The sequence below is a fragment of the Helianthus annuus genome, chromosome 15 (assembly GCF_002127325.2).
Source record: "Helianthus annuus cultivar XRQ/B chromosome 15, HanXRQr2.0-SUNRISE, whole genome shotgun sequence".
Taxonomy (NCBI): domain Eukaryota; kingdom Viridiplantae; phylum Streptophyta; class Magnoliopsida; order Asterales; family Asteraceae; genus Helianthus; species Helianthus annuus.
This window is the reverse complement of record NC_035447.2, coordinates 2,949,848-3,021,936: the sequence shown is the minus strand read 5'-3', so window position 1 is coordinate 3,021,936 and position 72,089 is coordinate 2,949,848. Positions and strand designations below refer to the sequence as shown.

The 72,089-nt window shown below is 35.3% G+C and overlaps 5 protein-coding genes across 6 annotated transcripts; 1 reads left to right on the top strand and 4 right to left on the bottom strand.

Annotated features, from left to right (window-relative positions):
- Positions 1 to 2,643: 2,643 nt before the first annotated feature.
- LOC110910049 (probable glycerol-3-phosphate acyltransferase 3) lies at positions 2,644 to 4,555 on the bottom strand. The gene is made up of 2 exons (XM_022154761.2): positions 3,820 to 4,555; positions 2,644 to 3,681 (listed from the first exon to the last, which is right to left on the bottom strand). The coding sequence occupies exons 1-2, from the start codon at positions 4,528 to 4,530 to the stop codon at positions 2,806 to 2,808; spliced, it is 1,587 nt and encodes a 528-aa protein (XP_022010453.1). The 5' UTR covers positions 4,531 to 4,555; the 3' UTR covers positions 2,644 to 2,805.
- A 14,646-nt stretch (positions 4,556 to 19,201) lies between these two features.
- On the bottom strand, positions 19,202 to 19,896 carry LOC110913123 (transcription factor UPBEAT1). Its single transcript, XM_022157975.2, has one exon. It carries the CDS (start codon positions 19,768 to 19,770, stop codon positions 19,324 to 19,326), a length of 447 nt encoding a protein of 148 aa, XP_022013667.1. The 5' UTR covers positions 19,771 to 19,896; the 3' UTR covers positions 19,202 to 19,323.
- Positions 19,897 to 26,746: 6,850 nt separating this feature from the next.
- Positions 26,747 to 37,275, bottom strand: LOC110910048 (probable serine/threonine-protein kinase PBL21). Its single transcript, XM_022154758.2, has 8 exons — positions 36,890 to 37,275; positions 34,232 to 34,564; positions 33,239 to 33,610; positions 32,372 to 32,584; positions 31,193 to 31,564; positions 30,053 to 30,296; positions 28,267 to 28,414; positions 26,747 to 27,483 (listed from the first exon to the last, which is right to left on the bottom strand). Exons 1-8 carry the CDS (start codon positions 36,930 to 36,932, stop codon positions 27,112 to 27,114), a joined length of 2,097 nt encoding a protein of 698 aa, XP_022010450.1. The 5' UTR covers positions 36,933 to 37,275; the 3' UTR covers positions 26,747 to 27,111.
- A 2,884-nt stretch (positions 37,276 to 40,159) lies between these two features.
- Positions 40,160 to 50,194, top strand: LOC110910047 (ATP-dependent Clp protease proteolytic subunit 5, chloroplastic). 2 transcript variants are annotated; one of them, XR_002575803.2, is made up of 11 exons: positions 40,160 to 40,454; positions 42,153 to 42,272; positions 42,345 to 42,459; positions 42,549 to 42,641; positions 43,864 to 43,909; positions 44,031 to 44,103; positions 44,638 to 44,672; positions 44,763 to 44,851; positions 45,465 to 45,658; positions 49,426 to 49,479; positions 49,842 to 50,194. XR_002575803.2 is itself a non-coding variant. In XM_022154757.2 (9 exons), the coding sequence occupies exons 1-9, from the start codon at positions 40,348 to 40,350 to the stop codon at positions 45,657 to 45,659; spliced, it is 873 nt and encodes a 290-aa protein (XP_022010449.1). In that variant the 5' UTR covers positions 40,165 to 40,347; the 3' UTR covers positions 45,660 to 45,818. The 2 variants fall into 2 exon arrangements, 1 of the variants encoding a protein (XP_022010449.1); XM_022154757.2 differs by lacking the exons at positions 49,426 to 49,479; positions 49,842 to 50,194 and having other exon boundaries at positions 40,165 to 40,454; positions 45,465 to 45,818.
- An 882-nt stretch (positions 50,195 to 51,076) lies between these two features.
- Positions 51,077 to 68,076, bottom strand: LOC110910045 (bromodomain and WD repeat-containing protein 1). The gene is made up of 21 exons (XM_022154756.2): positions 67,830 to 68,076; positions 65,710 to 66,219; positions 63,459 to 63,698; positions 62,321 to 62,430; positions 62,155 to 62,232; positions 61,939 to 62,045; positions 61,201 to 61,295; positions 60,886 to 61,108; positions 60,735 to 60,803; positions 60,556 to 60,634; positions 60,271 to 60,439; positions 59,521 to 59,591; positions 59,323 to 59,403; positions 58,850 to 58,920; positions 58,613 to 58,769; positions 58,457 to 58,511; positions 56,008 to 56,387; positions 55,051 to 55,914; positions 53,373 to 53,936; positions 52,384 to 52,442; positions 51,077 to 51,496 (listed from the first exon to the last, which is right to left on the bottom strand). The coding sequence occupies exons 2-21, from the start codon at positions 66,212 to 66,214 to the stop codon at positions 51,301 to 51,303; spliced, it is 4,173 nt and encodes a 1,390-aa protein (XP_022010448.1). The 5' UTR covers positions 66,215 to 66,219; positions 67,830 to 68,076; the 3' UTR covers positions 51,077 to 51,300.
- Positions 68,077 to 72,089: the final 4,013 nt, after the last annotated feature.

The window sequence follows — 72,089 nt, the reverse complement described above, 5'->3', positions numbered from 1 at the left end:
CTGTTGAACATCATACAAATTCTAACTATCATTTTATCACAATGAATATCATAATCAAACCACATAACAGGTATGAGTAACACCAAAAGTCAGCAAATTAACACCACAATTCTGAAAATTAACACCAAACATGAAATTACAGTACCGTACATAGATACACAGCTGGAGAATCAGAACACCTAGTTTCCCGACTGGTTATTGCTTCAGCAACCGATGATATCAGATTCCGATGCGAAACCGAAACGTCAATTTTGACATTAGAAAACTCAGATTCGTTTGATCGACCAACTCTCAACACCGACTTATTACAGGTGCAAGTCGTTGTGTGGTGGCGGTCCAGTAGCGTCGGAGCGACAAAGTTATCAAACAAATAGGGTGGTTGCTGTGTGGGAGCGACGAAGGCAACAAGGTGGTTGCGGAGGAAGTGGAGGTGACGGAGATGTGGTCGTGGTGGCGGAGGAGGTGGAGGTGTCGGCTGGGCGATGAGGCATCAGGTGGTTGTCGGAGGAGGTGGAGGTGGCGGCGGAGGAGGTGGAGGTGACGGAGATGTGGTGGTGGCGGAGGAAGTGGAGGTGGTGGTGGAGGTTGGGGTGATGGCTGGGAGGAGGATGCTAGGGTTAAGAGAACTTGTGTTTTGAAAGAGCAGAAGAGATGAGAAGGGGGAGTCCACATCTGCCCCAAGAAGAGGTCTAGAAGACTTTTTTTAATGAAATCACTTCGAGAAAACAAACGCACTGCAGATTCAAACGTCTGCGCGTGGTCCGCGTTGAGTAGACATAAGAGGTTAAGAAACGCTTCTTACAATAAACAAACACCCCCTTAATATATTAAAAATAAAACAAAACCTTAATCAATAATTAATTTTAAATCCGGTGTTATAAACAATTAAACATACACTAATAATTACTAAATATAACATTTTCGTAGCTTCTTAGCTACAGTCTATCAATTGGACAATATTGGAATGTTAATTACAATCCAGCTAGCCAACCAGGGCCGTCTTCGAAATTCTCGAAAAAATTGTTGGCCCAGTGCGAGAAAAAAAATCGGGCCCCTAGAATATAACGCTAATAACTCATGTGTAAAAAATCTATAGACTATAATGCGACAATAATTGTTATGAACCCAAAGACAAAACAAATAATATGTATAGATATGAAAATGTCTCTTATATAGGTTCAACCAGCTCTTTTAGAAAACATCAAATATTAAGAAGTAACATTTAAAAAAAATAATAAGTTATAATTTAATCATATCAAGTTCAGAAGAAAATTTGCAATTTATAATAGATTTAATGCATATAATATAATTGTTTTTTGTCATGGATCAAATGATATGATTGTTTATGTGGTTGAGACCCCACAACATGTTATGTTAGATTTGGGCTGAAGTCATATAAGAATGCTTGTTTTATTTATATCATTTCACTCATTTATGGTATTCTTATTAGTTTATTCATTCATTCAGTATATATATATTTATTAAAATTTTAATAAAAATATGTATCCAGGCCCTCGGGAAGACTAGACCCTGGGGCGTCGCCCACCTCACACTCCCTCAAAGACGGCCCTGCAGCCAACCACTAAGACTTTATTTGCCAAGAGACCCAGCAACACCTACCCGATTTTGGCCACCAAAATGGTCAGTGGTTCCTCAAGGTTTTGGTGTGCCTTTTAGTTAAAGTTTATTATACGTCCTTTTAATTTTTAAAGTTGTTAATTATCCCCTTATTTTCTAAAATACTTTTTAATCCTTCGACTTTTTAATGCGTGTCAGTATAAATGTGATTTCGTCTACATTTTACGTCACGTGAATTGTTTGGTATTATAAATTTGTATTTGTCTTTTACGCTTTTTCCTGATTTTGTCGTTGTATACTTGCTACTTTGCACGGTTCCGCCCCGCTCCCAACGTCGGTGGCACGGTTTTACGCTCCTGCCCCGCAACGCGGGGGCTTAGAACTAGTTATATTTACGTATATGGGTCCAGGGTCGTGTACGGTTCAAAAACCGGACTAGACATGTTAATTATGGATTGAAATAGTTTCAATGAATTTAAGTTTACTTTCTATTTTTTCTATTCAAATTTAGCAATCTCTGTTTATTTTTTTCCTTAGTGAAATGTGCGGAATAGCTAAAATAAAATATTAAGAAAAATGTAAAATCAAGCAGGAAAAACGAAAATTTTCTTTTATTCTTCACATCCAGCGATCGTTAGATAGAAATTCAAAGATGAAGAGAGAAACAAAGAATGTTACTACTGTGCAAACGAAAGTTTGAGAGTCCTGTTGTGGACAATAGCAATGAACTAAGAATAGACTAATTAGATTCTTGTTTAAAAAATGGTAAATTTGAAAAAAAAAAAATTCAATGAAGTCAAAATTGAAAATCTAGATATATAAGATAATTGGGTCAAAGAGTTTCCGTTTGTTAAAAATTCCTACATGTTAAAGATGTTTTTATCTATACATCATGGATACTAACTCTAAATGGATTAAAAGTTATCATCATTTTAAGTAGGATCTATTACAACTCTTATAAACTTTGTATCACACCAACTAGAATTTAAATGGATTAAAAGTTATCATCATTTTAAGTAGGATCTACTACAACTCTTATAAACTTTGTATCACACCAACTAGAATTAACAATTTAATTATATTAGACATAAAGAATAACAAATCATTATGGTAGTATACAATACAAGAATACATATATATTACAAGGTGCATCATATCGATCCAAGTTTCGAATAGTTAAACATGTGTCTCAAGGATCCATTTAAAGATAGACTATATATTCATGATTCATCTTTTGGAAACAAACCCTTCATTACCGGCCAATACTAGATACTTGTCTTTCCTTGTAAGGCTAGTACATTCGAACTCCAATGCCTTACCGATCTCACTTTGCACATGATTTGCAACATCATATCGTGTTGAGCGCGAATCACTGGTCCCATGAACCTGGTCCAGGAACCGAACACTATAAGCCGAACGTGGGTTCATCATAAACATAAACGGATCCAAACATTTCAATCCACTGGCTGTTGTCCCGTGAAACATGCTAACGTAAGTATCTAAGGCAACCGGGATAATATGATCACTAAGTTCCGCAAACAATGGGCTAAACCGCAACAAATATGGTTCCCTACATGTTGTCCCTTCGGGACAAACCACGAGGTCTCCTAGCTTTAACATCTTGTCCATGGTTTTTGAATCTTGTTCTCGATCTCTTGTTAATCTAACGGTTTTGATTGGTGATAAGATTTCTGACATTCTACTGAGACTGTACGTGACTGCAGCGAATGGTTTCTTGAGTCCAAATGAGAGGTATAGCGGATCAAGTAAAGTTCTATGGTTGCATACGTATAAACGACCTTTATCTTTTTTACGATCAAGAGACATCGGATTTGAAGTCGAGTTATTGTTTTTGAGCCTGACTTGGACGCCAGTGAATGACATGATAGGGATCGTTGCACCATATGGCATGGTGAGTGCAATAGCGATCCGGGAAATGGACAAAATAATGGAGAAAGGGAACCACATGAACATGACCAGCATGTTCAGTGGTTCTGGTCTAAAGGCTAATCTTCCGTCATGAAAGATTAGATCTTTAGGATATTTTTCTCTTGGAAGAATCCGCCACGCCTTCTTTTCGGCATCACTAACCACATAAACATCCTATACAAACAAAATCAAGTCAATAAACTTCCAATATGATATTTAACATACGTACGTTAAAATATGTAAAAATAATAATCTTAAATACATAGATACATATATAGATATAGATATACACATGTGCTTGTAAACAAGTACCTTGCTACAAGCGATCCAATCGTGTTTAACCGGCTTGTTTGAGAAGCAAACCTTATCATCATCTTCTCCAACAACTTCGTTTATACGATGTTTAATGATGTTCTTGTTATCTTTCATGAGACCAACAAAATACCCACCAAAAACCTTTAACTCCCTACCAAACACATGATCAAACTCCAAATAATCTTTCAAAAAACACTCAACCATAACTTGTGGCAACTTACTCACACCAACTTTCTTCTTCCCTCTTCTCAACACCTCAAAACCCTCCAAACCAACATCTTCCAAGAAGAATTTCGGCAAAACCGAACTCCCAAGTCGAAAACTATCTTTCTTGATGCCGAAAAACGACACCATAACCATAATCTTGATAGATAACTCATCATCAACCAAAGCAAGAAGAGGGTATAGTGCAAAAAGCACAAAAGCCCGAATCAAGCTTCCGGATTCGAATGCGACTAACATGAAGTACGCAAACATGGATGGCGATCGCAAAAGGGTTCCTTCGACGTCGAAGATCAATGTCTTGTTTGAAAGATCACACGTGTGAATGACATGATCAGAAATTAGGGTTTGTGACCTGGAATGTGAAGCATGAGTGTTGCTTATAGTTCTTTTGAGAGCTTTTGTTTGGTTATTATGGAGTTTGAGAAGAAGAAGAGGTATGGAAAGAATGAGTTTGAGTGTGTATGGTAAAGCTTTGAATACCATTTTTTTTTTTTTTTTTTGGTTTTTGGTTTTTGCAGGATATGGAAGTGTGATAGAATGGTGGTGTTATTTATGGTGGTTGAGGTGATGAAAAGCACTTGGATTTTCATGTTTTAACGAATTTGACACTGGCCCTTCATGAATAATATTATAATCATGAGCTGGAAACTGAAATGCATCGTTGACTTGAATGGGTTGTGTGTGGTAACTGGTTAGTGCTAGTAATGCATAATAATCACCGGATTGTATCTCAAATAAAAAAAAAATATATTAAATAATTAGCGAATCAACATTTAAGATTTATAAAATATTGAGATACTACATGTTTTATAATGTATATATATTATAATATATGTTTTATAATATTTTGAGATAATAAGATTTATAATATATGTTTTACTTTCTTTAAATTTACTATCTTGTATTATAATATATGTTATATAATATTTTGAGATAAGATTTATAACATATGTTTTACTTTCTTTTAATTTACTATCTTGTATTAAGAAAATAAAATACGAAGGACAAAACAAGAGAAGCAGGAAAAGGACTTTACTCTTAGAGCACGTAGTGTAATCAGTTACTTATTTATTATGTATACATTTAAAATATTACTATCTAAGTATATAATAATTTTCAGATGAAGTAATAAAAATAATCATTTCGCGTATATACTAGCTTTTTTATATAATATTGCGTAGTAGATACATTTTTTTAAAACTAGCGTCAACAAGGCCACGATATCCGTCGATACCATCCATGCCATAATACTATTGGAAAATGATCTTTCCTAAGAAATGTTCTGATGGAAAAAAAATTGGTCAAAAATTCCTACCATTTTCCGACGAAAAACCAACGAAATAAAATTTCATCGTAAAGTCTTCGGAATTTCAAAGGAAGCTTTACTTTATAACAATATGAGTAAAATGCACAAAATGTCCTTTATGTTTGCTCAAACTTGCAGATTTCAGCCTTTATCTTTAAAACTTGTTGAAAACAACCTTTACGTTTTTTTCTTGTTATGGGTTTGATAGTGCATGCATGACTTCTATATTTTGGTTAAAGTAGTTTTCCTTTTGCATATTTAAAATTGTGTATGTTCTTTTGAAAGTTAATGAGAAAAATATTAAAAGAAACTTTAGTTTTATACTTTTATGTCTTTCTTCTTCTCTTGTGTTCTTGGGAGTTGGTAGGGTTTCTCCGTAAACCTATCATTAGAACAGCCAAAGTAATATGGTATAAACATTTGGATGCCGTACCAACAAATCTAACAAGTAAGAAAGTGAGACAAAGAACCGTAGCAGTTAACAGCTGTTTTTGGCTATAATAATATATGAATATTTATTTATGGAGCTTTATAAAAAACGTAGATAAATAAAAAAATACTTTTGATTGCTAAATAAATGCAATGCCTTTACTTCTTCACGGTTGTCCTTAAATAGCAAAAGCACAAAAAGAGTAAACACCATTCATTAATGATATGACATACGTGTGAAATTGTGAATTTTGCAAATTTATTTATTTATATAATAGGGTATCGTTTTTATAATGGGAGTTGAATACATAAATTGTATTAAAAAAAAAAAAAATCTATACTAACCTTCAATCAGTAGGTCCTGATTTCTTAAGTGATTGCCAGTGGTGTCGAGAACCATTAACGCTACATAAATAAGGTCTTTTATGATGGCTCGAAAAGGGGTTGGATTTCATGTATTAAATAACGTTTAAAAACGTAAAATCAGAAGTACTGTTTACCGTAAAAGTAAGGTCTTTTATGATGGCTAGCAAAAGGGGTTGGATTTCATATAATAAATACATTTAAAACCGTTAAATCAGAAAGACTGTTCACCAAAAGAGGTTGGATTTCATATATTAAATATCATTTAATATATGAAAGGGATGACAACGCAGTTTGTTGCTCGTCTACCTGCTATTCTTATGTAATTTGCCCTGTTAAATTATTAATGAAAAATTACATTAAAAAAATATCATTTAAAAACGCTAAATCAGAAATACTGTTCACTATAAATTGTTAGCAGTTAGTCGGTTAGCACTACTTAAATAAGGTCTCTAATGATGGCTCAAAAAGAGGTTAGTTTTCATATAGAGTTAAATGCCATTTTAGTTTCTGTGGTTTGGGCCATTTTGCCAGTTTAGTCTAAAGGTTTCATTTTTTTACCTTTTTACCTGTGGGTTCAAAAAGGTTTCACAGTTGCCATTTTAGTCCACTGGGTTAACTTCATCCATTTTTTCTGTTAACGAGAAGGCCAATTTGATCATTTTGTATGTAATTCTGTTAACTAAAAAGACAATTCAGCCATATAAAATGACCGAATTGGCCTTCTCGTTAACAGGAAAAATGGATGAAGTTAACCCAGTGGACTAAAATGGCAACTGTAAAACCTTTTTGGACCCACAGGTTAAAAATGAAACATTTGGACTAAACTGTCAAAATGACCCAAACCACAGGGACTAAAATGACATTTAACTCTTTCATATATGAAGTGACATTTGAAAAAGAAAAAAAACGAAAAGACTACGTTCACCTTTACTTAACCTGTTAGCCATCAAAAATAGGAGGACGTGTTTGAAAAAGAAAAAAAACGAAAAAGACTACGTTTACATGTACTTAGCCATCAAAAATAGTTAGACGTGTTAGACGTATATTATTAATATGGTCTGATTTTTAATTAAAATATCATAGTTTCCAGGTTTCAAACGGAATATCTTAAAAGTTAAGAATAATGTTATTTTGAAGAACTAATGAGAAAATGATAGTAATTTATACCATTGAGTGAGACTTAGTATGCATGTGATTAAGGGTGCAAACGAGTCGAGCTAAGCCCGAGCTATATCAGGCTCGAGCTCGAGCTCGATTAACTTATGAGAGCTCGGGGTTGAGCTCGGCTTGATCCGAGCTTTGTTTTCAAAGCTCGAGCTCGGCTCGTTGGTATTTTCTCAAGCTCGAGCTTGGCTCGGGCTCGGCTCGTTTATTATCGATTAATTAATATATTAAATAAAAATTAATATAAATAATAGACTTTTTAGGCTTGCGAGCTCGATAAGTGAAACTCGGGCCCGTTTACTAAATAAACTTATTTTTAGGTTCAAATTGATCGGCATGTAAACAAGCTTAAATAAGTTCTGCTCGACTTGGCCCGTTTATACTAAGGCTCGACGAGCTTAACGAGCTTCACATGCGAGACTCGAGCTCGGGCTCAATAAACAAACGAGCTTTATTTTAGGCTCAAGCTCGGCTCGGGCTCGGGCTCAATAACGGTCGGCTCGTTTCAAGCTTTTTTTCCGAGCTGATCTCGAGTAGCGGCTCGTTTGCACCCCTACATGTGATGATGCGACATGGTCTTTGGGTTTGATATATTTATTTAATTAATTTAATGATCAATATACTAGCTGTCCACTTGTGCATAATTAATGATCCAACCATAAGATTGATCATAATGTTCAAATCTTTCGCTCCAATAACGAGCATGGTCGTAGAAAAAACGACTCGCTCAAAGTAGAATTCTAATTATTAGAGTTTCCTTAGGGATGTATGTATACGAGTTGATATGACTGGTTCTTTACTAAAATTTTGTACTGGGGGGCGGAACTAGCCCAAAAAGTCAGGGGTATTCTATTTTTTTTAGGATCAGGGGTGTCCTTTATATGATAGAAACGGAGTTGAGGGGGATTTTTACACTACGGAAGTGAAGTTAAGGGTTATTTTTACACTACGGAGACGGGGTTGAGGGGTAGCCCGTGCTACCCCTATTAACTCTCTATGTCCACCACTGACTAACTGCAATATCGAGAATTAAGATATCAAAATGGTAGTGTTGGGTGGATGAGCCGATTTAACGGTTTAGTGGTTCGGTACAAACAATAAGGTTAAATGGCCATTTTCAAGTTTCAAACTAGACTTAACAACTAAATCGTTAAACTTGAACTATTAACCGAATCGTTTGGATCTCAAACTGGTTAATGTGCTTCAACTTAGAGCGTTCAATCGTTTTTAACAGCTTATAAACACCCTTACTTTAACGTTTATGATCTAATATGTATATAAATATTAAATTATTATATAAGAATAGTTATACATAAACTACTAAATAGCTAGTAATGAAAAAGTATTGAAGAATTATAAAAATGATATATTAAAATAACATACATATTTATAAAAGGTGAAATAATATAAGAAGCGGAAAAGAAAATCTTAACTCAACATCGTAAGAGGTGACACCATATCTTCAACTCCATGTTGTTTGGAGGAAATAATTTAAATCATATATTATTTATCATTTAAGGCGCATGTAGCATTTTTACTAGTTTTACTTACAAAGTATTATTAGACTCATTTATTTTTTTACGCTTTTGAAACTATGATTCACGGTTAAAAATGATTGTTTTGAGTATATTTTGTGTAAACGCAATACAAAATCATCCTCTAAGATGCAAGGAAACAAAGATATTATATCATCTGAGTACCTGATAAAAACAGAAAATAAAAATTTCCAATTATAAAGCATGGTTAAGCGATCTAACTCACTAGCTACAACGAAAAATATATAGAAAATATATGCAATGATTAAAATTTAAATAATTTTAAATTGAAAGGTCGTCAGCCTTTTTGATTTGACAAAAATACCCTAATTTTTCTGAATTGTTAATATTAACCCTTTTAATTTATAACTTGTCAAAAATCAACTTTTAATTTGACAAAATGACCCTCCTACTTTCTAACTTAACAAAAAAGGCCCACATATTTTCTAACTTCTCTTTAATCCTCAAAATTTTGACATGTAAGTTGTAACTCATTCAACCCTCGAACTTTGTTGTAATGTAAAGGTAACCATCTAACTTTGTAAATGTCACTTTTGCTCCCCTTAAGTTTTTAAGTTTCGAGCTTACCCTAAAACTAATTTCTTACATTTTTATGGACGTTTCGGTATAAATTCGTATAAATTCGAGTTTGTCTATGCGATAACGTAATTTTTGTTTGAAAACGAGTCTGATCGATTATAATTTTTTTATATATGTTTTGAGTTGGACCACGTCTTGACGTAAATTTTGTTTGAAAACAAATCGGGTCAAATGTAATACATTTTGATTCGATGGTATAATTTTGAGTTATGATTCGTTTTGACGTAAATTTAGTTCGAAAACGAGTCTAGTCAATTGTAGTCTATACATTATCATTTCGCATACGGCGCCGCCACAACATGCGACAAGTAAAAAAACTAGTATGTCTTAAAATGCATGGTCGGTGGGTTCCAACCATGCCTTTCTCACGTGATTTTTGAATTAGTTCTAAACCTCAAGATGGTTAATTAGAACACTTGGCAAACAACAATCGATAGTGATCAACACATGGACACAAACCATTGGCTCAGCATTCTTACATCCAACTATATTATAATAACACGAGTTAAGATCCATTCTATATCTTAAATTATTTCGATGTGAAAAATGAATAAAAACAATAGTTCTATAATTATAAATAATAATATAAAAGACAAAAAACAAATTTACACCACAACATGCAAGACATCTAACATTAGAGATTTAAAACATTCAACATTCATCCTTTGGTAAGTGACACATTGACTCCTAACTTTTGGTAATTGACAACTTTGAGCCCTATTTTTTTCTACTTAAAAACTTCACACTTCGTCTTCTCCAACATTTCAATTCTTTTGTTTAAACAATTTACACCATAACGTGCAAGACATTCTACGTTTTCTTTTTTATCTTTGACTAACCACATTAATGTCATGAACGTAACATGTGTAATAAAGTCAAAAACGTGTCAAGTCGTACACGGGCACCACATGTTAATGTTATCATTGAACGTGTGTAACAAAGTCGCAAATGCGACGTTGCCGCCGCAACGCGCGACACGGGTAAAAATCTAGTGTAAATACAAATTAAAATAAATACATATAATCTGTAAATGGTGTAAATTGAGAGTGAGTAAAAATTGTATTTTAGCCAATGATGTTGTAGCCAGTGGTTGCAACGGAGGTGGTAAGGTTTACCCACTTTGGTGGGGTTCCTAACCAGGGTTTCGAGTTCGAGTCTGGCTGTGGGTGATTTTTTCCCCATGAGGTGCAAGGAAGGGCTCTGCATTGCACTTCCCCTCATTCGAACCCGGGTGGTTGTCTTCCGTCAAACATGGATGAAGCAGTCGGTGGTGGGTTTTCCAACTGATCTACACCTAGGGGTGTTCACGATCCGATCCGATCCGATCCGATCGAGGGTCTGCTCATGCTCGGATTGAATTACAACCGATCTGATCCGAGCGGATCAAATTTGTAAAACCGATCGCAAAAGTTATGCTCATGCTCGGATTCAATTTGAATCGATCGGCTCGGTTTCGCTTGGTTTTTATCAAATCCTAAAAAAAACGAGCGGATCGTTTTCGCTCGATTGAATAATAAGGCTTCGTTCAACAAAAACAAATTCTAACTTAAATTGCGAATACAAAAGCAACACAAAATAAAGTGCGAATACATAAGAAACACAAAATAAAGTGCGAATACAAAAGCAACACATATAAAGTGCGAATACAAATTGTCATTTACTTCAAAAGCCATAAACTTCTTCTTTAAACTTGTTCATCTTCATCCACAAAATTCAACTTCAAATCAACATATAACCTATAAACACAAGCATTAAACAAAACCATTAAGTTCTACACATCACAACTGATTAGGGAGCGGAGCCGGAGATTAGAGGGTCGGAGACGGAGACTGTGAGTCTGTGACTGTGGAGACCGGAGAGTGAGACTGAGATTAGAGCGGCGATTTGAATACGACTGATTAGGGAAGAATAGATTTAGGGTTAGATTATACTTAGATTTATATATTAAATATTAAGTTGGGTTGAATGTTATTTGGGCTTTTAGTTTTTTTGGGCTATTATATTTTTTTTGGGTTTTTAATCTATAAAATCTATAATATAAATATATATATTAATTATTAATAAAAATAATTCGAGCGAAACCGAGCGATCGACGAGCGAGCGGAGCTATGCTCATGCTCGGATTGGATTTGAATCGAACCGATCCGATCGGCTCATTTACAAACTGAGCGGGAATCGAACGAGCATTTTTCGAGCATTTTTCGAGCGATCGTCGAGCGATCTTCGATCGTCGAGCAGTTTGGACAGCCCTATCTACACCTTTAAAAAAACATATAATTTGTAAATAACTATTAATATGAATAATAATGGGTCCTGAAGCCCACAAATAAGAATAGGAAGTCAGAAACTAGTCGACACAAAGCTAATTCTAGTCGGGTGAGGCACAAAGCCACAAACCACTTGCTCAATCAAATCGGTCATTAATTGTGTAGAATGATGTGAATGTTATAGAATATGCCATTAAATTGTTCGTTTCTCACTTTATGAAAGGATCCTAGTGAACGACCCTTTATAGCAAAGTACTCCGTACATGAGCCCGATAATTGTTGATCATCCTTTTCTTTTTCCAATAATTACGACACCGATCACGATCGATGTTTACACTAATAAATAGTTTAGAGCCATAAATGTTAAATGTAAATCATTAGGGACTAGTCTATAATTCTTGTCAAATCTCAACTAACATTTGCTTAGTTAGTTGGTACCATATTAATACAGGGTTTAGGAATGTGATAGCTAATTAATACGGGGTGTTTTCATGAGAAAATTCGTTTTCGTGAGAAAAACGTTACATTTTTTTTGAACGGCCAACAGAATCAATCTCGAGCACTCTCGGGGTACCCACTGGACAAACGGAGTACTCTGAGAGTAACCGAGTCCACCACCAATTCCCGGGAAAACCCGGTAACCCACCAGCCCGTAGGCACGACAGTGAAATTACCGGTAAAACCCGTTTGGCTCAAGGATCCAACCCAGGTTTCCCTGGGTCTCCTATCATTGGTGCCTCACTCTGCACCAAGTGGGAGTTGAACCTGCATCTCTTAAGAGAAATGCAAGCCCTCCACCACTTGATCTAGAGATCATTGACAAGAAGAGAAAACCGTTACTAAATCTTAATCTCTAAATCTCAAAAGACTAAATCATAAAAACTAAACTCTAAACAATAAAGGTTAACATCTAAAAGCTAAAAACTAGATATTAAAGTTAAACCTTTAAAAGCTAAAACAATTAGCTAAACTCTAAACATTTAAATCTTAAATCCTAAAACCCAAACATTAGAAAAGGTTCAACACGTATATCAATTATTTCATATAGTTTTCTTGAGTTTTCTCACGAAAAAATAATTTTCTCGTGATACTCTCTTATATATATATATATATATATATATATATATATATAGGGGATGGTTCAAATGAAAACCACTTTTAACGCGAAAACTCGAAAACTAACTAAAAAAAGCCTAAAAAACACACAAAAAATTTTTTTTTTTTTTTTTCAATTTTTTTAATAAAAATCGCTAGTTTTTATATATAAAAAAAAACTTTTTTTCAAAAAAAAAAAAAAAAAAAAATTTGTGTAGTGCACATGTGTAATAATACACATGTGTAGTACACAGACACATGTGCAGTATTACACATGTGCACTACACAAATTTTTTTTTTTTTTTTTTTTTTTTGAAATTTTTTTTTTTTTTAATAAAAAAACCTGCGAAAATTTGATTGAAAAAAAAAATTTTTAAAAAAAAAATTTTTTTGCATGTTTTTTTGGCTTTTTTTAATTAGTTTTCGAGTTTTCGCGTTAACTAGTGGTTTTCATTTGAACCTTCCCCTATATATATATATATATATATATATATATATATATATATATATATATATAGGACAATGCTAGATAGAAAACCCTAAAAATTTGAGAAAACCATAGAAAACCCAACCTCCCGACCTTTTTTTTTGAAAAAAATAACACATGTAATATACATGTTTTTAAGAGTTTTGAGCCAAAAAAATCAAAAAAGCGCCGAGTGGATGTTTTAAAAAAAAATAAACAAGTTTCAGCAACTTTCGTCACTAACATGTGTTAGACAAAAAAGTGCTGAAACTTGTTTATTTTTTTTAAAAAAAACCACTCTGCGCTTTTTTGATTTTTTTGGCTCAAAACTCTTAAAAACATGTATATTACATGTGTTATTTTTTTCAAAAAAAAAAAAAAAAAAAGTTCGGGAGGTTGGGTTTTCTAGGGTTTTCTCAAATTTTTAGGGTTTTCTACCTAGCCCTACCCTATATAGGGTAAGAGTTGTCTACAAAGTCTAAAACTCCTAAAAAGTGTACAAATTCATAAAACACAATAATGTCAGCCATAAAACACAGTGTACAAATTTCATGATAGAGATACATCAACAAAGGTGTTAGGGGTAATATTGATGTAAGGTGCCCATGGCTTTATAGCCTAGTGGCATCTTGGGGGTGGGATAAGGCTTTGGGACCAATAGGTCCTGGGTTCGATTCCCACAAGGGGGATTTTTCCCATATTTATTGGGTTTCCTCCTGAATTGGTGTATAGGCATAATGCCTAGTAGAGATGGATATGATCGGGTGGTTCCGCTGGTAGCACGATGATACTCCAGTGGTCCGTCGGTGATCCAAATTTGCCGTTAAAAAAAAATATTGATGTAAGGTAACAACCCCATTGCTTTTATAAGCAAGGCCCTTTCAATGTGACAACAATCCTTTATCTGTTTACGAGAAATAACTTTTGGCTATTATTATAGCAGTGAAGCATTGGAATCACTACCTCATCATCAACCATTTCATATCAAAACCAACTATAAGAGTCTTAAGCATCTTTCGATCTAAATTGTTACTCATTTACTGCAAAATTGGCAATTCAAATTTCTAGAGTATGATTACCAAAATAAGGTCCCCTGTAGTGAGGCGCTTTGTGGCTGGATAGCGCCCAATGGCGCCTTGCACACCACGACAATGGGCTTTATGGGGCAAAAAAAATTGTGCAGCGCTATATCCTTCGCGGCGTTATGGAGGGGAATTTCAAACCTTTGACCAATAAAAAATAGTTAATGTTTTTTTTAATTAATTAATAAAAATGAAAATTAATAATTAGGTCATGATGGGTAGGGGCTTTATGACTACGAGCTCTAGTGATATAACGTCCATAAAGCCCCTGTGTGACGTGGCACGGCACGTGTCGCATAACGCCCACAAAGGGGCTTTATGACTACGGATGGCCTAAGGTATATAACAAGGGTGTTTACAATGTTGAGATAGATGGCTTATCTTGGGTTTATGGCATGAATTTTTTTTATCATGAGTTTAAGCACATTAGATTACTTGTTATGGGCCAGTTGTCATGATGCATGGGAAATGGATGATACATGCAAATAATTGATTAGTCAACTCCAACATGATAAGTCTACACATTATATTAGTTATTAAGATAAAATAAGCTTATAAAGAAAACAAAATCTTTTTATTGGTAAGGACCAGCGACTAAGATCCGACATCATTCAATAGTCATTAATCTCTAATGGTTTTTCTAAGGAAATCCAAACCAACGTTACAAGGTTTACGAGAGTTTATTTCACTGAAATGGTTTTTCTAAGGAAATCCATTGTTTTATTAAGGAATATCACTTTTAGGGGGGGGGGGGGGGGGTTAATTGCACGGACCTCCCATCCGCCGGAGTGTTCTCACTCCGCAAGCTAGTACCGTCCCAATACTGCCTGGCGGTGAATACCCCTACCGGAATCCGAAGAACCTGGCCGTGGGATGCGGGCGCCAGGATTCGAACCCGGGTCTCTACGAAAGAGAGGAATATCACTTTTATATGTTATAAAAAACCAAATTTTATTCGGTATTATATTTTCTAAAACAGGAAAAACCACGGCGAACCATAAATATAACCCAAAAACCGTTTAGTTTAGATTACACTTTTCATCCTTTATGCGTATACCAAATTTTGAAATTACAAGAATCATCCATTATATTTTAAAAACCTTGCACCGTGTATCCGAAGTTGGAGATGAGAAGGATCCTAACTCCGGTGTGTATACATATTGGTGGAAACCGATCGATCAACGAACTTTTGTAGAGCTGTGAAAATGTAAAAGAGAAAAACTCTATTTATGCAAATATAATATGATTATGTGCAAGGCCTTTGAGAAGGTGAAATGACAACAATACTCTCATGTGCAAGGCACATGACTAAATTTAACCAAAAAATCTAACTAGGTTTGGTCTAAAGGACATAACGTGCAGGATTTTGAAACGTTAAGAACAAAACTCGTAAACTTTTGCGCTAAAGGACAACGCCTGCAATTTGGTGCAAACATAAATGACAAAACTTGTAATTTACTCTTATAAAAATTATGAGAATATAGTTGCAAAAAGAATATCTGATGGTTTAATGGAGTAAATGTTTTAGTTTATGATAAAACTAGGTTTGTTACCCGTGTATTACACGGGTTGAATACAAAACAAAATATGAAATAAAAAAAGTGTGTACAACACGACATTAGGCCAAATATAAGAGCCGAAAATAGCTTACAATTTTTTAAAATTAAACCCATAACGATAGTAATAATGACAAAAGAGTACATCCCACCTCTAATTAATTAGAGGAATAGCTTATTGAACCAAGATTTGACATAACGTTGAGGTGACAACATAGACCGTAAATTCAAGTTAAAATGGAGATATACTATAGACAAGTTTGTAGTTGTTGAGGTATAATATGTGGGGTTGTAAACAATGCAAGCAATGGATCAGAAACCATTACTCTTGCAGCCTCAAGTCAAGACTCACATCGAAGCTTCTTAACATGGTTGCAATGTGTGAGTATCCAAGCAATGCAATTTCAATGTAGTCTAGTATTTCTGTCAATTCTACATCACTATATATATAACAGCAAATATTATGATTCAAAATGAGTTTTAAATATTAAAATAAGTGCTATATGTTCACTTAGAGAAGTGACAAAAAAATAACAACGCGGTGTCAAATCATAATCTAAGTTGATTTTTGAAAAGTAAAGTGTGTGAAAGAGAAGGTGGAAGTCACCGGTAAAGACATAAAAAGTGGGCCAGTTTTTGTAGGCGCGTGTTTAAAATCCTACTGCTAATAGAGAGCCACATGTCATAATTTAGGCTGAAAACATAATGTACATGGACTGAACACCAGCCACGTGTACATCATTTTTATTTATATGTATAATAATAAAGATTTGTTATTTTTAGAGTAAATTACGATTTTAGCCCCTGTGTTTATATCACTTTTACCATTTTTGCCCAAAAGGAGTCTTTTAACATCTAAGCCTTCAACGTCTTTTTTTCTAGCCCTTTTGGCCCCTAACACTAACCCCGTCCATTTACTTTTAGGAGCCCAAATGATTAGAAAAAAAAGACGTTGGCGGCCAAGAGGGTTAGAAAAAAAGACGTTGCGGACTCAAATGTTAAAAGATTACTTTTTGAGCTAAAAGGGTAAAGGTGATATAACCACAGGAGCGAAAATCATAATTTACTCTTATTTATATTTTGGTTTCTTAATACATTTGATCTATATACCACCCATTGATTTATTTAAACCTACTTCTAATCTGAACTTGCTTTCTTTACAACCGTAAGACGAAACCTTTCTTAACTAAAACATATATGTTAAAAAGGTAAAAAAAGAAAAATCGAAACATTGGTGTAGGTTTGTTTTTTCTCCCGTGGCCGAATCAATTAATTATCACTATCATATTTTTTATTTATAAACAAATATGTTAAAAAAGTAAATAAAAAAAAACTCAAAACATTGATGTTTGGTTTGTTTTCTTTGCCCATGGGCGAATTAACAATTATCACTATCGTATTATTTTTTTATGTATGTATATCTGATTTGAAAATTTCAAAGAACTCACATTTGATATATCCGCTTTGAAAATTTTCAAAGAACTCACCTTCGATTATATTTTATGTATGTATGCCTATTTTACGTTAATCCAAATAAAACTAACTATTTAAAAAAAAATACAAATATTTAATAATTTAAATTAAATAATAATTATCTACAAATAAGGATGGTCTAGAATAATGACAAGTGTCCCTCCATTGGTTTCTTTATCTACAAATAAGGATGGTCTAGAATAATGACAAGTGTCCCTCCATTGGTTTCTTTTATTATAAAGTATAGATTTAACTAAGTTGGATGAAATTTTGCAAATGAATTGATGAGCATGGTCACGAATTAATTTATAAAAGTTAAATGTATTCCTGTCATGTTTGCAAGAATAGATTCTAACAAGAGCCTACAGAGAAAGCAAGGCTGGAAGCCTGGAACATACATATAGAATGTGAGCTATCAGGCCCAATGGGCCTATTGGGCCTAACCTACCTAAGCCCAGCCCAGACACTAAGCCCAATCCAGGGGTTACATCAATAGCATTAGTAAGGATTGCATAATTAAACATTATCCATTTGTAACTTGTAAGATCAATGAATTTTTATCAAATTGTGTTGATATTATTTGGATAATACTATTCTTTTGAGGACTGTTTCCTGAAGATTTCATGATCCATCCTTGTGTTATTATAATATTTTATAAGTACATGTTAAAAGCCAAACGAAACTGTTTCATAACATGAACAAAAAAAGGTTGTTGTATAATGGTGTTTCTAGTTTTGATCTCGATGGCATGTATGGTTCTATAGTGTTACTTAGACTAGAAGAACATACGCGCTAAACATTTATCTTTGGAAGCGCGATATAACATTGTTATACTACGCTTTATTACTATGGCAACCAGTACGGAACCAACCTATTAAATCAGGGATATCCCAAAAAAAAAATTTACCGTGCAATCATACAATATTAAAAAAACGACAATAAATAAATAAAGTAAAACAAATACCTAATAGGTTTGTCCTCTTATTTTTTACATAGCTTAAATCGTTTCAACACGTCGTCCACTTTTACTTTATGAAAAAAAATCCTTTTCGACTGCACAAAAACCATGTCATTGTTCAAAAATTTCGGGCCCATTCGATTGCGTATAAAACAGGCCCATTGCCGCCACCATAATCAACATATAAATGGGACTGTTTTATTATTATTTTGGGTCTTGGGCTAATGGGCTAGCTTAATAGGCTATTAACAATTATGACTGGGCTTGTAAAAAGAATTAGATGTACACTGTTATGCTATCCTATTTTTTATGGTTAGGGGTATCCTCGTATTTTTTTAGGGTATTCTTTGTATAAAAACGAAAAAAATAACACTGCGAACAGGGGGTTGAGCCGTAGCCCGTGCTACGGCTAATTATATTGTGGTTCCGCCTCTGATGGCAACAGTGGGTGAATTACTTCATTTTTGCATTAAATAGTTTACTATGCCATATAATGAGAGTGTTGTGTGAATTTTAGCCTACAGGTTATGGTGACATTCATGGGTCACATGGGCGGATTGTTTAACGGGTTAAAACATGTAACTTTCTAATATTAGTTTTAATCTTTTCTAGAGGTGACAAAATGATAAGGTCTAGACTGGTTGGGTAACGGGTCAGAACATGTAACTTTTCAATGCGGTTCCAGAACAAATTTAACTGGATATATAACACTACCGAGCAAAAAGTTCGGGGGGTCGCCCCCCGCCCCCCCCCCCCCCCCCCCACCCCGGCCCCTCTTAAGCTGCGCCCCTGGCAGCAATCATGATCATCTGCCAATTGTTCATGCTTAAAGTGCAAGTAAACTTATAAAATAAATATAATGCAAATAAAGGTTTTTTTTTTTAATTACACTACAGAATATCATATGATCATATACTTTCATACATCATCTTCATTATACTTTGTAAATCATTAAAATTAAGTAAACAATCAAATTGACTCAAGACTTTGACAATGCATTTACCACAGCTTGCATAATTTTCACTCTCATTTCTAAATTTGATATGTACTCAGCAGTCTCTCTAAACAGCCCATCAAGACCAACCGACGAGCCCGCGTTTGGGATCAATTTCTTCAAGGTTCGAACCTTCTTTTCGATCATGGTACACCTTCTAGAACCTTCTTGACCCGCCCTTCGAGCCCGCTTTCTTTTTATCATCTTTAGAGCAGTATTATTCTTTCTTCTGAGCTTCATTATACCTGAGTTTGAATGTTGTTTTTGGCCTCCTTTTGCTTCCATCTTTTGTATCCAACTTCCTAACCATGTTCCCTTGGCTTTAGCTTCCATAACCTTGTTCCATAAAAGATTTCTTGATGAGTTTTTGATGCATTTTCTTTTAATTTCCAACAAATCACAATGTTTTTGATGCAAATCTTGGGCACCCATGATTTGTTTCAAGAAAAGTTTTTTATCCTTTAAAAAGTGGATAGACTTTGAGATTATGTTTGTGTAGATAATCAACTTATGAATTATGGATGGAATATAGTTGTGGCATTGAGGGGTTTTTATATGTGTTTTGTGAGATGGGTTGATTAGTAGCTATTTTGTGGATAAATAGATAATGTTATGTTATGCATGTGGAAGGTGATACGTGTACTTGCATCCACCTAAGGAGGGGAACTTTTTTATGGTTTCTTTTTATATATAATTGGTCTATATAGTATTAATTAATTAAGAACCTTTTTCCACAACTAATTTCATGAAACATCCGAAAACAATAATATAAAAAGAGTAATATTTTGCTTCCTGTGGTTTAGTCGTTTTAACGGTTTTGCTCCAATCCTTTAAAAATAGTCATTTTACTCCCTGATCTATGAAGTCATCACGATTTCACTCCCCGTCCCAAACGGCATCCATTTTTAATCGTTAAAACTTGTCACGTGCATAACACATGTTAAGTCTTTTCCCAACCCAGATCTTTTACAGTTACCTTTTAAAACCCTAAATATGTTATGCATGTGACAGGTTTTACCGTTTAAAAATGGATGCTGTTTGGAGCGGGGAGTGAAATCGTGATATTATTCATAGATCAGAGAGTAAAATGACTATTTTTAAATGATTGGGCCAACCGTTAAAACGACCAAACCACAGGGAGCAAAATGGAAGTTTACTCATATAAAAATGATAACAATACAATAGCAATCACCGGTATCCAGTATAATTCCATATATAGCCAAGCTATTGGTAGGGTTTAGGAATTATATGTACGCAAGTTAGTGTATAAAAAACTCGAAATTTCATATAATAACTATATATATACACATATAAAAGTTAGTGTACAAAAAACTCCAAATTTTGTAACATCTTGAAATATACATAATACATGTTAATAGTTTTTCTGTTGAACATCATTTAGGGTTTTTTTCTTGGTTGAACACACATTATGACAATTAACTTAATTTTTAGAGATTTTGTTTCTAAATAAGACCTAAAATAACCACAGGAAATGGTATAAAAACCTGTGGAGATATTAGTATTTGTTAGAGTAAAACACATATAACGCATAAGGAAAACACATATGGAAAGGAACACGACGCATGTTTAGTGATCAATCGTTGTGAACACATTTATTACGTATATAGCTAGAAGGAAATCTTGTATCCTGTATATTGTTGCTTTGAAAAATACATTATAAGAACCGTAGTTACTAATACTTATAAGTTATAAGTATAAATCCTAAGATTTAATATATTGTTGTGGTGCTCCTTATTAAAGGGCCAAATCTATTTGAGTTGCCACTAATGTTAAGACTTTAACCATAATGATATATAATATTGGTATAAATTAATTAACCCAATTATAATAATTTGATACAATTAACCCAACTATGGAACCAAATCTGTTTCTGGATATGATTTAGAGTTCTATCTATATATTGGGAGGCATGTTCTGAAGAGGAGAATAATGCACATGGAACCAAATGATTGTTTTGTTTATTATAAAAAAACACCAAAAACAAAAAAGAAACTTATGTTTCATTCTCATCAAAACACCCTGGATTATTCCTCTTCCTTCCCAAATTCAATGCACATTTAAAATCTGAAAATGGGGTATGTATATTAGATACATTGGTATGTTTAACATAACCTAATTTAAGTTGAGAATTAGCTATATCAATCACATGTACTAGAAGAGAAAATGGGACGATTCAAAAACCGTGTTATGTATTATATTTAAAGTATAAGTGTCTATACGGTTCTCTATTTAAAACGGATTTTGTAGTGAACATCCTATTTCTAAGACTTTTTCATCTCGAACCTGAATCTAGCTAGATTCATCGATTATATGCACGCGTGGACAGGGTTAGCTAACTAGATCCCATGTTCCCAAACACAATTAAGCTTTATAACATTTTGTTATATTTATATCTAATAAATAAGTAATTAGTTGTGTCACGTGCATAACTCTATAAGTTCAAGAATTGTTCTCCCTCTTCTCGTATTTCACTCATTTATATTTTATTTTTTAACTTAAAGAAAAAGTTAATAAAAAAATGTCAGATGTATCTTATTTTAAAATATCGTGTTATAGTTACTAAATTTCATTACTAACTATTTAATATTTATTTTGTTTAATCTATGTAATTTACAATATATAATATTTATTTTATTAAATCCATGTAATTCTATGTATAGGATCAAACAAAGCATGTCTAGCTAGAGGTTGAATGAATTGTAACATGTTCGGTTTATGTCTACTAACGTTGTTGTCTGGTTTATCTCATGTCACGACTAATATGCAATATATATTAATGGCATGCAGCATGCCACCTCTTATAAGCATGCATGCATCATATCTGCCTTGCAATCAAACTCTGATCACATTAGCACTATCAGTGGCGAAGCTTGAAGTTTTCGTCAGGGGGGTCGAAAACGTATATACCCAAAAATTTCTATAGAACCGGGGGTCGAAAACGTATATACCCAAAAATTTCTATACGAAAACTACATGTACAACACTACTGAGCGAAAAGTTCGGGGGGTCGGGCGCCCCTCCCGGCCCCTTAAATGCTACGCCCCTGAGCACTATAATCAATTATGCATGTTTTTTTACCGCTAAACTTGCACATTATGAGGGTTAAACCCCTGATATCCATCCTACTATCCTAAACTCTATCTAACTCATCAATATCACTGGGCTATTCGCAAGTGGATATAATATAGCTTTTTTTGGATGAATTGTTAAGTTGGTGACCCAATGAATTGTAGTTAGCTAGGGTTTTGGTTACCCTTGAACAAACACGAGAAAGAACTAGAGATCTTCTCGCCCCAAGTTAATCATGACATGAATCATGATCGACTAATTACGCAAATCCTTGCGTTCTTGTGATTGTTTACTTGTTTATTTGTGTGTGGTTTAAAATGTGTTATATCATCTATGAGTTGTATTATATATCTTATATATGATCATATGATCATGTGTGATGTATCATAGAGTTGAGGTGGATTAATTAGGAAGCAAGTAATATATAACTTGAAGCACACTCAATGGTTTCTATTGGACCATATTCAATGACGAAGCAAACTACACATAGTGGTCGAGCTCTTTCAAGAACATGGGTGCATGTAGGCTTGAGCTGTCAAAGTGCTTTCTATCTTATTTATGTGATTAGGGTTTCTCTTTGACCCAAACAACATTAATGAATTTTCAAACAAAAAGAAAAAAATATATATTCTTAACAATAATTAGATTGTATCTATAATATTCTTAATTAAAAAAGTTACAAACACGTACATCAATGCTTATTACTAGTATTTACTACTCTAAAGTCTAAACAATATTACTGTAAAAATGGTAGAAAGGGAAATTTACAGAAAGATTGTAATTGTCTATAACAATATTGTTTACTAGCCAAAAAAAAGTCCTAATTATAAGGCAAATCTAGAAGAAAAAATTACACTGGACTCAAATACTCGATACATAAAACAGTGGTGAATTTAGAAGAAAAGTTTAGGGGTATTCTAAAAGAAAACTTTTGCACTGATTTTGCATTTTGCCGACAATGTCGAGGGGTAGCCCGGGCTACCCCTAATTACATGCTAGTTTCGCCCCTGACATAAAGACTCCGGTATGTCAAGCATTTATCAATTACGCTCATTTCCTTTCGTTTATAAAGTTCACAAACGAACACGAACAAAATCATTTCCTTAATAAACGAACATATAAACACGAAATTCCATTCGAGTTTACTTTCGTGAACCGTCCGTTTGCTTGATATAAAAGCTTAACAAACGAACACAAACAAGTAATGAAATAGCAATAACCAGAACAAGATGTAGTGGGTAAACGATGTATAATATGTAAATGTAAACTACTATGAGCCAAAGGTGATGAAAACAATCATCAAGTATAATTAGAGAAGCTACAGGTATACAGTTATTTTTCGCAGACTTATTAGAAACTTGGAGAGACAAAGTGAGTAAAGTTGGTGGGTCTAGGCAGCATGTGGTGGAGGATGTGACCTGATATTAGAGGTGTACAAATTGGTTTTTTTTGAAAACCGGTTACGGTTATTAACTGAACCGGTTTTTTTCGTTCAAAACAATAACCGGTTTTTTTAATAATCGGTTTCGGTTACTAACCGGTTTTTTCAAGTCCAAAACACTAACCGGTGTAACCGGTTGGGACCGGTTTTTAACCGGTTTTTTCAAAAAAACCGGTTTTTACCGGTTTTAACCAGTTTTCTTAAAACCGGTTTCGGTTAGTAACCGGTTTTTGGGATCAATAATAGTAACCGGTCACCAACCGGCGGTTCGGTTATAAAACCGGACCGGTTAAAAAAAAACCGGTTTCGGTTTTTTTCCGGTTTCGGTTCTAAAACCGGTTTTTTTGTACACCTCTACCTTATATAGTACTATGTATTACATGGATGGAATAATGAAAATTGTTTGCTTACAAAAGATAACATGAGAAGTAAATGTACCTGATAATCATCTCACAAGCTTGCAATCTTTTGCTCATAATAATCATTAGTCAATATTAAAACCGCTTCTAAAGTGCTTCGCTATCATTTTTTAGGAAGCTTCTTAAATAATTTATACATTTTTTTGTAACATTGAAATATTATTTAGATAAACCATAAATTTATCTGTCCTTATTTTGTTATACAATTAACTCATCTTGACTCGTATATAATTTCAGAAACACTGTTGTGGTATATTTATAAACTGTTGGCTATATTGATAAACATATAAGTTTTCAAATATGAAATATTAAACAGTTGATCACGTAATACGATTTAAACATGAAAATTATTTCCACTCATATTTGGGTTTAAATTTAATCATTCTCCATATTAACTCAAAATTTATTCCAAAGATATCATGTTGTAATGTTTAATTCAAAAATATCATCATAATTATATATTATAAATTAAATATATATGTGAAGTAAGTGTGGGTTTTGTGTGAAGGTTTAACATATTTAATCTAACAAAAAATATCAACAACTTAATGATATATTTGAAATAAAGGCGGATATTAAGGTATGTTGTCATTCTATGGTATTAACCCAATTAAAAAATAATAATAATAAATCAATTTTGATTAAAAACATTTTTTAAGGATGATACTGTGTTAACTTGCCTATGCTAAAAGGATATTTAAAGAAATAAGCACACTTTAATTGAATTGACTTTTCACAATTACATAAAAAGTTGATCTCAGTTGAAAAAATGTTTTAAAAATTATTTCTTAAACACATATCATAACGATTGTATATGTGTTACCAAATTACATTATATATTTTCCAACCAGTGTGCACAATACATGAGTTTTTTGAAAATATATTTTTTATTAATAGGTATATAGCATAACATTTATTCAACTCGTGTAGTACACTTGATTCTAACCTAGTTATTTTATATATTTACACAAAAACAATTGATTAATAAATGAGTCTTGTGCCAGCCAGATTCAATCTTGTAAAACTATTTATAAGTCGATCTCGAGCTTTAACATAAATATTAGAATAAGCTAAGCTCAAACTCTCTTATACATTATTTTTTGAGCTTAAGCTTAGTCAAGTTCAGACTCGACTTGACACGTTTGCGTACTCCAAACTCTTTGTCGGCATGACTTGGTGTCTTGTTTTCTTAAGAACATGTATTGTTTTGTATTTTTATAAACTGTCTTTTTTATATAATCTGTACACATGGTAAGAGACTATAGGGTTAGGTTTGTAGACATGGATTGATTCGTTTCAACCGTTTTTGGTTATATGTATGAACTAGAATATTTGAAAATATTTTTTATTAAAAATAATACATAAGTAAATGTTAAATGGGCTACTGGCTACCTTCATGTGACAGCTAATCAGCTATAGCCTATAGATACAAGTTTCCATATTTGTCATATGTGGGTTGTGGGCCTAATGGCCCATATAATTCAATTGAATGATTGATACCCCATATGGCATATTCAAGTCTTCAACTTTTTGTTATGAAAATAACTTCATTGTCTTATTCGAATATGTTGTTTAATGTGTGTGTTAAATACATGTAGAGGAATGTACCGAAACAAGCCATGGATCTCATCACTAGAGACACGCGGCGAAAGATCGGTCGTACAAGATAAATGAATCGTCATACTTTCTGTCTTACGGTGGTCCCACGCACAGCCAATTACCTCCCAGGCACAACCTGAGTGTGGATACTTTTTCCCAATCAGAGCAGGAATGGCGTCAGCACACTCATACACACCATGGGCATGGAATGTTCTCCACCTGTTGGAGCATGACAGGTGTCGCTGAAACAGATAGAGATGTGGGGACCATCTCACCTGAAGGATAGGCAGGGATGACTCGGGGTTCATCTTGAGAGCATTCTGGTGGTTGAAAAACCACCGTGCAACCACTTTTAACAAGACTGGTAATTGAGATAAGACATTCTTATGTTCTAGTATCTCGCATGCATACGTACTATTTGGATCAGAAGAACATCGAACAAGATTAAGCTTTCACAGAAACAAATATTATATATCTAGATCAAGTGGTGGAAGACTTGCATTTCTCTTGAGAGATACAGGTTCAACTCTCACTTGGTACAGAATGAGACACTGGTGGGCAATGATAGGAGACCCAGGAAAACCTGGGTTCGATCCTTGAGCCAAACGGGTTTTACCGGTAATTTCACCGCCATGCCTATGGACGGATGGGTTACCGGGTTTTCCCCGGAATTGGTGATGGACTCGGATTACTCTCGGAGTACTCCGTTTGGTCCAGTGGGTGCCCCGAGAGTGCTCGGGATTGATTCTGTTGACCGTTTCAAAAAAAGACTAACGTGATGTAACCAGAAACACTGTAACTCTCTTTTATAAATGATTCATGTATGTTTCGAACGAATTTTAAGCCAGAAGCATAACCGTAGATAAGTAAATGGAAGTAGGTAAGATTACATGTAAGAAAGGAGAAATGCACAATTGTATATACTTTTTTTCATGATAATTGACAATTGATATGATTATAAAAACACAGAACCAAAGTGAAGAAATTAAATCTAAAGGATATAAAAAATCTTTAAATGATTACCGGCTCGTGAGTGGTCGGTCTCCTCTTTCCGGTTTACTCTAAAAACCAAACTGGAGGTCTTAAACTTGCACCATGAAACCCGATAAAAGCTTTCATCATGAGTGGAAAACGGGCCCAAACTTTATCCAACCCGGCCCGACTTTATCCAACTTCCACTTGCAAAATCCTGACGTTATCAGATATGAAAGCCCGTGTTTCTGGTTATCTGCCTTCATGGAGGTCTTCCGAAAAGAGAGCTGTACGGGAAATGTTGTCGTGGTCGAATGCACTAAGGCCCGAGTACGGGCCCGATGAGAAAATAGAAGATGTAGCGTCCGATTCAAAAGTAGTTGACGACTGCTTTTGGGCCGGGCGGGTATTTGTTGCTGATGTGTCTTGATACTCTGCGACACGTTGGACCATTTTTAGTGACTGTACAACTTCGCCCATAGTTGGTCTTTGATTTGCCTCGGGGGATACACATGCTGCGGCAATTGTACAAACCCGCGCTAAATCTTCAATCGGGTACTTTCCTCCGAGCTTCGGGTCCGCTAGCTCATCCATACGGTCCTTATCTCTTAGGATTGGCCTCGACTGTATTGTTAAAATATTATAACTTTTTAATGATATTTGACACTAATTGTTTATAAGAAGTCAGAATTTATGATATAAAATGTTTCGGGTCAGCCCAACATGTACCATAAGATTACCAGTTTTGACTTGTTAACCAACCCAATCGGCCCGTCAGTTATTCACCTCTTGAGTCTTGAGTATTATTAATAGGGCTGCAAACGAACCAAACGTTCAGCGAACAATTCGTGAACTGTTCGGCGGGAAGTTTGCTTGAGTTCATTGGTTTATTAAACAAACGAACACAAACAAGAAATTTCGTTCGTTTGGTTAAATGAACGAACATGAATAGAGGTCGCGTTCGTTCATTTATGTTCATGAACGTTTGGTAATGTGTTCGTTTATGCTCGATTGTGTTCGTTCATTAGTGTTTCAGTTTTTATATTTTATTTAAAAACTTCAACATTCCGACAAATGAAATATTTAATAACCGTAGTGGATTATATATTTTGTTCATGAACGCTTGTTTGAGTTCATTTGTTTCCATTTGTGTTCATGAACATTACTTTTGTGTTCATCAACGTTCGTTTTCGTTCGTTGCCTAAAATTAACAAAATACAAACGAACACGATGTTCGTTCGGTAAGTGTTCATGAACAGTTCGTGAGCACATATATATTTCTTAACAAACGAACACGATCAAGACCTCATTTGATCGGTTTGCAGCCCTAATTATCAATTCCAAATCATTTAATACTAGTAGATCTTTTTCCGTGTAAAATCATAGATAAAGTAAAAGTCAACTTACCCAAGAGACGAGGTTCTCCTGTCCAGACGGTTGGGTCATATCCACGGGCTTCCTTCCGGTCAACAATTCAAGTAGAACCACCCCATAGCTGTACACATCACTTTTGACTAACAAATGCCCAGTCATAGCATATTCAGGAGCCACATACCTGTAAATGATTTCCTATTCATCAACTCATAATAATCTTGAAAAAAAAGTTTGATTAGGTCCCTAAATTTATAGAACCTCGACAACAAGATCCTTCGAATAGAGTTTGGTTTTAACCATGCAAACAATAACCTACTTGTCGAGTTTTCATAAGTGCAGGAGCAAAATTATGCAAAACGACGTTTTGGCTAAAGTAGAGTCACATGACTTCATTGAGTTTTTACAAGTGAAGAGACTTAGGGGGTGTTTGGTTCGCTGGAAGTCAATGGAATTTAAGGGAATTGTAATTTGAATTCCATCTCTTAAGATGTTTGGTTCAAAGAATTTGATGGAATTAGAATCCCAATTCCAATCTTCATGTGTTTGATTGACAATGGAATTGGAATTAGAATTAGGCATGAATTCCTTCAAATTTCTTTAACTAAATTCAAAATCCTTCTTATATGTGAAGGAATTAAAGTAAATTCATTGGAATCTTCGACCGTTTTGACCCGAAACCGTTTCGACGCGAACGGTTTCGACGCGAACGGTTTCGACCCGTACTGTTTCGAATCGAAGCGTTTTGACGCGAACCGTTTCGACGCGTACCGTTTCGATGCGAACCCTTTCGACGCGAACCCTTTCGACCCGTACCGTTTCGAATCGAACCGTTTCGAGGCGAACCGCTTCGACGCGTACCGTTTCGAGGCGAACCGTTTCGACCCGTACCGTTTCGACCCGTACCGTTTTGAATCGAACCGTTTCGACGCGTACCGTTTTGACCCGAACTGGTGGTTGTGGATGCCGAGGTGATGGATTCCATTTCATTTGACAACTAAACACAACAAAAATGGAATTGAGATTCCAATTCCAACAATTTACAATTCCAGTTGGAATTGTTAAATTCCAAATCCAATTCCTTCAAATTCTAATTCCTATACAAATTCCAATTCCAAAGCATTCTGCGAACCAAACGCCCCCTTAGAGTTAAGTGTCACTTACGCCCCTGTGGTTTGTGCACTTTTGCCATTTCAGGCCAAATTTCAAAATTGTACCATTTTCTTCCCTGACATTCTCGAAACGTGTCATTCAAGTCAAAAAAAACTAACCCCGGTTAACAAAACTCAGATAGCTCGGGTAAAATGGTCATTTTACATATTTTTTTTATTTTTCGTTTATTTAAACTTATTATTAGTACATAAATAATAATAATAATAATAATAATAATAATAATAATATAATAAGTTAAAAAATGAAAAAAAAATCTGTATAAAATGCCCATTTTACCCCTGAGCTAACTGAGTTTTTAAACTAGGGTTAGTTTTTTGGACTGAAATGACACGTTTCGAGGATGTCAGGGAAGAAAATGGTACAATTTTGAAACTTGGCCTGAAATGGCAAAAGTGCACAAACCAAAGGGACGTAAATGGCATCGTATTATTATGAATTTATTTTTAAATCTTTACAAAAAAAAAACGTAAGTCCAACCCAACCCGACCCAATCCATTTGAACCGTAAACATAGTGGCGCATCACGCCATCACCCGACCCACCCATTTTGCACATTTATTATGAGTTTTAATATGGCTAGAAAGCTTAAAATCACCTTATATATCACACAATTATATTCGCTCAAAGATGTGAGAAAGTAAAAAACTAACCCAAATGTACCCATAACACGAGTAGACAAATAAGTAGCTCTGCCTTCTGGGGCCTGTTTGGCTAGGCCAAAGTCTGCAACTTTAGCATGAAAATCGTTTTCTAGTAAAATATTAGAAGCCTTAAAATCTCTGTGAATCACACAAGGCTGTGAATCCTCATGCAGATACGCAAGTCCTCTTGCTGCATCAAGGGCAATCTTCATTCTTGTTTCCCAATCCAATGGACAGTTAACCCCTAGTGGGCCTGCAAAAAGACAATAACACCCTTTACACAAAGTATTAAGGCAGAAAAATTTAATCTTCACTTTGTTCGTGTTTGATCATTTAACTTTAACCGAACACGAACATATAATCGAACACATTTTTTTGTTCATGCTCGTTTATTAAGAAAATGAGCATGCTCGTGTTCGTTTAAAACCTAAACGAACAGTTCAGGAACATAAACGAACAAACTTAAACGAACATAATTTAACAAACAATAAACAGCACAGATGAACATAATTGAAGAAACATAAATGAACACAAATGAACAAATTTACTAAACATAAACGAGCATAAGGTAATTTATTTAAATCAGTGATTAATTACGAAAAAATCCATTAGAAAACTCATTTTTATTACTAGAAAGAAAGCCTAATTACTAATTAGTTATATTTATAAATTAGTTAAAAAGTTCCTTTTATGTTTAATATTTATATAAATATGATTACTTATGTATTTAAAATGGAGGGAAAATAAACGAACAAACATAAAATGAACAAACATAAATGAACACAAATAAACAAACATAAACGGATGTTCACGAACATAAATGGACAAACAAATGTGTGTTCATGTTTGTTCGTTTAAAAAAATTGTGTTTATGTTCGTTCGTTTATTAAATAAACGAACTTCTTGTCGAACAAGTTCATGAACTGTTCATGAACTTTCGGTTCATTTACAGGCCTAGACATCCATGTACATTATACCTTATAAAAAGAAACGTCTAACGAGGAAACAAGAACAAATAATTAACGTACCGTGAAGCCAAGCCAACTGTTCATGAACTTTCGGTTCATTTACAGGCCTAGACATCCATGTACATTATACCTTATCAAAAGAAACGTCTAACGGGGAAACAAGAACAAATAATTAACGTACCGTGAAGCCAAGCCTCCAAACTACCATTTGGAACAAGTTCATAACAAAGCAGATTCTCTGAATTGTCGCGATTGCTATAATAACCAACAAGTTTCACAAGGTTCCGATGATGCAACCTACTAAGCATCTCAACTTCCACCAAAAACTCTTTATCGCCTTGTTGGCCGCCGCTAGAAAGCCTCTTGATAGCTACATTGGTCCCGTCACTTAAAACACCCTTGAAAACTCTTCCAAATCCACCCTCACCAAGTATACTTGAGTGTTCAAAGTTATTCGTTGCTGCTTTAAGTTCTTCGTATTCAAGGAAACGTGTGCTTGAAGGGTGTGTAAAGGACCCTGCAGTTTGAAGAGACTCCATCGTCCTTGGTTTCGCTGTTTTCACAAGGTTATATAAAAAAGTAAGAAACAGACAAAAAAATGAAAATGCATAAGGGGTGTTTGAATGTGTGATTTGAAAGTCATTAATGAATAATCATAATCAGATAATCAGCAGTAAAAAATGGGGTTGTAAGAGATAGCAATTAGGTTAAAAGTCCTTATGGTTAAATGGAATGAACTATAGTAATTTATTCTGGACTTATGTCCTTGATAATCAGGTAATCATAGTCATATTCTATGTAGTTAATATCACGATATATCAGTGATATATCAGTTATCGGTCCCCTGGTGAGATATCGGTGCAAAATATCGGTCAGAATATCGGTACCGATATTATCAGTAATATTGGCCGATATTGGACCAATATATCACCGATTTTCCCGATATCAGTACCTTTCTTCTTAGTTCTACCATTTGCTTTCTTCTTATTGCTGCTATTAGTGTTTTAAGTCTTAATTGTTAATTGTTAGTGTTTTAAGTCTTAATCAATTCCTACTTGCTACAATTGTAGTATTTTGCAAGTTGCAAAAGGTTAATTTGTTAATGGTAGGAAAGTATACCGAACTGTTAGTGTTAAATTGCTATATATATAAATTCAGCATGATATTAAAGTTACCGATATCCCACCGCGATAACCAATATCTCAAATATATCGGTCCTTGACCGACATCCGATTAATTACTGCATTTACTACTTAGGTCATATTCTATCTACCCACACACTAAAAACTAATTATCTTAGACTTAAAATAGCTAAAATCAAATAAGCAAGGTGATATCCATAATGAGCATAAATTCATACCAGTTTCTTTTGGCAATGATTCTGGTTTTCTTCGACGTGAAGCACAAGAACAGAGTATAAGAACACAAATAACAGCAACAGAAAGAATTCCAGCACCAATGCCCACAACAAGAACCAAACTGAGGCGTTTTCCACTACTAGAAGTATTTGATGATGCTGGAGTTGTAGGCATTGAAGGAGGTAATTTTTTAGGCGGTGTATCAACACGAGGTGCTGCACGTATGCATAACAATTAGAATTTTAATATGCAAAATGGTGAAGAAGGAGTGTAAAGTTTGTGCAAATTAAATAACGTAAAGTTAGTGATTAAATTCCAAAATCCGAAGAAGTCAAGGGAAGCAAATCTTTGGACGAAAGTCAGTGTAAAGTATGCTTTTAATTTGTGCAAGAGTAAAATGCCATTTTCGTCCCTGAGGTTTGGCCAGTTTTGCGACTTTCGTCCAAAGGTTTGTTTTTTCGCATCTAGATCCAAAAGGCTTGAAATCTTGCCATTTTCATCCGTCTCGTTAACTCCATCCATTTATATATCTCCGTTAAGTCAAGGGCATTTCTGTCAACTTAAAGGGCAATTTGGTCTTTCACTTTATTTAAAAAGACAGAGTACCCCTGAAAAAGACTGCATTGCCCTTTAAGTTAACAAAAAAAGACGCAAATACCCCTGACTTAACGGAGATATATAAATGGATGGAGTTAACGAGCCGGATGAAAATGGCAAGATTTCAAACCTTTTGGATCCAGAAAAACAAACCTTTGGACGAAAGTCGCAATACCGACCAAACCTCAGGGACGAAAATGGCATTTTACTCTTTGTGCAATTTGCCACTATTTTAAGAAACAAAGTTTAATATCACATAATTAAGAAATTACCCGGGGTAGGAGCAATGGGTTTGAACCAGGTTAAGTTAAGTAGCTCATAGCCACCAACAAGCTTGGGATCTAGTTGAACCTTGTGCGTATAAAGTGAAGAGTTTATACGAGAAGCTTCAGTGGAAGTAAAACTGATTCCGGTGTGTGGAGTTATATCCATTGAAATATTAAGTCTTGATAAACTGAGTAAATAGAAGTTTATTAGCTCAATTTGAGAAACATTAAGACCAAGTTGAGTAGAAAACTGTTCGAGAAATTGATTCCAATCTGGGCTCGATGAGACATTTAATAGAAGAATGTCGAGCTTTATTGGATATACACAGTGACACCCCTCAGTGTCTCGTTTTAGCACCGTTTGGGGTCCACAGCAGTCTGCAAAAAGAAAACAAAAACAGAAGTCATTTTAAGTACGGGTCAAATGGTCCAGCTTAGATTGGGTTGACCAACAAACACTTTTTAGTCTGTTTTTAAAATAGTATATGAATACTAAATATATTGATTAGGATTGTTGACAATATAAACAGATTTAAAAGGTTGTGCCGTTGTGGGCAGTAAAAAAAATGTGGGTCGGTTTCATGTTTTCCATCCATTTGACCCGCTCCCCCTGTGGCTAAATATATAAATTTGACCCATCTGATATAGAACAAAAGCCAAACGAACCCATTCATAAGCAGATAGTCAAAATTTACAAAAAATTATCATGTCACACACGGTCTAGACCAGATTGGGTTGACCCATAAATATTGTTTTGTATGTTTTAAAATATTGTATGCAATTTATGTGTACCATCTGATCAGAAAACAATATTGTTACAATAATAATTTATATCTTTAAATAAAACGACTTCACGGTTCTATGCAGTAAAAAAACTAAACTTTGGGCGACTGCCAATACGTTTGACCCGTTTAACCCTTTTTTATCAAACGTAAATCGTAAGTAAATGGGTCAAATCAAAAACTTATACCGAGGAATAATCAAAGAAAGATGTCTTACTGGAAGCATGAGGAGACAGCGGTGGCTGAGCTAAACCAGTTGGTAATTTACCAACACCAGATTGAGTAGGAGCAATATCGGCTAACAGTGGGGGTGTGAACCCAGAAACAGGAGGTGTTGCTTCACTCAACCGCATCAATGGTTCATAGTTGGGTGGTTCAGCTGGTGCTAGCCCAATTTTGGGTGCGCCATGGTCTGAAAGACGTCTCTTAGGTTGAGATATAATCCGTTCTCTGCCTTGGTTATCAAGGGAATCAGCATGAACAGTGAGTATGATGATATATAGAATAAGTAATTGTTTCAGCAAGAAACAACAGGTACTGTTTATATATCCTGCAATTTGAGTACGGGAAGCATTATCAGATCTACCATATGTCAAGTAATTCATAAACAATGCAAAATCTTGAACCGTATTGTAAACTAGGTCAACAATTGAAAAACGAAATAACTTTGAACATCTTGGCGTTATGTATCCTAGAAGAAAACTGAAAATGAAACTGGTGATAAGTATAGCACAACTCTTATAGATGTGAAACATTTATACCAACATTAAACAAGCCTAGAAATAACCTAAACTAGCCCTAAAGAAGCCTAAAACATGTCTAAAAGCCCTAAAAAAATTTATACTATATGTCTCGCCTAAAAAAGCTCTCGCCTTTTAAGCGCCTTGCATTGAGGCCCAAGGCTCCTCTTTGCGCCCTGAGTGCGCCTTGTGCCTTTGACAACTATATAGTACAAGTAGTTAGGGTTTAAAACACGAAAACCCTAACTTATCAACTGGGATCAAAATGTAACAGCGAAGGTGAAAACCGGAAAAGGAACAGATGATAGATACAGTACAAGTAATTAAGGTTTAAACCACAAAAACCCTAACTTATCAACTGGAATCAGAATATAACAACAAAAGTGTAACAACATTAACGAAGAATTTCACATTATAGATGAAACTATGAAAACCTAATCTTCAAACTGTATAGTGAATTATCAAACATCAGAATTAAAGCGACAATTAACATGAAACTTACGAATAAATTAACGAAAATCAAGTGATAGCTGGAAATGGAACAGATGATAGATACAGTCCAAGTAATTAGGGTTTAAACCACAAAAACCATAACTTATCAACTGGAATCAAAACATAACAGCAAAACTGAAACAACATTAACGGAGAATTCCACATTATAGATGGAATTTCGAAATCCTAATCTCCAAACCGTACAGTGAATCATCATCATCATCATCATCATCATCATCATCATCATCATCATCATCATCATCATCATCATCATCATCATCATCATCATCATCATACTCAGTATATCCCACCAATAGCAAAGCAAAGGTAGGGTCTGAGGAGGGTAAGATGTAGACAGCCTTACCTCTACCCCGTAGGAATAGAGAGGCTGCTTCCAGTGAGACCCCCGGCTCGGTAGTAGTTTTGCATCAAGCCTTGGACATAAGGCACATAACACTCAGCAATTGGGACAAAAGCCGATTAGCGCATGTATCCCCTTGTCTTTCGGCTATCAACGCCACCACATGATGCATGGTTAACCGTCCCTCGCTTTTTAACGTTATTTTCATGAAATTAGTAAAATAACGTTAAAATTAGTGCACTTTCACTTTTGCCACCCAAGTGCTCACACATATATACATTATATGGGCATACCGCAAGCGAGGCGTGTACAGTGAATCATCAAACATCAGAAATAAATCCACAACTAACATGAAATTAACAGACATATTAACAAAATCCGCAACGTAAAACTCATTAAATATCAACAAATATACTAACAAACCTCATTTATCGATGAAATTACAAAAACCTAACCTCCAAACCGTACAGCAAATCATCAAACATCATAACCAAATCCACAACTAGCATGAAATTAACGAATATATTAACGAAAACCGCACCGTGAAATCTGTTAACGTTAACGGATATGCTAACAAATATCACATTACAGATTATACAACGAAAACTTAATCTACAAACCGTACAGTAAATCATCAAAGATAATGACTAAATCCACAACTAACACAAAATCAACAATCAAATTAATGAAAATATCACCAGTGAAGTAACAAACAGCAAGCGAATATCACATTATAGATGAAATTTCGAAAACCTAACCTCCAAACCGTACAGTAAATCATCAAAAATCATGACTAAATCCACAACTAACACGAAATCAACAATCAAATTAACAAAAATATCACCAGTGAAATAACAAACAGCAAGCGAATATCACATTATAGATGAAATTTCGAAAACCTAATCTCCAAACCGTACAGTAAATCATCAAAAATCATGACTAAATCCACAACTAACACGAAATCAACAATCAAATTAACGAAAATATCACCAGTGAAGTAACAAACAGCAAGCGAATATCACATTATAGATGAAATTTCGAAAACCTAATCTCCAAACCGTACATTAAACTATCAAACATCATGACTAAATCTACAACAAACACGAAATAAACAATCAAATTAACGAAAATATCACCAATGAAGTAACAAACAGCAAGTGAATATCACATTATAGATGAAATTTCGAAAACCTAATCTCCAAACCGTACAGCAAACTATCAAACATCATAACTAAATCCACAACTAACACGAAATCAACAATCAAATTAACGAAAATCTCACCACTGGAGCTACAAACAGCAAGCGAATTTCTAGCTTCCGTCATCACCAGCGTCACCGACGAACATGAACAGTTCAGATCTACAAAATTCCGTCAAAAATCAGCTAGATCACTAGCTAAAATCACGAACAGTGTCCATAAACCGATCAATGAGCATCAATTAACCGCAATATAACCGAATCAGAGCTTGAAAATTGGAAAAAAAATTCCAGATTCGAAGCTCCGGTAAGTAGTAGATTGTTGTAATTAGGAGAATCAGAAACACATAATATTATTGTTATTATGTAAGTTAGTTGAATACGTGATTGTGAAGAACGTCGGTGATGGATTCAATCAGCCATGAATGCTGATGAGAAGCTTTTCAATTACTACAACAGTTTGTGTGATGTGTTTGGACTAACGTGCGCTTTTAACGGAGAAGTGGACGCTTTATAACGGTAAAGAGACATCGCCGTCAGTCTCGTCAACGTCCAAGTGTAAGTTGACATGTAACATGACGGTGGGATAATTTTTTTACTTTTTAGCCTCATTTTTTTTTTCATTTGTATTTGTATTTCTTAATGCCAATAATCTCTAGATCAAGTGATGGAGAACTTGTATTTCTTTTGAGAGATGCAGGTTTGATTCTCACTTGGTGCAGAGTGAGGTATTGGTGGGCAGTGATAGGAGACCCAGGGAAACTGGGTTGGATTCTTAAGCCAAACGGGTTTTACCAGTAATTTCACCGTCGGGTAGGTAACCGAGTTTTCCCCGGAATTGGCGGTGCACTCGGGTTACTCTCGGAGTACTCCGTTTGTCCAGTGGGTGTCCCGAGAATGCTCGGTATTGAGTTTGTTGGCCGTTCAAAAAAAATTGTATTTCTTAATTTACAAAAATTAGTTAAAAATATTGCTTTTAGTTAACCGTATTTTTTATCTTAAAATATAATTTTATAATTTTTAAATTCTTATTAGTAACTATTTAACATTTTATATATTCATGTAAATAGATGGATTTCTAAGCTAGTTAAATGAAAAATATCAATAAAAAAATGTTAAATGAATTTTGGTCACATCATTACAACACATAAAACTCAAAATGAAAAACTACGGACCCTCGTATTGACCCTCTATCGACCTTGATGCTTGTTAGACTATTAGGGTCATAGTTGTCACGAGCACCTATAAACTTCAACGAACAAAGACTTTTGATTTGGGATGAGCAAATATTACCGGGTACCGGTTTAGAATCGATGCCAAACCGTTACCGGTACGATTTTCGGTACCGATTCGGTACAGGCATTTAAAGTTTTCGTTACTAGTATTTACCGGTTTTTACCTTTAAATGTCGGTCAGTACCGGTAACAAATCATACCGTACCGGGTATTTATATATAATAATAACTATTATATAAATATATCTTCAATATATAAAATAAAAACTATATATACAATATGTTCGTTTAAATTCGCAAACCAACTTGGACACGATAAGTAAGGCTCAAGCTCAAACTTATTTATTAAACAAACTTTTTTTAGGCTCGAAAACGATCTCGAACTCGTTTAAATTCGGCTTGATTTGAACTCTAGTGTAGTAGTGTGAACACCCTATCACACATGTTAAGGATATAAGATGTTATGACTACGAGAGATCAATTAGTACTACCTTGTGATTAATATGTTTGGTTTCCTCACATTTAATGGATTAGGCACACAAGTTTAGTGCAATGGCATGTGATTAGCGACGACCACGAGACATGCTTAAGTAAACCCACCCATGGTCTATTAATCTATTATATATTGTCCTAGTGATTGTATAACATGCCCAATACATGTGATATGACCCTCAAAATGTGGGTCATAAGATATCATATGATAGGCTTCATGTTTGGGCCACGATTTATGATGTTTGGTTATGGGATTTGACCTTACATATGTTTCATGACATTATAACATGCAAATTCTCAATGATTTATATGCTTTCTAATTCTAAATAATGATCAATGATTGAAACAAAATTATAACCTCTTTGGAAACATGTTAAGAACATATAGAAAAGTCACACTCGAAAAAACAAGTCGCGTACGAATATCTTGAAGGATGTCTCATAATTGTCATGACATGATTTAATCATAAACAAAATAATTATGTGACAACAAACCATCCGTTAAACCAAATCAAGTCAGTCGGATTGAAAAATACACAGTCTGTTCACGGTTTTATTTTAATGGTTTGAAATAGCCAGCCGCAATATGTGAAACGGTTTCTATACCACCATATAACTAGGCGTGGGAAGCCATCAAACATTATTGTATGCTTGTTTGATTTAATTTTTTTTCTATATTTTTTTCATCAAAAGTAGGTAAACAAGTCAAAAGGTGGCCAACTTATGACACGAAAATGCTAATACGGCATGACTCGACAAGAAGCTAAACTTGGTTTAATCTCCTTCAAACCGGTTTAGACCCGACCCAATTTGACAAACATGTAAAAAAAAAACGAATTTGTACACCTCTTACCTAGTCTAGGAATAGTCCTGGTTCGGGCAGCGAAGAAGATTAAACGGCGCTTACCATTATATATTAGTATTTTAGTTCCACTAAAAAATTTATAAATTAGTAGACGTTTTTGCTGATTAAGAGTTTAAGTTTATGTAATTTCCTTTTCATGTTTCGTGATTGTTAACGTTTGTTTTAAAAAAATATGTTCTTTTCCAGCTATTTTATAACATTTTTTTTTCAGCTATTTAACCCCAAAAAACTGCTGGTTTTTTCAGCAAAAATAAACGCCAAAAAAGTGCAGGTTTTTTAGCAAAAGAACGACCAAAAACTGCAGCTTTTTTCAGCGAAAAAACGACCAAAAACTGCAGCTTTTTTCAGCGAAAAAAGGCCGAAAACTGCCTCTTTTCTCAGCAAAAAAAAAAAAAAAAAAAAAAAAAAAAAAACCTTAAAAAGTGCAGGTTTTTTCAGCAGATAAACTAAAAAAAAGCAGCATTCTGCAGGTTATTTCCGCGCTGCAGGCTGCAGTGTTTCTGCACGTTCTGTTTTACCGGGTTTTTTTTGGATCGGTTATAATCGGTTTATTAACCAAACTGAATCGGTTAGGATCTATTTGGCTTTATGATTATAAAAACCAGTTTTAAACCGGAACCGGTTAAGAAATAAAACCGGGTCATCCCATCGTTGAGAAAAAGCGGTTCGGCTAGAAACCGGACCAACGGCCGGTTTAAAAAAAAAAAAAAAAAAAAAAAACTTTAAACTCATATACAATAGGCCCAACCCAAATGCTCATATTTGGGCTTCCAATCCTACACCCAAACCCAAACCCAATTCCCAACAAACATCCAGTTTCTGTTTTCATTATCCTCTTCTCCGATAATCCATCCACTCACCAGTCACCACCGCCTCATTCCGTCGTCATCGACGGCGTTTTAACGGATAAATCACCACCGGAGCACTACAACCGTTCATATCCATACATTCAATGGCGCAAACATGTGTTCCGTCACTCAGATTTAACTCTGTCGTCTTCTCTTCCACAAAAAGCCCTAGCTCCGTCTCCGAACAGAATCTTCTTCCTCTTCGTTTCAGGTATCATTTTTATAGATTTTTTTTAACATTTTACCGCAAAACTATGCGTTTCTGTTGTTGATATTGTTAGAACATAACTGGTGAATTTGTAATATCATGTGCCAGGGGTGTGCATGGTTCGGTTCCGTTATTAGCCTTAGCTGAAACCGAAACATGAGTCTATCCGTTAATCTATTTTATTAGCCAATCGGTTTTCAGTTAATGGTTTGGTTTATTCGGTTAGTTTGACGGCTTTAGGTTCGGTTCGGTTAATAACCAAACCCAAGCTTAGGATATTTTTTTTGCTTACACGACGAAATAGAGATACAAGTACATAAAATGGAAGTATAAAACATGAAATACAACAAAAATGAGGGGATACAAACTAGAAATGTATGAAAATATGAATTGTTTGGTTTGGTTCGCTTAATTTCGGTTAACCGAGGTACAAGAAAAAACCGATAACCGATTTTCGGTTAATCGGTTTTCGGTTAATTTCGGTTCGGTTTCGGTTATTTGCTCACCCCTATTAACATGTGGTGATTTGTTTAATTGGATTAGGAACATAGTTGTTTAGGGCGAATAGCGACAAATAGCGATAGGGTACCTGTATGCTACATAGCGAATAACGATAAATAGCGATACACTAGAAAAGAAAATTAAAAATTTTATATGTATATATGTATAGTGTATCAAAATACCCTGGTATATATGCTATCTTACATGTATATTTAACAAAAACCAAAAATCCAGCTATTTTATAGCTATATTTAATTACTATTTATATTAAAAAACAAAAAAAAAAATAGAGTGTTGCTATTGTTGCTATCCATCGCTATTCGCTACAACCCTAACAGCGACGCTAGACCTATACGCTACGTAGCACACTATAGCGATCGCTACAATCGCTATTGACAACTATGATTAGGAAGGAGATTGAAACGCTTTGTTTTGAAGGTTAATAGTTTTAGGAGAATTTATTTGGGAAAGCGTGTGACGAGTTAAGCTGAGTTTGAAGTAAACATGTAGAATTAAGAAATAGATTGTTTAAAGATAATCTCAGGTTATTTGGGAAAGCGTGTGACGAGTTAAGTTGAGTTTGAAGTTGGAAAACTTCAATTATGTTGGTGATTTTAGCGACATCAAGACATTTTGGTTTCTCCGGATTTAATTGAGACCAACGTGAAGTTATAGAATACATCAATACAAGTTAGGAGGCTGGATTACACGCACACGCTTGTTCAAGAGTCCGAGATTATTGTAATTTTAGAAACGGGTTCAAGAAAGGGAAATGGTGCTTAAACAGGTGAAAGAGGGTTTCCTAGTTTAATTGTTAGGGTAATGATATAAATAAAAGATTAATAGTGTAAAAAGTATAGATAAAATATATGAAAGTATAAAAATCTTTAATTAAAACACGAACATACGAACATAAACGAACGCAAATGAACGAATGTTCACGAACACCTTACCGAACGTTCACGAACACAATTGAACGAACGAGACCTTTGTTCATGTTCGTTCATTTAACTAATCGAATGGAATTTCTTGTTCATGTTCGTTCGTTTATTAAACGAACGAACATAAACGAACTTCCCGCCGAACGGTTCACGAACTGTTCGCTGAACGTTCGGTTCGTTTACAGCCCTACAGGCTACAAATCAGTTGGGCGTAATTATGAGTTTTCAGTCGTATGAGCATCAATGATTACATTTGCAGGAAAGTTAGTAAACCGAAAAGTAATCAGAAAACTCTTCGGACTTCTACAGTGAAAGCTGTTTATTCCGGTAATTCTTCAACACTTGACAAAAAATCAAGGCAGGGACTATGGTCCATTAGGTACGATTCTTTTTCACTTTTGTCATTTGATCCCTTTAATCTTGTAATCGTTGAATAATATTCGATAAATAGGGAGGATATACAAGTTCCATCATCACCCTACTTCCCAACGTATGCACAAGGTCAAGGGCCACCGCCAATGATGCAAGAACGGTTCCAGAGTGTCATCAGTCAGCTTTTTCAATATGTAAGTACACTATTTTTACCTTTGAATTTTGTTGTTTTTTTTTTCTAAGTTTTACCATCACGTATACGAGTTTTTGTTTGTGTTTATAGAGAATAATACGTTGTGGTGGAGCGGTTGATGATGACATGGCAAACATTATAGTTGCTCAGCTTCTTTATCTTGATGCTGTCGATCCTACCAAGGTTTTTAAAATTAGTTACATAGTTTATGTATAGACAACTAGTTAATACCCCGCCCGTGTTGCGGGGCGATGGCCGAATAATGAGCGAGTGTTAGGCAGCTCATTGACAGGAAAACGATTAAATCGAGTCAACCATTTAAAACAAAACACTTTTATAGTTTTGATAATAAAAACTAAAACAATGGCAATATTGTAACTTTTAACTGAAGGAAAAGTTATATTTTTTTTACTGGGGTAAAATCGTAATTTGCCAAAAGCTAAAGTGATGGTAGTACTGTAAATTTGAACCAGGGGCAAAATTGTAAATTTTCACAGGGGAAAAATCGTAATCTTGAACTTGGGGTAACAACGTAATATAAATTTGAACTAAGGGCACAATCGTAATTTTAAGCTGGAGGCAAAATCACAATTTTATTTTTAACCGAGGACAAAATTGTAATTTTGAGTTGGGGGCAAAAGCATAATTTTATTTTGAACTTGGGAAAAAACGTAATTTTAAACTGAGTGCGAAATCATAATTTTTTAAACGGGGAAAAATCACATTTTTGAACAGAGGCCAAAATCGTAATTTTTAGCTGGGGGCAAAAGCATAATTTTATTTTGAACCGGGGAAAAACGTAATTTTAAGCTGAGTGCGAAATCATAATTTTTTAAACGGGGAAAAATTCACATTTTTGAACAGAGGGCAAAATCGTAATTTTTAGCTGAGGGCAAAAACAAAATTTTATTTTGAACTGGGGGCGAAAAGGTAATTCTGAGCTGAGGGCAAAATCACAATTTTATTTTGAATCGAGGGAAAAATCGTAATTTTGAGCTTGGGACAAAAGCGTAATTTTATTTTGAGCTGGGGGCATAACCGTAATTTTAAAGAGGGGCAAAAACGTAATTTTAAAATGGATATAAAATAATAAACTGGTTGGTCCAATAGGGGAGTGCCAGGCAAAATCGTAATTTTGAATTAAGGGCAAAATCGTAATTTTGAGATGGGGACGAAAGCGTAATTTTATTTTGAGCTGGGGGCAAAACGGAAATTTTAAACAGGGGCAAAACGTAATTTAAAATAGATATGATATAATAAACTGGTTGGTCCAATGGGGGGAGTGCCATGCAGCTGCCTGGCACTATTCCCACGTTTGGTAAATGTATGTATAGGAAATATAGACAATATGATGGTATCTTTGTTAAACATCTATTAGAATTACTGTTTTCAATATTATGGACAGGATATTGTGATGTATGTGAACTCTCCTGGTGGTTCAGTTACGGCTGGTATCGTGCTTTCTTCTAACCCTTGATGCCTTTGTTAGTTATTGCTTGTTTTTTTAATGGTTTATAACGGGTTTTGAAACGTTGCATGTTGAAAGACGGTTTTCTCTTTTGTGAACTATAGGTATGGCCGTTTTTGACACCATGAAGCATATCCGCCCTGATGTTTCCACTGTATGTGTCGGACTTGCTGCTAGGTAATCAATTTATATTTTTTTAAAATTTTATAACGTTAATTATTAAATCTAACTTCTTTTTACCAAAAAAAATAGAGAGTAAAATGCCATTTTTCGTCCCTGACGTTTTGCCAGGTTTGCGACTTTCGTCCAAAGGTTTGGTTTTCCGCATCTGGATCCAAAAGGTTTGAAATCTTGCCATTTTCATCCGGCTCGTTAACTCTATCCATTTTTCTACTTTAAGTCAGGGGTATTTCTGTTATTTTTGCTAACTTAAAGGACAATTCGGTCTTTTTCACTTTGTGTAAAAAGACCGAATTACCCTTGGTTAAAGTTAACAAAAAAGGCGGAAATACCCCTGACTTAACGGAGAAAAATGGATGAAGTTAACGAGCCGGATGAAAATGGCAAGATTTTAAACCTTTTAGATCCAGATGCGGAAAAACAAACCTTTAGACGAAAGTCGCAAAACTGAGCAAATCTCAGGGATGGAAATGGCATTTTACTCAAAAAATAAATTATTGATCAATATGATTTTTTACACTCATTTTACAGTATGGGTGCTTTCCTCCTCGGTGCCGGCACGAAAGGTAAATCAGTTTACGTCGACTCTAATTACATTATGATGTTCGTTGCTGACATGATAATTTTTTATATCTTCACAATATAAAAATTTATAGGAAAAAGATATAGCCTTCCAAATTCAAGGATCATGATTCATCAACCTCTTGGTGGGGCCCAAGGTGGACAAACTGATTTAGATATTCAGGCATGTCTTTATCGGTAAACATTGCACGCAACTAGGGCTTGCAAACGAACAAGACTTGTTCGTGTTCGTTTGTTAAGAAGTATATATGTTCACGAACTGCAGTAACGGGATTTTATGTTCGTGTTCGTTTGTTAAGGAAATAAACATGTTCGTGTTCGTTTGTGTTTGTTAATTTTAGGCAACGAACGAAAATGAACGTTGATGAACACAAATGAGCACAGACTGACGATCATGGAAACAAACGAACAGAAGCGTTCATGAACAAAATATATAATACACTTAAACTTGTTAAATATTTTATTTCTCGGAGTTTTGAAGTATTTAAATAAAATATAAAAATGAAAAATACTAATGAACTATCGAACACCAACGAACACGTTACCGAACGTTCACGAACATAAAGGAACGAACGCGACCTCTGTTCATGTCCGTTCATTTAACTAAACGAACAAAAATTCTTGTTCGTGTTCGTTTGTTTAATAAACGAACAAACACAAACAAACTTCCTGCCAAACGGTTCACGAACAATTCACGGAACGTTTGCAGCCCTACACGCAACAATACTTAACTATAACATTTTGTGGTGATTAATGACATTATATTTTTTTTGTAGGCAAATGAAATGTTGCATCACAAGGCGAATTTGAACGGATATTTAGCATACCACACGGGTCAAAGCCTTGACCGAATTAACCAAGACACGGATCGTGATTATTTCATGAGTGCGAAAGAAGCGAAAGAATACGGGCTTATAGATGGTGTTATTATGAATCCACTCAAAGCTCTCCAACCACTGGCTGCTGCCTAGTAAGCATTAAAAATACTTTTTTTTTGGTGTAAACCGATTTTATTATTTACTGCACTTAGATAGTGTCATCATTATGTTGTGCCAAGTTGGATTTTATTATATTAACTGTATGATGATCATCACTTATATATTTGAATGGTCATCTTACTATTTGTTTTACTTGGAAAATATTATTTATCTACTTTATATAGAACCACCTTAGTAGTCGAATAGGCATGTCATGTGTCGATATGGTGCGAGGTAGTGACTTGTGAGTCAAGCAATCACGTCGGGAGCCCTTGCACAAGTCCAAACCTTATGCGCTTATGGGCGCATTCGTACACCAGGTGGCATTTACCGATTGGATTAAATTTAAAAATAATTTCCTTAGACAAGCCAAAAGAAAACTTTTATGTCAACTATTGTCGTAATAGTCTAGGTCAAGAGCACCAATGTATGTTTTTCTTTAACGACCAACGAATCTTCCAAATTGGCTACCAGTGAAATTCACCTTATTCTCTATATGTATTATATATGTAATAATTCATAACTGGTCGGTGCAATAGTCACTTATTGAAGGTTCTTTATCTGTCACTGAACTTCCTAACTTCATGATAGTGCACAACCAACAAACTGAAATGGGATTTCTGCCCAAGGAAGAAACAGAGATCACCAAAGACCTGCTTCAACCAAGGTCCTTGTATCTTTCATCCAACATTCAAAACCCTACATCTGAACACCACCCTTTGTTACCGCTGACGACATCTGAGTTCACGGCTGAACCCTAGCGCCGTCATCAGAGTTGTGGTGTTACCCTCAGAAAAGCCACCACCGATGTGTTGAACTGCAAGAAAACCACCGTCGTCACTAATCGCGTTGCCGGAAAACCGAACCCTCCTCCATAGCAGCTCAGATCATCGATTATGAGCAGCACACCCTCAACCGTCTTTGCCGGAGGACCCGAGTACTACGACCGCCATTGTTAAGTGGCTGCAACACCGGAGCTACCATCGCATGAGCAGCCGTTGGTGGCCGCCGGAATCCTCCACCGCAACGGATTCCTCGGTTACCTCGCTGGAAAAAAGCCCTGCACCGACCACCACCAGTACTACAACAATGCGTTTAGTTGGTCCAACTTTCAACCTTTTTACTTTAGAGTAAAGCATCGGCCTGAAAGAGTTGGTGACATGGTTGGTGGTGGATTAAAGGGATGAAGAAGAACCAAAATAGAAAACGTTGGTATAGTGGTCTTTGGTAAACTAAATCCACGGGCGGTAAAGGTGGTATTGATTTTAAACCAAAATAAATAAGATTCAGGATCAGCTCCTTTAATTTCTTTGATAATTAGACCACTCGTAATGATTAATGCCCCATAAAGCCTTTTCAAAAAGTTGTAATGGTTAATGCCTCCTTAATTTCATTTCATTCATTACTTTCCTTTTTTTCTCTTCTCATTGGGCATTATTCTAGAAATGCCCCAACCTTTTCATGCCCATATAATGCCCCATGGGAATGATATGAGGGCATTATCAAAGCCTTTCATGCCTCTATAATGCCCATTACCAATGATCTTAAAATATTTATTACATCACAATTACACCACCATTTCTTAATAAATGCTTTTAAGAAATTAACAAAACGTTACCTTCTAAGAAACTAATATATATATATATAGTGAAGAGTTCAAATGAGAAGAAACTTTATCTAAGAAGAAAAAAGAAGAAATTTCAACCAATAAGAATACTTCATTTAATTCATTTAAGTATTTAATGTTATTATAAGGGTAATATGGTAAACCTATAAAGATCATTAATTACTAGTATTTCTCTTTAATAGCTATCTACATTGAGGGTGGGATAAGGCTTATGACCATTAGGTCATGGGTTCGTTTCCCACAAAGGGGGTTTTCCCAGATTTATTGGGTTTCCTCCTGAATTGGTGTATAGGCATTATTGCCTAGTGGAGATGGATATGATCGGGTGGTTCTGCTGGTGGCACGATGATACTCCAGTAGTCCTTGCCTAGTGGAGATGGATATGATCGGGTGGTTCTGCTGGTGGCACGATGATACTCCAGTAGTCCGTCAGTGATCCAAATTTGCCGTTCAAAAAAAAAATTCATTTAAGTATTTAATGTTATTATAAGGGTAATATGGTAAACCTATAAAGATCATTAATTACTAGTATTTCTCTTTAATAGCTATCTACATTGAAATTTGTAACTTATCTTCAAAATATATATTTTTCAAAAAAATAAAATAATTTAGAGTGTAGGATAAATTACAATGTGTAGATGATAAATTACGGGTTGTGTAGGATAAATTTCAACATGTGTAGGGTAAATTTCGAAAGGTGTAGAGTAAGTTTTGCTGTGTGTAGTCAAAAAATATTAGTGTGAAGGATGATAGTTTTTATGACTAATTATTAGTCAAAGATGATAATAAATGACATAAGTGAAAAAGTATTTAATGTTTTACAATTGTACCATTTGTTCTTTTTCTTCTCAATTAAATTTTTCTTCTTAAATGAACCTTCCCCTATATATATATATATACACATGAATAGAGGTATGTGATTTGGTTTTGAACAACACTTATTATAACATATTTATAAATATTATAAACAAAAATAAAAGTGGTAATGCTTCACTTGTACATGAATAACGGACGTGACAAATTAATTGAAACTCATATCTTATTTCAAGAGAAAATTGATTTTCATGTATTTTCTTTTAATCTCATTCTAAAATACTGTATTTTTTTAATCTTATCATAAGTATCGTACTAAAAATGTTTAATACTTACATACGCATTTGTAAAATTTTGGATTTGTCGTTTCAACATACTTAGTTTTATTAGCGTTTTGACGTTTTCCTTTTCCACAGGGTGGATACGAGTGTATAATTCGTGGAAACCAAGGTTTATAAATTTTAAAACATGTAACATCCCATAATTTATAAGGGTTAGATACTTTAATATTTAAAAGTTTATGATTAGTTATGATTATTTTGTAAATAACTTAAAGGAAGTTTACTAAAATGTAGAGGGGTATTAATGAAACAATAAACCAACATGGAGGGTTAAGAATGTAAAATTTTATATTAAATCATTTAGTAAAATTAAAATCCCAGAATGTTCTGGGGGTGTTGGTCGCGACCAGAGAAGGGAAAAAGGGGGAAACCCTAATTGCATGATTCAACCTCAAAATTCAGCAAGATTGTGAAGGATTAGAGTCATAAATCGCATGCTAGTGTCTAAATACTCTCTAATCGAAGTGTTTTGAACATAAGGTAAGATAAAATCTCACAATTTGATGTTTGTTGATGAACTAGGGTTTATACCAATTCGTGAATTAGTATGAAATTAGATTGTATGTGAGTTAGAATCATCATGTAGAAGGTATATTGTGCATGAATTCGATTTACTAAAGAGTTTGGGGGAAAAACCCACTTGTTCTAGCATGATAGTGAATAGATTGTTGATTAGTGAGTAAATCTTCAAATAAAATTGTATGAATGATAGAGTGTTGGTAGATTATATTGTGAAAGGTGATGTATTCTAGTGAATTTATGCATAAGATACATGTACATAAGGCTTGATAAGTAGTACGCATGTTAGGTGTTTGATGAAATGCCTCAATGATAATCTAAGTAGTCTAAATAAATCATTGTGAATGGATTTGTATGATGAAATTAAAGTATTGTCAATTGTTATATGAGTAGCATTGATACTTGAAAGTGTGATTAAGAATGTAAGAGCTATGATCTAAATAAGAACGAATTCATGTAGGATCGAAAGAAGAAGGAGCTAGTTCCGGATCACAAACAAAGGCACAAGATCGAGGTAAGTTCGTTACTTACATTTTAGTTATGAGTTTAATCAATCGCCTCCTTTGATTATTTAATTTACAATTTAATGTGCTCGTTTCAAACAAGAATGTGAAAGTGAGAATCCGTAGCGAACCATAGTGAATGGCTCGGTTCGGGTTCGAATGGAAGGGAATTAAATGGAAGTTTTCTCCTTAATCCGTACTAAACGGGTTATTGGGGACTTATGAGAGATAGTATGCTTATTCAACTAGAATGATTTGAAATATAATAAGAATGATTGGTAAGATATCTCGTAAACCCGTGAACATGTATTATAAGCGAATGAAAATGTTAAGTGCACTACGCTAATGTATATGTTTTATTGAATGGTTGTAGGTAAAGCACAAGTTTAATCGTCGTTGCGTCACTCGGATATGAACACACCTTGATCACCCGTGATGCGCTTCCGCCTCTTTTGTAGTAATTTCAAATGTTAATAGTTTTGTAATGTCTAGTTGTGTTGAAGTCTTTAAACTTTAACTAGTCGTTTGCAAGTATTTAGTACTTAGAACTCAATGTTTGAAATGGTGGTTGAAAATGTTATGTTCTTTTGGTGTTTTAGGGAAAGTGTCGTAGTTCGAGTATTTTGATAAAGTATAAACAGGGAATTTGTCCAAGTTACGAATGGGTCATGCCCAAATTTTAAATTTTTAGGTGATTAAACTATGTGTCGTTCTTGTGACTTTCAAGTACCAAATTAGAGGGTGTTACAAAACATGTGTACAATTCGTCAATAAATACAAAACGTGTCGACATACTTTTTGGCTTCTCTTGCGGTTGCTTGAGTGTCGGTACTCTATCGATACCGTAATAAACAGACTCGAACAGATACCGGTTGAATTTATGTGCGCAACGCGCACGGTAATCTTACTAGTTAAATATTAATATACACTCGCACCAATGTATGTTATGTGGCAACAATTGTGTTTTTTTACTTCACACCTAAGAATTCGTGTGAATTAATAGCGTTCGTAATTTCACACGAATCTGTATATATATTACAGTAAACCAAAATGACAGTTTTAACAAGGTAAAATGTTTCGTAAAAAAATTTGAAAGCTTGAATTAAGATATACCCTCTTACTATTTTCTATAACGTTGTAAATTTATATAAATCAAATTCCATTTTTCATATACAACTAATTAACAAGAAAAAATATTTATATTAATCAAATGCAATATTAAAAAAAAATATATATATATATATATATATATATATAGATAAAGTATAATGTACATCAGGGCTTAACCTACATTAACATACATGACAAAAAATATAACGTGCGTTATTATCATAGAACGTGCGTGATTATAGTCCCATGCGTGATTATGTGGTCCCATGCGTGATTATGTGGTCCCATGTGTGATTATGTGGTCCCATGCGTGATTATACCCCTGATCCAACGGTTACCATTGTCTCCTACATGATGTATGATAAGGCTTTTTGTATGTTAACCTTACTCTATATATATATATATATATATATATATATTCCTCATTGTTAAAATGTTTTTAAAAATGTTGGTCAATGGTATTACCTCATTTTACGGAATTACAAGTGAAAAAAAAGTAAAAAAAAAAAGTGTGCAAACTGTATCAATTAATTTTAGTTAGTTTGTACATAGTTCAAGTACAACTTAAATGCTCTATTTTTGTTTGGTTTCAACAAAACCGGTTCATCCCAAACAAATGGACCTCCACCTATTTTTGAACCGGGTTAAATTATATATTTGACCGGTTCACCAAACACTCTAAATCTGTTCCTAACTTAGAAAAAAAAAACAGTTTCATTTCGCTACAATTTTGACAATACTCTTTCAAACCGGCCCCACAGACGCTTCATTTTCGCTTTCATTTCCACGTGTTTCGTAAAATAAGTTTCGACATTCGATAGCATCACTTTGATGTCGTGTTTCATCGCTTCCAAGCTTCGGTAATACAAGTTTTTTACTCTTAGTTCGATGATCTCAAGAGTTAATGGAACCGGAAACCTGAAAGTAAGAATTCGGAAAAGGTAATGGAAATTTGAGTTAGGGATGTTAAAAAAAAAAAAAAAAAACCATTGAAACCGACATAACTGCCCAAACCAAGTTAAATCGACCAGCTCGGCTGGGTCAGGAGTAACATGGTTCGGCTTATGGTTTGTAACAGGGCAGGAAGACCACACCGCCATAATATTAATAAAAAATGAGTAAAATGCCATTTTCGTCCCTGAGGTTTGGCAAGTTTTGCAACTTTCGCACAAAAGTTTGTTTTTTCGCATCTGGATCCAAAAGATTTGAAATCTTGCCATTTTCATCTGGATCGTTAACTCCATCTATTTTTCTCCGGGGTATTTTCGTCTTTTTTGTTAACTTAAAGGGCAAGTCGGTCTTTTGAATACTTGTACATTATGTTAAATGCTTGTACATAAAGTGAGACCAAATTGCCTTTTAAGTTTACAAAAAGGACGGAAATACCCATGACTTAACAGAGAAAAATGGATGGAGTTAACGAGCCGGATGAAAATGACAAGATTTCAAACCTTTTAAAATCCAGACGTGGAAAAACAAACCTTTGAACAAAAGTCGCCAAACCACAGGGACGAAAATGACATTTTACTCTAGAAAATAAAATATTTTTTCCACGTATATGAAACTAACAATTATAATACGTATAAGTATTTATAATTACAATACATATAGATTATTAATTTAGCCGAATACATGCTCTTAAATTTTTTTTTCTTTTTTACGTTTCTCATACACCCTTTAATACTAAAACGTTTGGCCGGTCCAGCCGACGCAGCCGAACCGGACCGTAAATATTCCTAATTGAGTATGTACAGTTGACCCAAGAAGTCAAACAGATGGGAATATCAAAAAGTCAAAATCTTTACCTGTTTATATAGTCTAGCCTCTCTGAAGTTTGTTTTAACTTCTTAATCCCGTACTTGTCCTGCAAGTGTTCAAATAAATTCAGTTCTACGGCCCATTAGAAAATATATATATATATATATATATATATATATATATATATATATATATATATATATATATATATATATATATATATATATATATATATATATATATATATATATATATATATATATAGCAGAGGGTTGTCTGCAAATGATGGTTTTTTGCGAGAACCAAACTAACAATATAAATGATTAACTTTCCATTTAAAAATACAAGAAAATGGTTAAAATTCAGAGTATTCTAACATTAAAAAAATATATATAAACAAAATACGTTTATTCATATAACAAATGTGTAAATCATGTGTAGTTAAACATTTAAAATAAAAATCTTAGAGCAAATTAGTATTAATCTTTTTTTATGTACATAATTTGTATGTGAAAAGTAAAAGTTTTTTTTAAAAAAATATGAACCATGGATAGAAAAAATAAAAACGATTTAGGTTTGTTCCTTCTGTTCTCTCAATAAGTTAGTCATATTGGCTGTAATCGAGCCGAGTCGAGCCAAGCCGAGCGAGGCTTGGCTCGAGCTTGAACTTAAACGAGCCAGCTCGGCTCGGTTATTTTTTCGAGCTGAAAAGTCGAGCTCGAGCTCGGCTTGTAGAAACTTCAAGCCAGCTCGTTAATTTTTTTTTATATTTTTAATATTTCCTTTTACACATATTGGTAGCATAAAAAAATTAACACACATTTCTAAAGAAAATATACACATATATACACGAGCCACAGAATCGAGTCACGAGTCGAGTGAGCCGAGCACCCTAACTCGAGCTCGGCACGATTACAAAACGAGCTTTTTTCGAGCGAGCCTCAAGCCGCGAGCTTTTTGAACACCCCAACTCGACCCGACCCGACCCAACCTGACCCGTTTGACTTGTTACCAAACCCTGATAAAGTAAAATTACCTCATTGCCCCTAGCGGAATACTCTAGCTTGGCAAGCAAAGAAATCATCATCTTTCTAATATCGGGATCAATCCCGGGCTGCTCCCATTCACTATCTTCATCCTCGAATTCCCATGGGCTATGCCGTACGTCTTCCGCTTCATATTTAACAAGATATCTTTCCCACGGACTTCCGGGAAAGTCAACTGATTTATCACAAATGGAATCAATAGAACCATGCCACATACTTCCACCACCGCCCTCATCCTGCCACCACACCGAGCATTTATCACCCACATTCCAGTTTCTTTCAAGCGAATTTTCGTAACGCGTTCTCTCAACCAAGAATTCAGGTTGGCCGTTCAACTCTGGTAAAGTCAACGTGAATGATTTACCCGACACGTCAGATAACGGATCGATAAACTTGAGCTTAAGTTTACAACCGCTTTCCCCGGAGCCCGCCACGGTGACGTAATCCAAATGATCAACCAAACATAATTCCATGTCTCTAATAATTTTGTTTTTAAATAACGCCCATGGCTCACGTTCTGACGAGCCTACCGAGTCTATGTACTCTTGATGACCCTGAAATATAAACAGTCATAATTATACGAATAAAGAATTATGAATAAAACATAAAGAGTAAAGTACACAGATAGTCCCTGTGGTTTTCCAAAAATTTGGATTTGATCCCTAGCTTTCCAAAAGTACACGCATGGTCCCTGTGGTTTGCACTTTGTAACGTATTTAGTCCCCAACTTTTGCCAAAAGTACATGGATGGTCCCGGCGGTTTGCACTTTGTAACGCATTTAATCCCCAACTTTTGCCAAAATGTACATGGATGGTCCCTGTGGTTTGCACTTTGCAACGCATTTAATCCCTAACTCGGACCTCCTGTCCCTAGCTGTCCAAAAGTACACGCATGGTCCCTGTGGTTTGCACTTTGTAACGTATTTAGTCCCCAGCCAACAAATCTAAAGGTTTCAGGAGGCCCGAGTTAGGGACTAAATGCGTTGCAAAGTGCAAACCACAGGGACCATCCATGTACTTTTTGGCAAAAGTTGGGGACTAAATGCGTTACAAAGTGCTAGGGACCATCAGTGTAATTTTGAAAAGCTAGGGACCAAATCCAAATACTTAAGCGATCTATGTAATTATAAAAAGCCAAAAACTTGCTGAATGACGGAAATGCCCTCCTAAGGGAAGACATAATTACCCTCTATGACGTGTCAACATATTATAGGTTAAAAAACAATCCTGTATACTTTTTTAAAGTCGGTGGCATTTTTGTCATTTTACAACTTTTGCGGCATCTTTTTGGCCAAACTAAGGATAAATAAAACCAAGAGTAAACTTCCGTTTTGCTCCCTGTGGTTTGGTCACTTTAACGGTTTTGCTCCAAACCTTTAAAAATAGCCATTTTACTCCCTAATGTTTCGGTTTTTTTGCCAGTTTGCTCCCCGCCTCTAACTCCATCCAAATTGTTTGTTTTTCCATTTTGCTCCCCGCAGGGAGCAAACTGGCAACAAAACCAAAACATCAGGGAGTAAAATGGCTATTTTTAAAGGTTTGGGGCAAAACCGTTAAAGTGACCAAACCACAGGGAGCAAAACGGAAGTTTACTCTAAAACCAAATTTATAATTAGATGGCCAAAAAAAGGTCTTTTTTTTCAAAGTTAGGGGCATTTTTGTCAATACCTGTCTAAAGTATGCAACTTCATCACCGAGTTGAGGAATATATCGACATCTCCCTTCTTGACCCGACAATAAAAGCCAATTGGTTTTGCCGAGTTGATCGTTCGACTTGCTTCCGGAACCACTTGCCATAGAACTATTAGAAACGATTAAATGCAATGGATTCTTGCGACTTTGAGGTGCATCGTTTGTTTCATGAGAACTCGGTTGTCGTTTCATCGCGTCAACTTCTGTTGAATTGTCGTTTTCTTTAGCGTTTTGAGTCTTGAACTTGAGCTTGATAGTCTTTTTCTTTTGAGGACCCGTATCATCTTCTTTTTTCGTTTGAGAGCACTCACCACTCGACGATTTAATTCTTATTATCGTAGGCTTGGTTGTATTGTGGTTTTCGGACGGTTTTGACCTTTCTTCTTCTTCTTCACGTCTTGAAGACGTTGACGGTTCATTGCATCGGTTGAGGGTAGTTTGGGTATTTTGGGAAACCGGTGACTTTTTCGGTAGGGAGATTTTCAATACCAACTTCGGTTTCGACTCTTTTGACTCCGGTGGGATCGAAACCTTTGGCTTTTCCTCTTCTTCTTCTTCTTCTTTTTCTTCTACTTCTACTTCTTCGATATCGGGCTCGCTTTCCGACGAATTATGTTCCGACACCGACACGTACTCATCTTCTTCATCATCACTAATATCTTGTGACGAAACTTTTTTACCGTTTCGTACAGAAGCCCGCTGAGCTCGTGATGACGTCACTTTTGCGTTGTTGCGGTTGTTTCTAGATTTTTTTGTTCGCTTGTTTCGAGATGAAGTCCCGTCGTGCTCGTTAGTGTTCCTTCTTTTAACACGCCGTCCAGACGAAGACGTCCATTCCGACTGAAAATACATATTATTATTTACTTGTTAGAAATCAAATAACGGGTGGGTATTAAACTATTAATGTATTGTTATTTAAAGAATTGCACTTACATCCTTTGGTTTCTTTCGTTTTGACCGTCGGCGGGACCCGTCATCGATATTATTTCCGCCACTGCTCTCTGCCGCATCACCCGAGCTATTACCCGAAATCGCTTGTTCATCTTCACTATCCTCGGTAACATTATATTCTGAATCGGTACTGTCGATGATGATGTCATTTTCCGGTTCCCAAAACATGGCGTCTAAGAACTCCGGTGGCGGTTCCGCCACCACATCCAAGTCGGCCAATGGTAACATGTGATATTCTTGACCTAAACCGATATCGGTACCAACTGCAAATTTTAGAGATGGCGGACGCCACTCTAGTTTAAGTGCACCTAACCGTCGTCTTTGGTAGTTACTCTGATACGGTTCGGGATACGGAAGCATGCCTAACATTAAGGAAAAAAAATTAGAATAACTAGAAAATCTTTCCCGCGCGTTGCGGCGGCGTCGAAACGTAAAGTGACGTGAATTTATACTGTCTAATGAAAATGTATTATAGTTGACCCGACTCGTTTCCGAACAAATTTACGTCAAAACGTAGACCAACTGAAAACATACATAAAAATAAGCACGAAAACGTTTTACATTTGACCCGACTTATTTCCTAAAAAGAATTACATCAAAACGTAAGAATACAATGTTTTTTTTAAGTTAAAAGATGGTACCGCGTTGTGGCAGCGTTCAAACGTTAAGTAACTCGAATTTATATCGTCTAATGAAAACATATCATATTTAATCTGACTCGTTTCCAAACAACATTTTCGTCAAAACATAGACTAACCGAAAACGTACATAGAAATATGCGCGAAAACATATTATATTTGACCCAACAAAATTACGTCGAAACGTAAACCAATTTGAATTTATACCGACACGTACATATATACAAATAAGCACACTTAAAACTCGACGAAGTTATGATGACATTTCATAAAGTTTTTAGAAAATTAAGGGGTGGAAGTGTAAAAACTGAAAGTTAAGGGTTTAAAGTAAAAAAAAAGTTACTATAGCTCCGATGTGACGGACGCTACAGTAACCCAACTTGTTACAAGGGTTTCTTGAGTTTTTTCAACTCAAGTGGGTTTTCATTTTATCCTTCCCCTAGATATATATATATATATAGATATATATATATATATATATATATATATATATATATATATATATATATAGGGGACCGCTAGAATGAGAACCACCTCGAGTTGTAAGAACCGCGAGAACTACACCCCACGGAGGGGCGTTCGGCGCGATTTTTTTTTTACAAGTAGATGTGTGCATTATAAACACGGCCGTAAAAAATCACGGCGAACGCCCCTCCGTGGGGTGTAGTTTTTTACACCTCAAGTTTGGTGTTTTTTAATTTTTTTTTCTTTTTTCTTTTTTTTTCACCAAACTTGAGGTGTAAAAAACTACACCCCACGGAGGGGCGTTCGCCGTGATTTTTTACGGCCGTGTTTATAATGCACACATCTACTTGTAAAAAAAAAATCGCGGCGAACGCCCCTCCGTGGGGTGTAGTTCTCGCGGTTCTTACAACTCGAGGTGGTTCTCATTCTAGCGGCTCCCTATATATATATATATATATATATATATAGGGTAATGCTAGACAAAAAACCCTAAAATTCTTAGAAAACTCTGGAAACCCAAATCTCCCCCCATTTTTACCCAGCCTCCCGACATTTTTTTTTTGAAAAAAATTACACATGTAATATACATGTTTTAGAGTGTTTTGGGCCAAAAAAATCAAAAAAGCGCCGAAGGGATTTTTTTTTTTTAAAATAAACAAAATTCAGTGCCTAACATGTGTTAGACAAAAATGCTGAAAGTTGCTGAAAATTTTTTTTTTTTAAATTATCCCTTCGGCGCTTTTTTGATTTTTTTGGCCCAAAACTCTTTAAAACATGTATATTACATGTGTTATTTTTTTCAAAAAAAAAAAAATGTCGGGAGGTTGGGTTTTCTAGGGTTTTTTATATAGATAGGGTTTTCTATCTAGCCCTACCCTATATATATATATATATATATATATATAGGGTAAGGTTCATGCAAGAACCACCTTTATTGCGAGAACCGCGAGAATCAATGTGAACACAACCTAAAGTAGCTAAAAAAAAAACCTAACCCCCCCCTCCCCCCCCCCCCAAGCTAAAATGCTAAAAACTAAACCCCCAAAACACCTAAAAAAATAAAAAATAAAAAAAAACACACAATTTTTTTTTTACTATTTTTTACATTAAAATCGCTACTTTTAGTACTATTTTTTTGGCTACTAAAAGTAGCGATTTTTTTATAAAAAATGTTAAAAAAAAATTGTGTGTTTTTAGCTATTTTTAGGCATTTTTGGTTGTGTTCACATTGGTTCTCGCGGTTCTCGCAATAAAGGGTGGTTCCTAACGGATCTTTGTCCTATATATATATATATACATATATATACATATGATTATAATTAGCATACTTGAGTCACAAAGAGCATCTTGAATATTCCTTCTGTAGGGAGGAAGTTGTGTCTCCTGCATGAAATGCGTCTCTACTATCAGACAAAAGTATAAATTTCTAGACATCAACGCGGGAAAAACAACGGGTCAAAATCGCCACATCGTTGACAGCTGACCTCATCAACGGCGTTTCCATGAGCATCCCGTGCAAGAGGCCGATAATCGCCAAGGAAAAACTGATCATATTTGGCATCCTTTTGCGACTCTCCTTGCCCTGTATTTAGCAAATATATTTGCCCCACGTCATCCGAAAGTACAACCGAAGTCCCGTCCCTGTGATTTCATTAAGCACATGTCAAAATTCACATACACGAAAACCGAAAAACGTAAACTCAAATTTACACGTCACTTACGGGGAAAACTTTCCATCGACCAATTTAAAACGTCCAATTTCGTATATACGAATAGGTATGCCTTCCCATATCTAAAAATATTAAAAAAAAAAACATAACATTAAACTCGCGCAATATCTAAAATAGAGTTAATTACTGTTTTCGTCCCTAGTTTGTCAAAAATCACTATTTCAGTCCATTAGTTTAAAAATTGCGATTTCAGTCCCTGTGGTTTCACTTTCATAACCATTTCAGTCCCTGTGGTTTCACTTTCGTAACCATTTCGATCCATTTATTCTGAAAGTACAGGGACTGAAATGGTTACGAGGTGGACTGAAATGGTTACGAAAATGAAACCACAGGGACTGAAATTGCAATTTCTAAACTAATGGACTGAAATAGTGATTTTTGACAAACTACAGGGACGAAAACAGTAATTAACTCTCTAAAATATTTAAAAGCATTACAAGATTGAACTAAAAATAGCAACTTACATCCCAAATTATCGTCTTCCCGTCATAACCGGAACTCATTGCAATTCGCGGATTGAAAGGATGAACATCCAAAACGTAGGTCTGCATGTAAAATTTAACAGAAATTCACAAGTGGTAAAAAAATACACTTAAATTGATGTTTGTTGACTTAATCGGGTAGAAGTCAAACGTGTTGAAAATGATATTTTCACAACTTACGGATTCACTATGACCCGTCAAGGAATGTACCAAGCGACCGTCACTAGCGTTCCAAACACATATCCTGCAATCTGAACAATATATACATTATATATGCTATTTTGTCACATAAACCAACTTTGGCCCCTCAACTTTAGTATTAACCAACTTAGCCACTCAACTTTAATAATGACGTGTTTAACCCCTCAACTTTGGTAATAACATGTTTAGCCCATTAACTAAAACAACTTTAGCCCCTCAACTTTAATAATAACATATTTAGCCTTTTAAATAAACAACTTTAGCCCCTCAACTTTAATAATAACATATTTAGCCTTTTAAATAAACAACTTTAGCCCCTCAACTATAATAATGAACAACTTTAGCCCACAACTTTAATAATGACATGTTTAGCCCCTTAACTAAAACATCAAACAACTTTAACTCTCGCGATTTGCTTATTTTTATCTACATTTCGATCCCTCTGCGGAGCGTGGGTGGTAACCCACTAGTTTATACAATAAACCAATTCGGGAGAATTTCATATATATCCTTCAAAATTTCATGATATAATATTTATTCTTTCAAAATAAAAAATAAAAAACTAAAAACAACATATATATGCATTTTATGGTAGATATTTAAATTTAGAAAGATATATACAAAACTTTGAACTTTTAAAAATATATATATTTGTGACATTGATTCTTTTGAGTTTAAACCTTAATTACGAAACATAAAGATCAATGAACATGTAAAAGTAAATATTACCCATGATGGCAGCAAGCACAAAACGATTATCGAGACTCCATACAATCATATTCACGCCGCGAGGAGTTGGAAGAAATCGCTGACGTGGACCGCCACGGCGTGGCTGAGGTGGCATCGGTGGAGGGGGAACTTTCAGATGATACGCTCGTGTCCACCTTCCAACTTTTCCCTGCAACAACTCAATAATAATAATAATAATAATAATGTTCGAATGCAAAAAACGTTAGAAAATAAATAAATAAAAAAAAAAAAAAAAACTTGAATTACATCTATCGTTGAACTTACATGAGATTTACGTGATTTCGGAATCCAAATAATTGCGCTGCCATCACGGGAACATGTAACAATGTTATCATGGCTATACCTGCTCAGTTATTTCAATATACGCAAAAAACTAGAGTTATTATGAACTATAACCATATTTCATAATTAATTAAAAAAAGAAAAAAATTAATATAACCGACCATGAAGTTTTTAGTTTTGGTACTTTGTCATCGGCCAAGGTGTCTGACCTTGAAGCCACAGCACAGCCACTGCAAAAAAAAAATATATATATATATATTAAAAAAAAATAAATTATTGAATATATTTTATAATAAATATAAACAAAATAACCTGAATTGTACATAATTCACATCATTTTCATGACCAGCCAATACATCCATTTCGTGAACCGGTTGTTGCGAATCGTCTATGTTCGGTTTACAAGCACTCCAAACCCTAGCGAACGTATCAGAGCTACCCGTGACAAAAATGGTTCCGTTGGCATTGTAAGCGCAACATAGTATTGAATTGTTTTGTGGGTTACTCGTACTTGATGAAGGACCGTTGTTACTCCCTACAAATAACTCAAGTTGTAGATGATTTTCAAAAATAAATACCAATAATAATTATAAATATATAAGTGTTAAAGGTTACTCAACCACTAACCAGCAGCATCGTTGGTTTGCTTCGGGACGTAAATTCGTGCACAAAGTTGGGAATATCTAGCATCCCAAATCCTACAAGTGCCATCGTCAGATGATCTGCATATGTAAAAAACAATTTAGTTATATGATACTCGAGATGGGCTCACTAAAAGCTCGAATCGAGCCAAACTTAAACAAGCTCGATCCCGAGCCAAAAAATAAGCTTGTTTACTAAACGAGCCCGTGCTTCACTTATCGAGCTTGTGCTGGCTCGCAAGTCTAAACGAACTTATTATAGAATTATGACGAAAATAACTAAATAATATATATTACGTTTTTTATATAATTATAATTAATATATATACAGAATTAGGGTTACAAACGAACCGAACGTTCAGCGAACAGTTCATGAACTGTTCGTTCGTTTAATAAATGAACGAATACGAACACGAACAAGAAATTTTGTCCGTTTAGTTAAATGAACGAACGTGAATAGAGGCCATGTTTGTCCATTTATGTTTGTGAATGTTCGGTAACGTGTTCGATTATGTTCGTTTGTGTTAGATAGTTCATTAGTGTTATCAATTTTTATATTTTATTTAAATACTTCAAAATTCCGACAAATAAATTATTTAACAAGTGTCAATATATTATATATCTTGTTCATGAACGCCTGTTTGTGTTCGTTTGTTTTTCATTTGTGTTCATGAGCGTTCGTTACCTAATATTAACGAACAAAAACAAACACGAAGATACTTACGATAAAAGTTGGAAAACAGAATTATGTCTTGGGCTAAATGCAATGGCAGTAACAGCACCGGTATGTCCCCGTAAAACTGAAATAGGCATCCCATCGGGCAAACGCCACTAAAAAAATGTAGTACAGAATTACATACAACTCACAACGAGGCGAGCCCCGATAATAAGACAAAAAGGGCAAAAATGGGATTTTGCAATTTGGGTGAACATTACTTACAACACGAATATTGTAGTCGTTTGATGCGGATGCCACTAAAGTATTGTTTAGATTAACTGCTAAGTCGGTAATGTCACCCTACATCATAGAAACAGTTAACGAACATGGAGGTGGTATGATAACAGACAACACTACTAGTTATGTTATAAAAGATTAAAATTCATACTTCATGCCCACGACAGCTGGCAAGACAAAACGCCGTTTCCATTGACCAAATTTTGACCAAACGGTCATCTGATCCCGTGATCACATATCTTCCCGAGCGATCAAATATTGCTGAAAATCATCATAAACACGTTAATAAAAATATGTTAAATAACCACTCATTATAAACGATCATCATCGTAAACACCTGAATAGAGTAATCTATGCTATGCAGTTAAATCGGTGATATGTCATCGATATATCACCAATACATCGGTTATCGGTCCCCGTATAAAATAGGGTGTACCTATTGGCACACCCAAATGCCTATATGCACACCAAAAAGGGTTTTTTGTCCTATATGCACACCCTACAGTGTCGAGCTGTGGCCAAAGCGCGGCGTTTTGGTCCGGTCAACCAGACAAAAGACTGACGGGTGTGTGACGGGTCTGTTGACCGGACCAAAACGCCGAGCTTTGGCCGCGTTTTGGTCCTGTCAACCAGACACCCGGTCAGTTTTTTGTCTGGTTGACAGGACCAAAACGCGACCAAAGCTCGGCGTTTTGATCCGGTCAACAGACCCGTCAGACACCCGTCAGTCTTTTGTCTGGTTGACCGGACCAAAACGCCGCGCTTTGGCCACAGCTCGACACTGCAGGGTGTGCATATAGGACAAAAAAGCCCTTTTTGGGCTGACTATCTACACACCAAGTGTGCAAATAGTCTCCCCCGTAAAATATTGTTCAGAATATCGGTACCCATATTTATCCGTGATATTGACCGATATATCACCGATTTTCCCCCGATATCAGTACCTTTCTTCTTAGTTCTACCATTCGTCTTACTTCTTATTGATGCTACTAGTGTTTTAAGTCTTAATTGTTAATTGTTAGCGTTTTAAGTCTTAATTAGCTCCTACTTGCTACAATTGTTATTGTTTTGCAAGTTGCAAAAGGTTAATTTGTTAATGGTAGGAGAATATACGGAATTGTTAGTGTTAAATTGCTGCATATAAATTACACATGATATTAAAATTACCGATATCCCACAGCGATAACCCATACCTCAAATATCTGTCCTTGACCGATATCCGATTTTTTAAAAAATTAACTGCTTGGAATATATGTATAGAAAAAATTAAAAGAAAGTTGTTACCGTACCACAATAGACAGCATCCCGGTGTCCTCTTAACTTCTTTATATTTTGCATTTTTTGCACCATAGTTGACGGTTTAGCAATAGCATACGATGCAAACCTAATAGATGGAGCACGATGGTGTTTCGGAAAACCGCCTCCAATTTCCCGTAATCCAATCCCACGAACCTGATCAGCCTGCATGTGGGGCCACCGGAGATACACTGGCAAAGGCTTAACATGTGGGCCAGCTTCATTTTTGTTGCCTGTATAAAATAATACAACAAAAACGCATCCACTCATTAAAGGGTACTAGTAGGTAGGGGTGCAAACGAGCCGAGCGGCTCGCGAGCTACTCGAGATCGGCTCGAGAAAAAGATCGAAACGAGCCGGGCCTTATCGAGCCCGAGCTGAGCTTGAGCCTCAAAACAAAGCTCGTTTGTTTATCGAGCCCGAGCTCGAGCCTCACATGTGAAGCTCGTTAGGCTCGTCGAGCCTTATCGAGCCTTAGCTCGAGCTTTGAAAACAAAGCTCGAATCGAGCCGAGCTCGAGCCCGAGCTCTCATAAGTTAATCGAGCTCGAGCTCCAGCCTGGCCGACCTCGGGCTCGGCTCGGCTCGTTTGCACCCCTACTAGTAGGATTCCCGACCAATAGCGAGTATTATAACCATTTCGTTTTTAGTGCTCATATATGATTTTGTCACAATTTTATAGCATATAATATTTTTTTTACAAATATATTTTAAAGTTGATTACATAGATAGTCCTTGTGGTTTATTGAAAATAACACCTTTGAGTACTAACAAAAAACTATATAAGGGTATTTTAATCAATTTAGACTGATTTAACGGAAAAACTAACGGCAGTTAGCCTTAATACTCAAAGGTGTTAATAAATCGAAACCATAGAACCTAAACCTGTTACGAAAAAAAGTTAGTACTCAAAGGTGTTACTTTCAATAAACCACAAGGACTATTTGTGTAATTAACTCTAGTATGTAAATATTTTTTAAACTTTGTTACATGGTTAAGAAAACTTTTCATTTTTGTTATTATTTAATAGGCGAACATATTTGATGTAATTTTATACGAATATTATAACTATTTTATTCTTGTTATTCACTAAAGATTTTGCCACAGGCATTCTTAACATTAGGGGTGCAAACGAGCCGAGCGGCTCGCGAGCTACTCGAGATCGGCTCGAAAAAAAGCTCGAAACGAGCCGAGCATTATCGAGCCTGAGCCGAGCCTCAAAACAAAGCTCGTTTGTTTATCGAGCCCGAGCTCGAGCCTCACATGTGAAGCTCGTTAGGCTCGTCGAGCCTTATCGAGCCTTAGTGTAAACGAGCCGAGTCGAGCTTATTTAAACTTGTTTACAAGCCGACCTCGAACCTAAAAATAAGCTTATTTAGTAAACGAGCCCGAGCTTTACTTATCGAGCTCGCAAGCCTAAAAAGTCTATTATTTTTATTTAATATACTAATTAATAGATAATAAACAAGCCAAGCTCGAGCTTGATAAAATACAAACGAGCCGAGCTTTGAAAACAAAGCTCGAATCGAGCCGAGCTTTGAAAACAAAGCTCGAATCGAGCCGAGCTCGAGCTCTCATAAGTTAATCGAGCTCGAGCTCAAGCCTGGCCGAGCTCGGGCTCGACTCGGCTCGTTTGCACCTTACTTAACATTCAATAATATCAAGGAAAAATTACAAGTTTTGTCCTTTATCTTAATACCACTTATCATGCGGTGTCCTTTTTTACAAATTTTGACAAGTTTTGCCCTTTACAAGGAATTTTGTTGCACGTTTTGTCCTTTAGGCTTAACTAAGTTAGATTTTCTTGTTAAATCTTGTCACCCAAGGGTATTTTAGTCTTTTTACCCATTTATTTAATATTATTTAAAAGAATAAAACAAAATATTTTAGGGTCGACTCTTGAAATAAATGGGTAAAAAGACTAAAATACCCTTGGGTGACAAGATTTAACAAGAAAATCTAACTGAGTTAAGCCTAAAGGACAAAACGTGCAACAAAATTCCTTGTAAAGGGCAAATCTTGTCAAAATTCGTTAAAAAGGACACCGCCTGATAAGTGGTATTAAGATAAAGGACAAAACTTGTAATTTTTCCAAACTTACCTGGTTGGAAAAAAAAAAATCATTTTTGTTACTATTTAAATCGGAGAATGAATTCTTGTTATTTGATTACCAATTATAGAGTTAATTTATATTTAACGCTATCTTAAACAATCTTATAGTTTAGGAGTTCGTAGAACGACATACATCCAAGAAGCGAAAACGGGCCGATTCCAAGAAGAGTCGGAACATCAGCGGCAGTAGGTGGTGATTTTCCAAATATACCCCTTGACGGGGCCACATGCACGAGTAACTGTTTCAGCAGCTTCACCAAGTGATCCTTATCAATATGAGAATACCTTCGTGCAACGCCTTCGTAGCTTAAAGGGAACGAAATACCGTCATCGTTTTCTTCGCCTGTAACTTCACCGTTTCTCGAGTACCAAGCGTGATATCTCTTTGGCAAAAGCTGATATTCGAGAAGCTCGTTGCAAAATTGCGAAAACGTCCTTTGACACGGGCCCGCTGATAAAAAATGCATGATCAAAAAGTATATTTCTCTTAGGTCTACGTCTAAATCTGCTACAGCCGCATGACCCGTTACATTTTCGGGTTGATCTTGGGCTTTTGTATGCAGCCTGTCTAAAAAGCCCAAATGTTGTATGGCTGTCGACGAAGCCTTGTCGAAAGACGTTTGATTTCCTAACTCCATATCCCCTGAATCAACGTAATAATAATAAAAAGATTACGTTTTTAGAACGTGATAGATATTGGGCAACGTTAACCTGTTACGTTCTCAAAATGCAAATCAAATCTATTGATCGATATAGTAGATTCGATTTTCTGCTTTGTATAAGCAGAAACAGTTAATCAAGTGTAGCCAAACGCATCGTGGAAAACCGTGTTCGGAATGTACAGGGTAGCAGTGGCGGATCTAGAAAATCTTTATACGGGCAACGTTTCATATAAAAAGGGGTAACGAAATCGAAAAAACGTCAAATTTTTTTTTCCAAAATTTACACTACCGCCGGAGCGTAAAGGGGTAGCGGGGGCTACCCCTAGTAACATGCTAGGTCCACCCCTGCAGGGTAGTGAAAGTTTTAAATACAAAAGGGTCTTAACGTGCGACGGCGCGCGAGTGAAAAATAATGTGCGTAATCATGCAAATAAAGTGCATAATTAGGGTTGGGTATAATTAGGGTTAACCCAACCCCATGCGTAATTATGCAAATAACGTGCATAACTAGGGTTTAACCCAACCCATGCGTAATTATGCAAATAATGTGCGTGATCATGTATTATAACGTGCGTATTTTAAAAATGAACATGCGTATTTTAAAAATGAAAATGCGTAATTCACTCGCGCACCGTCGCACGTTAAGAGGCTATTGTACGTTAACCTTCCCCATACAGGTTAAAACAATCAAGTATGCAAAATGTGATTATCAGATAAACAGTTGTTTGAGTGTTTGGCAATTACCGTAAAAGTGTAAAACAATCAAAATCTGATAACGATTATTCGAGCGTTTGGCAATTGTGCATATTCAAGATTCAAGAAGTTACAAAGTAAATTATCAAAATCAGTCCAAATAAACAACTCCCAAACTACCGATTAACAGTACCAAACCGCGATAAGCAAACTTTCGGTAACCAACCCTAAACACCCGTAAATTAAAACAAAAATTAAACACTTCCATACTTAGATCCAGAGGCGAAGTATAGAAGGGGCGGGAGGGGGCGCCCGACCACCCGAACTTTTCGCTCAGTAGTGTTATAGATGTAGTTTTCTTATAGAAATTTTTGGGTATATACGTTTTCGACCCCCCCCCCCCGGTTATTCGGGTCAAGCTTCGACGCTGCTTAGATCAGTGATTCAAACCATCCCCTAAATCCCTAATTAAACACTTAACCATGCCAACTTTACAATCAAAAAACCTAAAAAAAACAAAAAAAAAAAAATCCCTATGCAATCACACCACTAATCAAATTTGGGATTAAATTCAACATCTAACAACAGATTTTAAGGGTTTGATATAACACAAATTCAACAATTACACACACACAAAAAAAAAAAAAAAAAAAAAAAAAAAGAAAAAAAACTGACTGAAACTACTTAAAAAGATGAAACCCAATTCACCCTCATAAGGGTTTCCCAAACTAACTAAAGCAACAACATACTAAAAAATAAAAAAATAAATAAAAATAAAAAAAACCCATAAATCAGTAACAAGATCTTGAATCTTTAAAGGGGCATTTGAGTAAAAAGGGGGATAATAACAAATAACAAGTTCAAGATTATTATTCTGAAAGATGTAGAAAGATCTCACCTTTAAGATTGATGTGGTCTAAGAGAGTAGTGGGATGTTGTAAAGATTGATTGTTTCCATGTTAGTTTGAGGTTTGACCAACGAGGTTCATGCGATTTGACGTTGTGGGTTACCTTAAAACTGGTGTTTTGAGGGCAAAGGATGAATCTTTCTGCAAATAGAGGGCATGGAGAGAGGCGAAGGGGAAATGGGTCGAAAATCTTTATGCTTTTTAAGGGAAAGTAAATGTAAACTTGTTGTTGTTCACCTGGGTTTTGGTCCTTTTGGGTGACATATAGTTTGATTTCTTGTTTTTTTTTTATTTATTTATTTTTTTTTTTTGTTCTTTTTGCCCCAAAATAGTGGCTTGTGGAAATTGATATGTTTGCTTTTATAGTTCACATGATACATCAATTGATGTTTTATACAAGTGTAAAGTATACATATGATCGGTCCTTGTGGTTGACCAAAATTTTGGATTTGGTCCCTGTTTTTTCAAAAATACACGGATGGTTTCTGTTGTTTGTACTTTGTAACGCATTTAATTCTCATTTTTTGTCCAATTTACATGGATGGTCTATGTGGTTTGCACTTTATAACGCATTTAGCCCCTAACTTGGACATGTTAAAACCTTTAGATTTGTTAGCTGGAAGCTAAATACGTTACATAATACAAATTACATGGACCATTTGTATACTTTTGAAAAGTTAGGTACCAAATCCAAATTTTGGTTAACCACAGCAAGCACCTATGTACTTTACTCTTTATACAAGGTTAACCCATGTTTTATATGTTTTGAAAACATGATTAACATTGTATATATTCTTTGGTTTTGGTTTTTGTTGATTTACGAAATTTAAAATTTATATACATGTCATAATAGTTATCTATAGCTTTAGTTCACATGATACATATGTTATACAAGGGTAACCCATGTTTTAAATGGTTTGAAAACATGATTAACGTTGTATATATTATTTGGATTTTGTTATTTGAGAACTTTAAAATTTATATAATTGTTGAATTTGCGCCTATTTAGAGACATGACCGGGGATAGGGGTCTTTTGGAGATCTCAAATTAAGGTTAGAGAAAAATGCCCGGATAGTCCCTGTGGTTTCGCCTTTTTTCACCTATAGTCCTCAACTTTCTAAAATTACCTGAATAGTCCCCAAGTTTTCATTTTTTGTTTCCGGATAGTCCCTGGGTCTAACTTCAGTTTGTTTTCTCTGTTAAGAGGGTGTGAAATGACAAAAATACCCTTTTCTTTAAAAGGCCAAACCACAGGGACTATCCGGTGTCACACCCCGATTTCCACGTGTCTCACCGGTGGGCCCGGTAGGGATTACCGTGACGTAGTTGGCAACAATATAGTCAAACCACACAATTATATGAATGCACAGCGGAAGCATAAAGATAAATATATTTCAACATTGAATGTAATATCAAAGTATCACCGTTGTTGAAATAAAATCCACAGGGGATCAATAATAAGATAAAAATAATTGTTCAACAGACGTAGGCATCTTAAGCTTGCGAGACTCTTTATTGATGCTAAGGAGAAATATCCAGCCAATTACGCTTAGTACCTGCATTTAGTCTTTTTGGGAAAATACGTCAGTTTACACTGGTAAATACATTCAACCGACACTTTGGTAAAATGTTTAATAAAATTGATTTGAATGCACAAGGCACAAACTCTTTATAACTTGGGATAATTTATAATTAAATCTTGTAAAGAATTACATGTTTACTATGCGTTCGGTCGCCCGGGTCGTGCCGGGTTAAAGTTTAATAGACACACCACATAGCATAAAACCGTGGCGGGAAAGCCAACGGCTGTACTTTTATAATTATGGACATAATGCCGGGTGTACGCCTACACCCGGATGTCAGGGTCGTGGCCATTTCGTAAAATGTTGCCAAGGATATCCGGGACATGGTCATTAAGCCCCCAAAGGCGTAAAGCCAACAAAACAAATTTTTAAACGGGTCACATTGATAATACCCAACTACTAATGAGTTGGGGTCAATTGCCCGACCAAGCGGTATTTTAAATACCGTAACCCAAGCCCGTATAACGGAAAATAAGTTAAAAGTATTTACCTTTGCAAGTATAAATCCTTAATCGAATAAATGCAAATATCTTTTACTGGCCTCCTATTCTCGAACGAAGGTTTAAAAATAACATATTAGAATCCTAACGGGTCTTTAATTTAGCCGTAGCTTAGACCGGTCAGTTTCAAAGGATAGTTACGGTTTAATCGCGTGAAAGGCGAAAACCGGGAATGGAATGTGATTTGGACCCAACAAGTTTGAAGACTTGTTTTATATGGGTATAATAACCACACTCTGGGTTTTGGGGTCAAAACAATATGGTTTGACCCGTTTCGGCTAGTTTATGTAAACTAGTTACACAAGCCGAACCGTGCGCGCAAAAGGCGTAACGGGTAACCGTAAGAGTCCTACACTGGTTTCCTAAGTCAATACGCTTTAAAGAGGTTGTGGTATCAGTAGGATACCTTCCATAATGCCCGTAACGAGTTTAAGTCCATTTTATGCCCCGTAGGGGTATTTCGGTCTTTTTAAAGATTTTAAAAGAGGTTTCTGAGTTCTACAGGAAATCTGAGTTTCCCGAACAGTTTATAAAGTCCAAAATACTTTATTTACTATTTGAAATCAGTAGCAACTGGAATTAGGTCAAAAGACCTTGTAGAACTCGAGTTATGTCCGAAAAGGGTATATTCGGTAATTACCGAACCGTTGCCATAACCGCAGGTTATGAGCAGGCTAAAAATAATTAAAAATCTTTAAAAATCCCAAAATATTATTTTACATCAGTGTGTAAAAGGTTTGGTGTCGAAATCTGGGTTTAGATAGGCGTTATGCTAATTGCGCCATTTAATTACTAAAGTTTCCGTAATTTGCGCTATTTAGCATAACTCCTATTCTGGACCTCGGATTGACATAAAATTTTAGGGACATGCTTAGAAATCAGTAACTAAGGTTATGGTCCTTTCACATGTCCGAAATTCTCGTTTTAAATTAAAAGGGGCGTTACGGTCAACTTTTAAGCATTTAACGGAAATGTGTAAAAGACTCGGACAAACAACGAACCGGTCACAGAGGGTTATACCATCATGTAACCTGGTCCTAAGAGAGTCCTAAGGCATATCTAAATCATACTTTAACGGGTCAGAACTGAAGTCAAAGCAAAAGTCAAAGGTTTGCGACTTTCGGCTCCGAACCGGGTCAAAACAATAAATGGTCGGATCAAACAAGCTTAGACTAGTTAATATACTTATTATCATGTTTTATGAGTGTCAAAACAGGTTACACGCCATCTACATTACTGATTATGCATTAAATCGCAAAATAGCATTTCTGTTGACTTTTTCTAAGCACGTTTGACTCGACATTTGGACTAGTTAGAGTGGAAATCAGAGGGTGCCCTTTTAGGGGTTTAAAGCCCACATGATTACCAACATATAACTACCTTTGATTCGACAAACCACTGGACCATTTGTGATTTATCGCAAAGTCAATCGTTAATTACGACGGATTGACTTTTAAGCTAAACTATGCACAAACTAAGCCACAAAAGGGTAGGCATACTTACAGAAGCTTGGTGCACGACTAGAGATGTTAGAGGAATGCTTTAGAGCTCCAGAAGTGAACTAGAAGGCAGGTTTGAGGTGTGTTGAACATTGGTGCATCACATTGCCTTTTATAGTGAAAAATGATGCACAAGATCATTACAACTCATCCTACAATTGTTCATGGATGATCAGCAGGTGTCCCTGAGTGCTAGGGGACATGTAGAAGGCGCCCATGCTTCAATTAATGCATCAATGATCGTTTACAAGCTCAAACAGTGAATCTGTCCAAGTTTTCTGCATCTGGCACTCTCACGCGGCCTGCATTAAGATTCAGGCTAGGCTCACGCGAGCCGCCTGAATCCTAATGTCAGTAACCGAATCTACAGATGGCTCGCGGCCCGCCTGAACTTCCTTGTTTCGCTAATGCGGGCCGCCTGAGGCCTGAATTTCAAGATTTTCAAATCTTTTGTAATCATTAACCTGACCTTTCGGTTTCGAATGGGTAACTTTGCGATTTGGGCCTCGATTATTTACAAATAAGGGCCTCGCGACTTTTACCCGTGCCGTTAAGTCCCCGGTTAGTTTAATTACTATCCGAAAAGCCTTAACTTTTATTGTTGACGCTTTTAACCCCTCACATACGAATTTGATCATAACTTTCTCGTTTTAAGACGGAACTTCGC

What these genes read in the sequence shown, in the direction of transcription:
- LOC110910047 (XM_022154757.2), top strand. Translation starts at nt 40,348, where the DNA reads ATGGCGCAAACATGTGTTCCGTCACTCAGATTTAACTCTGTCGTCTTC. An exon ending in CTTCTTCCTCTTCGTTTCAG is followed by an intron (nt 40,455 to 42,152) that starts GTATCATTTTTA and finishes TTACATTTGCAG; the next exon opens with GAAAGTTAGTAAACCGAAAA. An exon ending in CCTCGGTGCCGGCACGAAAG is followed by an intron (nt 44,673 to 44,762) that starts GTAAATCAGTTT and finishes AAAAATTTATAG; the next exon opens with GAAAAAGATATAGCCTTCCA.
- LOC110910049 (XM_022154761.2), bottom strand. Translation starts at nt 4,530, where the DNA reads ATGGTATTCAAAGCTTTACCATACACACTCAAACTCATTCTTTCCATA. An exon ending in ATTGGATCGCTTGTAGCAAG is followed by an intron (nt 3,682 to 3,819) that starts GTACTTGTTTAC and finishes TTGTTTGTATAG; the next exon opens with GATGTTTATGTGGTTAGTGA.
- LOC110910045 (XM_022154756.2), bottom strand. Translation starts at nt 66,214, where the DNA reads ATGGAGTTAGGAAATCAAACGTCTTTCGACAAGGCTTCGTCGACAGCC. An exon ending in TGTGCTTGCTGCCATCATGG is followed by an intron (nt 59,592 to 60,270) that starts GTAATATTTACT and finishes TATATTGTTCAG; the next exon opens with ATTGCAGGATATGTGTTTGG. An exon ending in ATGGAAACGCCGTTGATGAG is followed by an intron (nt 58,512 to 58,612) that starts GTCAGCTGTCAA and finishes CATTTCATGCAG; the next exon opens with GAGACACAACTTCCTCCCTA.
- LOC110910048 (XM_022154758.2), bottom strand. Translation starts at nt 36,932, where the DNA reads ATGACGGAAGCTAGAAATTCGCTTGCTGTTTGTAGCTCCAGTG. An exon ending in GCTGTCTCCTCATGCTTCCA is followed by an intron (nt 33,611 to 34,231) that starts GTAAGACATCTT and finishes TTCTTTTTGCAG; the next exon opens with ACTGCTGTGGACCCCAAACG. An exon ending in CGTGTTATGGGTACATTTGG is followed by an intron (nt 28,415 to 30,052) that starts GTTAGTTTTTTA and finishes AATCATTTACAG; the next exon opens with GTATGTGGCTCCTGAATATG.
- LOC110913123 (XM_022157975.2), bottom strand. Translation starts at nt 19,770, where the DNA reads ATGGGTGCCCAAGATTTGCATCAAAAACATTGTGATTTGTTGGAAATT.